This window comes from Nannobrachium achirus (genome assembly GCF_963921795.1).
Source record: "Nannobrachium achirus genome assembly, chromosome: 2".
In the NCBI taxonomy this organism is placed as follows: Eukaryota; Metazoa; Chordata; class Actinopteri; order Myctophiformes; family Myctophidae; genus Nannobrachium; species Nannobrachium achirus.
Window position 1 is genome coordinate 18,416,128 of NC_137811.1, and position 72,089 is coordinate 18,488,216.

Here is a 72,089-nt window from a genome sequence, read left to right on the forward strand (position 1 = left end):
ACATTATATAATGGTAATAACCGGGCAATAACCTTCCAAAAACAAACAGTATAACGAACGAAGTGATGATAATTATATAATAAGTTTAGGAGTGTGTCACGTGACAGTGGCGGTGGGGGTGGTGGGTGGTCCCAGGAGACATGTTGGCTCCAGCGGGGGGAACAGTGGCTGGCCTGGAGCCAACATGGCGTCCATGTAGTGTAGTGTGTGTAAACAACAACAGTATCAGGTTGGGATCAGAGTGAGTGTCGGCCTCCTGGTTCCTCCTCACTCCGCGTTCTCCGGGAGCACCCTTTTACCAAACCACCGCCAGGAATGTGATTTCATAACGATGTACTGAAGCTGTGTCTGGTGAGTAGAGCTCTGTTTGAGACCCCAAAGCACACAGTGTGATCTGATGTTTGCTGCTTTTTCTGTGTCCCGTTTAGCACGGCTAGCTGGCTAGCTAGCTACACAGCTAGCTGGCTAGCTGTGTGGCTAGCGGCTAGCTGCTGCTGCACTCCCACTAAGCTAGCGACAAGTGGTGGAAAAAGTACTCACGTGTTTTACTTAGAGTAAAAATAGCAATGCTGCCTTGTAGAAATACAGCTGTTACTTACATAGTGGAAGTCTGGAGTTCAAAATGTACTTGAGGAAAAAACGTGCACAAGTATTGGCTTCAAAATTCAAAATGTACTTAAAGTACCAAAAGTACCCATCATGCAGAATGTCTCGTATCACAAGTTTTCAAATGTATACAAAATATTTCTAAAACTTGCAGATCTACAAGCTCTGTTGTTCTGCTATTTTCATATGGACAACATGTATGTATGGCTTAATTCAAGTGGTTATTGTATATTTAAGCAATAGTAATCCATATCTACAAAGTAACTGAAGTTTTCAAACATTTGTAGTGGAGTTAAAAGTACAATATTTGCCTCTGAGTTGCAGTGGAGTAGAAGTAATAGTATTGAACGTTTGAAATACTTCAGTAAAGTACAAAATCTACAAACACCAAAACAAACAAATAAATAATATTTACTTAGATAATGTACTTGAGTAAATGTACTTAGTTACTTCACCCCAACTGAACGTTATCCAGTTAGCTAGCTGACTTAGCTATCCAGCTAGCTGTACCCTAACCTCAGTAACGGACGGGGTGTGCAGCTGGCAATGTCGTAAAAATGAGCGTCTATTTATCGTTAAACCCCCAAAGTGTAGGACATTATCAGACAGACTTTTATCAGCAGAGCTGGCTTTGCATGGAATTTAAACGGTGTGTGTTAACAGTGGCGTCAGTTCAGAAAAGGCTAAGGTATGGCAACATGACTGGTGTCTTGCACGCGCACGTCCAAGACACCAGTCATGTTGCCGTACCTTAGCAACAGGCACGATGAAAAGTACGTTTTTAGTATTTCCCCCTGTAGCCAAGGTATGGCAGCTGCCATAGCTTTGCCATACCCAAATTGACGCCTCTGGGCGTGTTAGCTTCGTGCTAACGTTGCTAACGGCGCGTAGCGTTGGTTGTTTTTTTTACGAGCTCGTTGTGGGGTTTGAACACGTTTATGTGGACGTGCACACACACACACGTGCACGCACGCACACACTCACGCCCAGCTTAATGCACAGCAATTAGTTTAATGCTGGTGACAAACAACCATTAATGCGTGTGTTTTTAATGGCGTGTTTGTCAGACCTTGTATTGTACTGTACTTCTGTCTCTGCAAACTTACAGTATTCAATCAGTCAGTCAATAAGGTGATAGCCTACAGTTGCCACTGGTATTTATACTGTCGTCTTCTATAAATAAACATCCTCAAACAAACGCGTTAATTTGTACAAATACATGACATGGGCATTTTCAACGGGATAGGTTCGGCATGGCCACATTTTGTCAGGTGAATAAAAAACGCTATTTTCTCTCGCAACGAAAAGCGAGAGTTGTCCCTTGACTATGACAACCTAAAAAAATTAAATAACAGATCTACAAGATAAGTTAGATAACACAACTCCTCGCAGATCTGTAGGCTACTGGGGGCGAGCGACACCGTCGTACTGTGGGGTATTTATTACTGTGGTAGTTCAGTTCATTACCATGATGTTCAGATTATGATGGAAGCAGCTAGGAGGAAAATCTGAACACAGGATAGAGAAGTAGTCAGGCTAGTGTAGGAGAAACATCTGAACAGATTGATTGAAGATTGATTCATTAGAATGTTGCATAGGAAAAGGTGACAGTACAAATCACTGGTACAAGGTCAACCAAAAGGAGACCCTAGTAAGCTTTTCGGCTTATTTACCCCTTTATGGGGGTCCATGCTCAAGTTCCCTCAGCCTTATGTTCCCTCAGCGACGCGGGTGAATTTTAACCTGGTGAAATGCTAACCTGCCGACGCTGGTGAATGTTAACCACTGTGCCTAAACCTAACCCTGACCCTAACCTCAGTGGGGCTGAGGGAACAGGGAAATCTCGCTCTTTCGAACGACCATCATTTCGACAACGGAGAGTCGGGAGGGTTAGCGACTCACCCTACGGAGGTTAGGGTAAGGGTTAGGTTTGGGTGTCGAAAAGATGACACATAGAAACAGCGAAACGCTCCCTGAGGGAACATTGGGTCGAGGGAACATAGCCATGATCCCCCCCTGGATGTATCCCATATAACATTGAAAGACAGACGGATAGAACACAGTAAATAAAAAGAAATAGAAGTCAAGATATTTACAGTGGAACATGGGGATAGGATATAGAATCAGCCAGGCTATTAGTAGAGGAGAAATATCTGATCAGCAGCCCCAGGAGGATAGAAGCAGGCTAGCATGGTTGTATAATAAGAAATGTTCTCTCAATGTTCCCTCCAGTATGTGTATGAAACAAGGTTCCATGCCCCTTTTTTCTTTTTTTTCTTTCCCAAGGAGAAACGCCTACTGCAACCGTTACTGCAGGGGGGAAGCAAAGAGCAGCAACACACACTTACCCCACACCACAAATACCACACCACTCACACACACTGCTTGATTGGCTCACATTAAACCACATTAAGACCTGAGGGGCAATTTTACAAATGCCTTCTAAATCAGTAGTTCTCACACTTTCACACACACATGTTCAAAAATAGCAAGGATAGGAAGGATAGAATGTGGATAAGGTTTAGAACAGAGAGAGAGAGGCAGAGATGATGTTCTATGCACAAATACATAATTGTTGGCACAGATTTCAAGGAGGGTGGAAATGAAAGTAGCACACAAATCATTCTTGTTGCTATTTCCTCCGGAAATCACGTCCAGACGTGTAACTAAATGTATGTCAGATTGTGGAGGTCTGAAAACAAACACTTGACACTTGTGTTATTTTATTTGTCTTCACACTGTCACTGTGTGGCCATTTCTTCCAGTTCCAGACATAATTTTAATTAACTTAGTAGTATATTAGATACATCTGTTTATTTTCAAATCTTCATCTGATATGTCTATAAATTATTTATCTAGATAGATGTTATTTTGGTGTCGTGGCTGTCAGTCAGTAAATGCCAGGCTAGTGACATGGAAGTTTCTCTATCGCTGAATGCATTTTCATGTTTGATGGATCTTTTTATTGTATTTCTATGAATATGATTGAAAACATTCAGTGAGCTTTGAGAAGCAGACTATTTGTGAGACTGTTTGGCAGAGCTTCTATTGAAGATGGTAATGTGTTTTGCTGTCATCATGCTTATGTGCACTATTTGTTTTTCCAGTAATTCAATGAAGGAAACATTTGGATTAGAAACTTCCTTTGGGTTTGTTTTCTATTGTCACGTGTTTATACTGTACAGCTCAGCTGTATTAACGTTACACAATTGTGTAACTTGTAGCACTGTACGGAATTCATTTTATTAGTGATTGTCATGGATGGAACATAAGGAATGCACCTTCAGTCAAAACTGACATTCACCCATTTTTCCTTGCTTTAAAGATGGCATATGGATTTTTATTAGGATAGGATAGTGGAGAGAGACAGGGAGCTTGGCAGAGGACAGAGAGGAGGTAGTAGGTACTAGGAATGGGTCGATATGAACGTTTCATATCACGATTATTGTGACCAAAGAAATCAAAATATCCCCAACATCCATTATCCTGGGGCGGAACATTTGCCAAGAAATTGCAGATCTACAACGCGTTGTGAGCTTGTAGATCGGCTATTCTTTGGCAAAGTGTTTTGCTAGAGTAAAAAAAATACTCTATCAAAGTGCATATATTATATGTACATTTACCAATAGAGGCTTTAAATGTTACCAGATATGCAGCTCGGCAAATAAAAGGTGAATTGATCCCAGTGCACGACGGAGGGCGATTTCACGATAAATGATAATATCGCTTATCGTCCCATCCCTAGTAGGTACACACTTTGGCAGCTGGGAATCTAACCAATTTATGTGGTGGTTCTCTCTGGCTGAGACACCAGTCCATCCATCGGTGCCAAGTTATTCCTCTCCCACCATGGCCACTATTTTGAATAGACCTACATGTGAATAAACCTGGCACTGGCATTAAAAACCCTATCAATTTGATTTAGGATTGGGATAGCTTTTATTCTAGTGGTATTCAAATAGATAGTACCATGAATGCTGTCTGTCTGCATGCAAACCCCTGCAAAGTGGGTTACGTTTGAGCTATCACGTCAGTAAACCTTTTTTTCTTTTCTTTTTTTAAGTGTGGAATCAGTATCAGGGAGGTATTTGGGTACAAAGGTGACAGTTTCTACTGTCAGCCGTCCCAGTCCGTTGGTTGCTGCTTGTAATGTTGGAAATCTAGACATTTAAACTGATCCAACTGAACTGCTGCATCCAGTGCAAGTCACTCTGCAAATAATCTGGTACTGTAAATGTTATGTAATTTATGAATCACTGCATATGGAAAATGTTTTACCACCTAACATTATACCATTGAAGCAGCAACAACATTTGAACATAGTGTTCTCTCTTTGCTATTCCCCCCTAGCCAAGCATGTTACATACATTAACATCTGGTATGTTGTTACAATGTAATGTATGTCAGTGTGGCAGGTGTAGGCAGACTACACTACACTAATACATCACGCTGTAGTCTGCTACAACTGCTTCCTCGCCCACATGCATTACTGTGTGGTCAGCAGAGCGTCCGCTGCACTCTTGTGAACATACATATCGTTGTTGTCGGGTGGAAACCTTGTATGTCCAAAACCCTTCGCTTTGTATTTTATCATTTTAAATATGATTTAAAATCATTGATTTTAAATGAGATGATCTTCTTTTTTCTTAAAAAAAAACAGAAACGCTAATAAGATGATTTTAAATCACACCATGAGGCGTTGTGTACTTATAGATCTGCTATTTTCACTAGTTTTGTGCGACAGTCTTGTACGCTGAAGCAGGGCTTTACGAAAGAACGGACGAATTTGAGACTTGGAGATGCGAGGTTTCTGCCCGACAGTGACGATACATGAGCTATTCCTGAACCTCCGCAGAGCAGCGCATGTAAAACGCTTTCCAAACTAACTCCGCTGACCAAAATATTTGACCATTTCAAGCCAGCTAATCGTGTCCTATTTTTGGTGTCTCTTTTGTCCTGAGATTAGTGTCACACACACACACACACACACACACACACACACACACACACACACACACACACACACACACACACACACACACACACACACAGACGGGTCATAGATTAACAGTGTCTCCTGTGTCCTCAGATTGTTGTCACACATACACACACACACAGAGACAGGTCATAGATAGGGGTGGGACGATAAGCAATATTATCGTTTATTGTGAAAAACACTCGCGATAATCGTATCGTGGAGATTTAATCGTGATATCGTCCTCCGTCATGCACTGGGATCAATTCACCTTTTATTTGCAGAGCTGCATATCCAGTACCATTTAAACCCTCTATAATTGGTAAAAGGCACTTATAATAATACGTTCATGATAGTCTTTTTTCACTCTCTATCAAACGTCTTTGCCAAAAAATAGCCGATCTACAACCTCACAACGCGTTGTGAGCTTGTAGATCAATTTTTTGGCAAATGTTCTGCCCCAGGATAATGGGTTTTGATTATCGCCATAATATCGTAAAATTCGTTTGTCACAACAACGTGATATGACATGTTCATATCGTCCCATCCGTAGTCATAGATTAACAGTGTCTCTTCTGTCCTCAGACAGGTCGTAGAGTAACAGCCATGTGTCCTCTGTCCTCAGATTGTTGCCCCACACAGACAGGTCGTAGAGTACCAGCCATGTCCTCACAGCAGAACATCAGCTCAGCCTCCAACAGCCCCACCACCACGCTGGGCTCGCCCTTCTCCGTCATCAGCCCCATCGGCTCCCCCGTGGGCTTCGGCCCCATCAGCAGCAGTCAGGTGAGAAGATGTGTTTATATCGTCGCTGTCGGGTGGAAACCTTGGATGTCCCTTTTCATTATTATTTTAAACTAGTCCTGTGCCCGGGGTTGTGCAATGAGGGATTGAATGTAGGAGTCTCAGAAGTAATGTTGGAGAACCCAGACCGGGGGCATGTTGGGCAGAATTGTTAACATTGATGTCCACTTGTGCAATACCCGTTGTATCCGTCTGTCTGGCTGGCACTCTTTTATGCCCATATATGGTGTTCCGTGTCAAGGCCAGTCTGTGATGGCATCTCCAAATGTGCCTAATGAAGTAATAATTTACCAATAATACATCAAAATGTTGAAATATGGATATAACAAAGTTTCTACCTGGCAACGACCTTATGTATAAAAAAAACATTGAGATGGTACAAACGGAACCAAATAGACGTGTGAGGGTTGGTTCCAAATAGACGTGTAAGGGTTGGTTAAGAGCCAAGTGTTCTTTGGCTACGGAAAATAAGACGGTTCCGTATGGAAGCAAGACAGTGTATACGTACTATTGCTGGACACACATCACACACACTCAAAGATCACGGTGTACGTTTTATGTAAAGCAGAGATGTTTGTCCTTTTGTGGGCCTATCACAATTATTACATTATCGTCTAATCGCAATTATTTGACATAATCACAATTATTTTGTCATAATCGTACATTCAAACATTTTCAGAAATAATGGAAATAGCAGATCTACAAGCTCACAATGCGCAGCGATGCGTTGTGAGCTTGTAGATCGGCTATTTCCACTATAAATGTTATTTTTTAAGTAGAAAGTTGTCAAATATGTCAGTAATTTCTTTGTGTATTTAGGTTATGTGTCATATCTGCCATGTGCAAATTCAAAGCCTAAAAGCCAAACAGAAATGTAATTGTCGTTGACAAATAAACACACACTCTCTCAAAGATCACAGTGTACTTTTGCAATGTAAAGCAGAGATGTTTTTCCTTTTGTCTCCGTGATGTACAGATCAATTCATCAGAGATGTTTGTCCTTTTGTCTCCGTCATGCACAGATCAATTCTTCAGTGTCCGTTTCGGCGATGCACGGCATCAGCAGCTCTGAGGACGTGAAGCCTCCGTTTGGCTTGAGGCCCATGTCTGCCCACAGCCCGGGGATCATGCTCTCACAGAAGAGACTGTGTGCCATCTGTGGGGACCGCTCCTCTGGTGAGTGTCAATTAGAGCCCCGCGCCGACGGGAGACGACCTGAAACGCCCGCTAATGGGGACACGTTAATATTTTAACAATCCACACAGGCAGATGTACAATAATATTAGATTATTAGATTTATTTGCTTTATTTGTCTTTTTATTTCTTCTTCAGCAAGATTCATCAGACAAAAATAATGTAACATAATGCGAGGTAAATAAATAAACGGAGGTGCTGGGCGATCACAAAGCAGAAACACTTAACAAAAAATATAAAATGATATATAAAAATAGAGTAGAAAAGTAGCTGTGGCAAGTGTACAGTATATATCATCTCTTCACATCAGAACAGGATTTAGAAAAAGGAAAAAAAAGGCCAACTGTTTGTCCCTTTAATGTTGTCTTCTGTTGCTTTCTTCTACAATTGAACTAGTTCTCTCAGGGGTTGACACAAAGGTCTCAGTGGCACTTACACATCTGGCTTCTACTTGCCAAAAGGTCATGCCCACTTGCCCGAAAAGTAAAGTAAAATTCCATTATAAAATATGGGTAAAATCTGTGCTTGTAGAACAAATTAATGTTAAATTCAATCGATAACTTGCCGAGTGGCGACAGTCACTTTGAAAATCCACAATGAGTGCAACTATTAGTTGTAAAAAGGAAGCATTGTAGCCAATACATAGCCAATAATGAAGATGGAATGCACTTGGCTGTCAGGCAACCTGAAGGCAAACTCTTCTTGCCCTAACGGTTTATTTACTTGCCACGGGCAGTCGGGCAACCGTTATGCCAGGGCTCCACTGCAGCCATTTGGCGTCGCGTCGGCATGGCGACGCAGGGAATGTTCCCCTTTTAATCAATGAAAGGTGCTCTGTTGTCGACGTTGCGCTGCGTTCGGTGATGGTGTCCAACCTCAAAATTTGCCCCGGTTAATATTTTGACGCCAGCACAACTCTGGCACAACGCAACACTCCGAGTGGAGCCCTGGCGTTTGTGTCAACCCGTCTCTTCTGCGGAGCCTCAGTTGCCGTCTTCACTGACCTTTTCAATTCCTCTGCGTTGCAGGGAAACACTACGGAGTGTACAGCTGTGAAGGCTGCAAAGGCTTCTTCAAGCGCACCGTGCGCAAAGACCTGAGCTACACCTGCAGGGATAACAAGGAGTGCCTGGTGGACAAGCGACAGCGCAACCGCTGCCAGTACTGCCGCTACCAGAAGTGCCTGGCCATGGGCATGAAGAGGGAAGGTACAGTGGCATGGAGGTGGGCTAGGGGGGCACTGCTTCTCAAAGTGGGCTCCAGAGACGCCCTGGGGGTCCTTGAAGAAGTTTCAAGGGGGTCCCCAGAATAATTTGTTGATAGCTGTTAGCGTGTAGATCTATTTCTTAACCATTTATCTAAATCTTGAAAAAAGAAAAACGTAAAATTATTCACGTCCCCTGGCTCAAAGTCTTTTCAGACGGGGATACATACAGATACATTAAATACATGAAAATGTTTGAGAACCACTTTGGCCGAATCTTCTTGGCTGTAGAAGAATTGGGTCGTTGTGGCTTGTGGTGGCTCTGAGACTGTTGTTTTTAACGTGAGCCGACCAAGGATAGAACACAACACAACAGGAATGTTTGTCCTTGTGTTGGAAGGAGGGGGAACCCTACCTGTGTCCTGAGGGTAGCTGCTCAACTGAAGTCAACTCAGAGATGGGATGTTTTTTTAAATGGCTTGGCATACTTTCAGCTACACGGATTCCAAAATAACCTAATTAACAGAGTTGGATAATTGTCCTCAAATAGCACTGGACTCGTGCTTTTGTAATGCATTGGTGGGTGTTGGAGTTGAGCCAACCAAGGGGCACATTTATGTAACTAACCCCTTTTTATCTTTCTTTTCCTTGTTTTCTCTCTTTTTGTCCTCTTCCCTCCTTCCACACTGGTCCAAAATGAAAGTGCTGAAGATGAAAAATATAAGAGCGTTCATGAATACAGCTGGAGGTCTAAGAGGAAACATATTCCATATTCAGAATAGAATTGTCTGACACATAAACATTTAAATGTACATTTCCATCTTACAAACAAGGGGCGGAGGCACAATGCCATCTTTCATCAGAAATAATTTGTTTAAAGTTGGATGCAAAATATGAAGGCAAAATGCCAAAGTACATTAATAAAAAAGTACCCCCCAAAAAAAGAGAAAATAAAAAATAAAACATTTGTATGCTTCAAGGTGTTATTTGTAAAAGGGTTTATGCCCATACAGACCGGCTACAAATGACTCCGCAGGAATCTCAACCGTTTTAGCCACTCTCAGTTTGCATAGTGTCTCGTGTCAGGTGGAAACCTCATATGTCCAAAACGGTTACTTTTCTGGATTCAAATTCAAAGCTTTTCGAGCTTGTAGAACTGCTACTTCTGATGCTTTTTGTGTGACGCCTTTATATGATCAAGTAGGACGTTAATTTAAGTAAAAAACAAGTTGGAATTTGGAGAAAAGCGGTTTCTGCCCGACAACAACAACAGCGATATTCCTTCGGCCGGGTTTTTCAACGGTCTCTTTTGCAGTCCAGAAAACAACTTTTTTTATATGTATTTCTTTTGGCGATGTGTCTGGCATTGCATCCAGGCTCGTTAACTGGCCTGTCTCCTTGTCCACAGCACCTCTTTTTTTCCCCCCTTTCCTTTTCCATTCCACCATACCTGTGCCTTTCTGACTTGACTAACTCACTCTCTCTGTTAGGGCTACAACTACTACTATTTTCTCACTATCGATTAAGTTTTCGTTTATTGTCGAATAATCGAGAAGAGTTTCTTTTTTAATTAGTCATATTGTATTACAATCTCTACCAAATAGATAGGACAAAATTAAAATGTATTCATTAAAACAAGTTACATAGTGTCTCTCTACAAGCTTGTAAATCTGCCTTTTCTTTGTCATTTGGAAATATATATATATATATATATTTCAGGAGACGATCACTTGGGTTAAGATATACTTTATTGACCAGAATGAAGGCAGAAAGCAAGCATCACACAGCATGGCATATTGAGCACCCTACTATAGAGACAGCATAGAATCTAAGCCTATATCTAAGCGCATAGTATTGGCAGCCTACCTTAGCTCTACTATAAGACAGCATAGAATCTATAGCCTAAGTTAGCATGGTTTGGCATGGGGTTCTGCCTCGGGCCATGGCTCGCTGAACCCACGATCCTCATGTTACCATGAGCATCGAGGGCATAATTTAGTTACAGCGAGCCCTGGCCCGATACCTCCCGAGGGGGATCAAAGGCAGAACCTGAAGGTGGCGCTGGGGTGGTGGCGGGGCAGTGCTATGCAACAAGACTGAGTCCCACCATCTGACTTCCCTAAGAACTATGGGTAAGGGGGGGGGCAGGACCTAGTGACCCACCCCCCTCCGCGCGCGCGCTCCCTTGGGACCGCCCCCTGAACTAGCTTTGATCCTTACGAATCGTCGCACTATTTCAGGAGACGATCACTTGGGTTAAGATATACTTTATTGACCAGAATGAAGGCAGAAAGCAAGCATCACACAGCATGGCATATTGAGCACCCTACTATAGAGACAGCATAGAATCTAAGCCTATATCTAAGCGCATAGTATTGGCAGCCTACCTTAGCTCTACTATAAGACAGCATAGAATCTATAGCCTAAGTTAGCATGGTTTGGCATGGGGTTCTGCCTCGGGCCATGGCTCGCTGAACCCACGATCCTCATGTTACCATGAGCATCGAGGGCATAATTTAGTTACAGCGAGCCCTGGCCCGATACCCCCCAAAACTACAAACCCCCAAAGCACGCCAAAATCTCAGAATCCCATGCCAGTGCTAGCCAACTGCGAGGAAGGCAGCTCTGCTGTGACTCTAGCGATTAAGTTATCATTACTGCGGGGCAAACTATGAACTGCCTTTCCTGCTAACGCAAAAATATAATAATTAAGCATATTAGCATCTGGCAGAGCGAATATTACTAAGGCAAAATACTAAGCAATGATATTGGCAGCTTGCCAAAAACGCTATAAGTACTGCTAAAGCAATTTAATAATTAAGAATGTTAGCAGCTGGCAGACCGAACCAACGGTGAGGAAGGTGGTACTGCTGACTATAACGATATACTGCAATCTGACTGAAGCCATACTAAAACACCCTAGAGAAAAGCGGGAGCAGCAACATGGACGTATATATATATAGACAGCAGAACCAGAAGCAGCGATGAAACCTTTAATTCATATAACTACAGCGCCATACAGCTTCACATCCTACCTAACTAACACCCCAGCAACCACCTAGCTTTTGCAAGATTGAAATATTAAAGCGTAATATTTATCGTGGCCCGCAACCTATCAGGGGCGCGTGCCCCGAGTAACGCAACAGAAGCAGCAAATAAAACACGCAACCTATCAGGGGCGCGTGCCCCGAGTAACGCAGCAGAAGCAGCAAAATGAACCCTATGGAACAACCCTGCTAATAGTGCCTGCAGCACTATTAGCATCAGCAGCAGAAGCGTTAACTGAAACGCGTCCAACTCCAGCTTGGAACCATTACGCTTCGGTCAGTCCTGTGTTGTGTGTGCTTGATAGCTTGGCGTGCAGGATCTTGAGTTAGCTGAGGGCACCAGAAGTGCTGGTGGTGTGGCTGCTCCGATCCGGAGAGAATGCAGAGTGAAGAGGGGCGGGCCGCAAATCTGGCAGCTCTCTCCGGGGGTCGTGAGACGAGGACGTCGGGCAGACAGCCCGGTGTTCAGCATGGACATGAAAGGACAGAAAGGAGAGTTAGTTCTGCGACTGACACTGGTGTACCTTCCCTGCTTAAACTGCGAGCTGCAATCTTCAGAGGCCATGTGCTAGTCGCATCTTAAGCCTGGCCTTGGTGACCGCATGTGCTTGCCGCAGAAATAACCATCTTAGCTTTAGCTGACCATAACAATGAAACCACGCCTAAGGTCGCTGACTTTTAGGATCACAGAGAAGATTTTCGCAGCCCACGGAGCGCTCTGCTGCAGAGTCTGCTGCTGCACATATGAGAATCTCCACGAGATACCCGTCTTGACCTTTAAAGGCAAGCTATGCAAGCCTAGAGAGCGGCTAAAGCCCAACATTCAGTACAAGTAAGTCGCTGCTATCCAACTATGGATGCCTATTATTAGCAAGCTTAGAGAGCGGCTGAACGCTCACAGAATCGAACAAGCAAATGCGTTGCTATTTACCTGCTAGAGTGTGGCTCCTCAGGGCATCTGGGAAAGCTGCAGCTGGCGAGAGGAATGGAGTTCCCACCGCTGGTGCTGGAACTGCAGCTTCCCATGTTCCCTTGCGACCTGGCGGTGGCGACGACGGTCGCAGCCTGACAGCGCCTCCGGAAGATGGGCCGGCACCACAGGCTTCCAGCACGACGCAGCGCTGGATCATGCTCATGGTAGCAGCAGTAATAGCATTAACTGATGCTGTAGCGGGCGGGCGGGCAGCCGGACGGGAGGGCCGACAGGCAGGTGGGAAGGCAGGCGGGCGGGAAGGCAGGCGGCGGCGGGCTGGCGGTAGGCCACTTCCGTCTGCTGAATATGGCGCGTGCAGGCGGGCAGCCGGGCAGGCATGCGGGCGGGAGGGCGGGCGGGCAGGCTGGCAGCTCATGGTAGCGGCAGAAGTAGCGGAAGCTGTAGTAGCAATGCCCTCTCCAGTGCTAACCGACTCCTGACTGGTCTCATGGAATTATGCAGTAGTGGACGAAACTATAAAGATAAACATGTTAGCAGAAAACACTCAGCCGCTGCAGCGCGACGCTGCAATGATGGCATGCTGTAGCAGCCGCTATGCAGCGGCTCCGGCAAGAAGCTGAAAGGACAAACCTGATGTTAGCAGCAACATGTAGCAGCCGTGGCCCGAAGCTATAAAGAAAAACGCGATTTAGTGGAACATGTAGCAGCTTTAGCATAAAGCTGCCATGCTATTCTGATGCCGTGGCGGGGGCATGCCGCAGCTCCGGCCTGGAGCTGTAATGATAAATCTGTTAGCAGAAAACCTCAGCAGCTGCAGCGCCATGCTGCTATGGCGACCTGCTGTAGTAGCAGCTATGCAGCAGCTCCAGCATGAGCTGAAAGGATAGAAATTATGTTAGCATTTAGACACGTAGCAGCCGCAGCAAGAAGCTAAAAAGTAAAACACGATTAGTGGAACATGTAGCCGCTTTAGCATAAAGCTGCCATGATAACCTGATGACGTAGCAGTGGGCCTGCAGCCACTCCGGCTTGGCGCTGAAATAACAAACAGAATGTTAGCAACCAACAAGTATTCGCTTTGGCGTGAGCTGCAGCAACAGACATGTAGCACTTTAGCCTGAGCTGAAAAGAAAGCATGGCGTTAGCAGCCTTTATCCTGGAGCTGCAATGGTGAACATGATGCAACAGTCCTGTGGCCGCTTTAATGTGATTGTAAAGATAAACAACTCGTCATTTTTCACTAGCAGTAGCCTTAGCTGTAATTATTAGCTCGAGTGCCGCAGCTACGGAAACACCGCAAGGACATACAGTGCGATACGCAGAGACCCAGAACTATAACCTTAGATTGAAACAATACGGCAGCTCGATAGAGGATAGTATCCAATGACTTCAACGCTGCCACACTCGACGCCGCCCTGATGCCAACAGACACGCGGCAGTTTCTGGCCCGAGCTGCAAACATAAACAGATGTTAGCGTTTTCACCAGAGTAGCATCGGCAACCATCATCAGCTGCTATGCCAGCAGGCAGCCGCAGCTTGGGCAAAGCTAGCATTAACCGAGACCAGGCAAGATCCTCATGAACAGCAAACGAAGCCTGTATGCTAAGCTTGTACAGTGCGCACAAGCGAAGCATAGACATGGATAATACATGCGCATCCCTGCCCTATGAACTGCGCGTGCACACAAAATAATATAATAACGAAAAAGAATCGTAACGGACCAGATGACCTGGAGGTTAAATGCTAGAGAGAGCCACATTACCCATGTGCTCAGAATGCGCAGACCGTGCGCCACCCTTCGCTTCGTGACGTTACCCTCTGCTAGCCTGTATGCTAGGTAGCTGCTGACCACGGACACACGCAACCCCCATGGAATAGGCAGCTTGAAGAGTCATTACGGAACGTTAGCAAACCTCTTTAGCTACATGAGTTCTGAGTTGCAAGCTAGCCGACCATCAACAGACAGCTCGTGGCTGGAATGAACGATGGCTCCTACCGTAGCAGAAGAGAATATTTAGCTGGAGCTACCGAGCATATAGAGAAGACTACGATTCCCTGCATGCACTAGCGAGTTCAACTGGTGACGTCAGGACAGACAGGCACGACTTGCGTTAGCGGAAGCAAAACATTGTTGCACGTAAACTGTGGCACCTATGAGCTTGCGGGTTTCCTCCTCTCAGGAGCCCACGCAGACTGACATCCTTTATAGGCTTCTCAAAGAGGCGATTACTGTATTTAATAATTCATCCCGCGAGGGCTTCTACGCCACGGTAACTGGCAGCAGCCCTACTGTGGTCCAAGAAGCGACAGAAACCATTTATTTACCAGCTAACAGCATCCTTACCGAAATAGCCGGCTAGCAATAGCCACCTAGCTCCTAGCTGACTGTACATTAAACCTGTTGTTCCGCGCTAGCTGATACGGCCCGCGCCGTTGCAAAGCACTGACATATCGACAAACCCAACAACTGAGATTACTTTAACTCATGGTAGCCCAGTATAGGCCCACCAGGGCACGAAATAAGTTAGCATTTAGCCCGTAGCCACAGCCAACTTCTATGATACTGAGTTTACCTTTAGCAACTTTAGCAAGCCTGTAGCACCTTTGAAATAGCTTTAGCAACAAACAACTGAAAGTACAGAAATCAGCTAGGCACCAGCAACGATAGCAAGCAATCTGAACCTTGAAACAGCAGTTTAGAATTCAGCGATTACCAGAATAACAATCTCAAACTTCCCATACAACCTGGCCAATAACACAGCTTCTTAGTTTGGCAGCTAAGAATATGAATTGAGCGATAGTAAAATAGCAGAAACAGCCAGAAATACTCAGCCCAGTTAGGCACCCTCTCCAAGCGGTGGGCAACAGCACAGCTACCTGCAAGCAACAAGTGTGGCACTTGTGTGTGTACTGCAGCGTGGTAGCAGCAGCAGTGCTATGCAACAAGACTGAGTCCCACCATCTGACTTCCCTAAGAACTATGGGTAAGGGGGGGGGCAGGACCTAGTGACCCACCCCCCTCCGCGCGCGCGCTCCCTTGGGACCGCCCCCTGAACTAGCTTTGATCCTTACGAATCGTCGCACTATATATATATATATTTTTTTATTATATTCATTTTCAACTGCACCAATCAGTTTGATTAAAGGAGAATTCCGGACTAACCGTTTTCTTACATTAACCTGATGATGTTATATCCAAGAACGAGCGCATCGCTGCCCCGAGCGTGCGCGCTGTGTTTAGCGGTAAACCGCTTATTTTGATTGCTCGAAAAACTTTATATATATATATTTTTGTAGACCTGTCTTTCATAATATCACATAACTCTCCCACAGTGTTTTGTCCCAAATGGGCTGCCATAGTTGGCGATTTACCGTTATATCCACCGCGCATGCTCGCAGCTGCGGTGCGCTCGGAATGGAGCGAGGACATTTTTGCTTGTCCGGAGTTCTAATTTTAACCGTCGCAACCTCAACTCTCTTCTTCCCACCTTCTTACTTCTCTCTCTCCTCTCCTCTTCCAACTCTTCCGAACATTAACAAGGGTGTTTTATTCCTGTGTGTGTGGTGTTGTAAACCACCTGTGTGTTTGTGCTACTGGTGGACTTGGCTGCCACAGCAGTGCAGGAGGAGCGCCAGAGGAACAGGGAGCGAGAGGAGGGGCTGGAGTGCAGCATGGCGGTCAACGAGGAGATGCCCGTGGAGAAGATCCTGGAGGCCGAGACGGCCGTGGAGCAGAGGACCGAGCTGCACACCGACGGAGGCTCCAACACCAGCTCTGTGAGTGACGACCCGCTTAAACCACTGGCTCCCAAACACTGGGTTTGTTGGTTTGCGGTAGGGATGGTCCGATCAGGTTTTTTGGAACCGATCACCGAGCACCGATCACAAAAGTTTGATCACCCGATACCGATCAATCACCGATCCGATCAAGTTATTATTTATATATTATTTATATTTTCTAAATGTTAATGTTTTAACTTTAAATAATGAATTCACTCATGAATTCATTTATATATTTGCCTTATAGTTATTTACCAGCATTACTATGTATTTATTATCATAGCAGTAACTAATTATTCCTTCAGCACTGTGGAAATCAATACCCCAAAATGGCCTCAAGTGGGCATACTGAACGGCTGGTTGATCGGATGCACCGATCGGATCGGATCGGTGAATTTACCTTTTGATCTAAACCACCGATAATCGCCGATCACGCTTTGATCGGCCCGATCCGATCCATTGCCGATTGATCGGTAGCATCTCTAGTTTGCGGACACATTTATTATATGGGTCCTTTAAGTTTTTGTTCCCTACATTTTGTTTTTTAATTGGTATTTCAAAACATTTTCAAAAAGCATTCCTGAGCATTTCATGAATATAAAAGAAAAGAAATGCAATGATTTTTTTCAAAGCAATTTGAAAAAATTCGTCAAAAACCCATCCACTTGAATAGAGAGTTATTGTTTCTGAAATGGCAAAACTAGCGGCCATTCATATCGCCTCAACTTAAAGCCCAATCCTTGCCCATTGGTCTAAACCCTATTGTCTCTTAGAGTCTCTCAGACTGTTGCCTCCCACATGTTCAAAATGCTTCAGTCTGGAGCAACGGAAGCACTGAAAATGATCAGAGGATAAAGCGGATGTGACGCCTCCTCCGAAAAATCTCTCTTCAAGTCCAGAGCATGAGCTTTTAGAGCTGCTATTTCACACTGAATGTTAGCTCAGTAGGAACACTAGAGGGTTTATGATGTGGTTTAAAGCCCGGCTCTGTTTTCATCGTTGTCTCGTCAGCTCAGCGGGTATTTGGGTCACATTATTGAAGAGTTTAATACAAAAAATGTTTAATTATGTTTTTTTTGGGGGGGCAGAAATATGTGTTTAATAAGCACAAAGGGATCATCTTTACGGACGTGGCTGTTCATTTTAGATTGATGGTTTGTTGTGTGGTTTGGTGTTTCCAGCCCCACGATGCAGTCACCAACATCTGTCAGACTGCAGACAAGCAGCTGTTTGCCCTGGTGGAGTGGGCCAAGAGGATCCCCCACTTCTCAGAGCTGCCTCTGGACGACCAGGTCATTCTGCTGCGTGCAGGTAGGGGGCGCTAATTCACAGCAACACATAGTGACTAGGACGTCATGTCACCATTATTGTGACCAAAATAATCGCGATAGTCAAATCGCTGTGCATGACAGGATAATTTCACGATAAATTTAAATGTCCACAATACGATTATTGTGAGTGTTTTTTATCACGATAACGGTTATCCTGCCCAAGAAGCAGGTGTTTACATGAGCGTTCTTTCCCCCTGAATGAGCAGTCATTCTGAATACAAGTGGAATATACCTGCCCATTTAAACACAGCCTGTGTAATTTCAGATTTTTGCCCTGGTAATTCAAAAATAGCAGCGTGAAACCTTACATACTTAGTTGACCGGGATGCCTCAGGGCTCTCTACTAGTTCTGCTCCTTTTTGTTTTTATTTATTGAACCCTCTACATACAACAAATGTATTTGCTGAAAATAGCGGAGCTAGAAGCTCCCAACGTGTCACAAGCATGTAGATCTGCTCTTTTCGCAGAACAGAAACCTCACATGTCCAAAACTGTTACTTTTCAAGATTCAAATAAAAAAAGAAACGCAAAAGTAGCAGATCTTCAAGCGCAAGGGTCGTTTTGTGTCTCGTTTTGCGCCTCTTTTTGTGTTTGCAGATCTGCTACTTTTGTGTGATGCTGTAGTATGATCAAGTAGGGCATTCATTTACGAAAAAACTAAAAAAAGTTTGAATAGGGGGGCACGGTGGTGCAGTCCGTAGTGCTGTCGGCTCATAGCTAGAGGTTCCTGGGTTCGATTTCCCGCTGGGGACGCTGTGGGCGCTATGGGCATGTTCTCTCATCCGTGTCATCAGTGCCAATACCCTAGGTGGAATTTGCATGTCCTCCCCATGTCTCCTAGGGTAAGTACCCTCACAAAAAACATGTAGTAATCCTGGTCTCTATGCTGCCTCCCTCTGGCCAGCCGGGGCTCCTGATGGAGAGGAAAGGAACTGGTTGGAATAACGTGTTCCTTCCACGCGCTACGTCCAACCGGGGAAACTCCCCCCTGTGAAAAGAAGCAGCTTGGACTCCTCGTCCATTGCTGTCCCCAGGTTGGCAGAGGGAGTGTAGCGCCCAGGATTAGACAACTGACACTGGGTGAAAGAAATGGGTTACAAAAATCGTGGGATAATGATTTAAGTTAAAAAGAAAAGTGTTGTTGAGGAAACAAGCATTATGCGTGACGTCAACGACATGACGTCACCTTCGACTATAAATGTCACTGAAGACAAGATATTAGCAGTAGATTCTTAGATAATCACTCAATTCCTTTTAGAGATTTGTAATTTATCTCAGACAGATTCTACGATTCACTAATTAGGTTAGCTTATTCATAAGATTAGAATCTCATCATTTACCATATTACTTTACCTTATTTACCAGAAGAATTCAGAACCGAAGACTACTTTAGTCAATTGAATTGAAAAGGGACTTTAACTTTACATTAGGTTAAAGCTATTCAAATGTACCATTCGGCATTGGTCCCTGACTTCTATATTATTAGATTATAGTGAGATATTGCCTACCAGCGACCTTACCTAATTTACAGTCCATCCATTTTCTATTACTTTACCACATTCTAACTTATTTTCCTTTCAAAAAGGTTAGAATATGGAGATAAGAGGTTTCTACCTGACGGTAACCATATACAGAACTGGCATAAATACCCGAACATTAACCTGAAGGGAAAACACAAAATTAAACAACCCTTCAAAGGAATTGATGACGGTACAACCATAACGCCAGCCTCCTAAACTCCGTGGCTTGGACGTGTTTTGCATCTCCTGTCCTCCTGATTTCTCCAGGCATCATTTATTCATAAACCGCAGTATTTTGTTACTCCATGTTTATCGTACTGCGGGCATGGGAAGATCCCAGGCTGTAATTTGTCATCGCTCCTTGAAGAGTTACATGGTTGGATGATGTTACAGGAGCTGACACTGCAGACTGCACCAAGAAACCCAGGATACCACTTTGATGTCTGAGGTTTCCTCAGGCTCATCTAGAGCAGTGGTTCTCAACCTTTTCAGGCCGCAAACCCCCAAAATAATCACATTTGAACTGGGGACCCCCCCCAAGCAAAGATTTCAGCTGTGCGCTCTGTCTCCCTCTCCCCACACTATGCTAGGCGGCTAGGCTAGCAGTTTTCATGTGAAGTTCAGGGATATAGTCGCTAAATGAGGCATAAAAAAAAATCACAAATTCCTATCGAATATCTTAATTACAATGAAATGAAGTTGACGTGTTTTTTTTTTAAGGGCAACAGTTGTATAATCGCAATATTACACTCGAGGGTCTGCCTTATCACGTTATTTGTCCCTTCAGCCCTGCCTACGGAACTCGCCTTCGGCTCGTTCCTGCAGCAAGACTGTCGGGCCAAATAACCGTGATAAGGCACCCTCTCGTGTAATATTGCTTAATTTAAAACGATATAAAGTAGAGATTGTGTTCCGCCTTCTCTCTTCTTCATCTCCTTCTCCCCATCCTCTCTGTGTTTCCCTGCTCAGGGTGGAATGAGCTGCTGATTGCGTCCTTCTCTCACCGCTCCATCGCTCTGAAGGACGGCGTCCTGCTGGCCTCGGAGCTGCACAGGGACAACGCACACAGCGCAGGGGTGGCGGCCATCTTTGACAGGTACGCCCGCAACGCCTTTCAGTGGCTTCAACCACTTTAGACCTAGTCTTGCGTGGCCAGACTGTTGCCTCCTACAATTCTCAAATGCTTCCGGTCAAACAGTCTTTAGCAACGGAAGCTCTATCAGGAGACGGTCGATATCCTCATTTCCGTTTCAAAATCATCTAAGCATATATAGCTTGCTGCTTTGCAGAAATGGACATTTAAAAAATACAGACTTTTTTCAATCTCTAAAATTTGAAAGTTTCTTTTTACATCTTATATACTTATGCATGATCTATCTTTTAAACAACTCATTATGTTTTGACTTGTGACTTGACTGTTCACGATTGCATTATTATGCTATTATAGGGAGGTTGCCACCCATCAAAGCTCTTGTTGTTTTTTAAGGTAATGATGAAAGCCATCTTAACTTCTAACAAACTTTACCCCACCCAGGGAGAGTGTGCAGAGTGCAGAGGTGGGCGCCATATTTGACAGGTAATCAATTATCTGATTTTACACTAGTTTATATTTTGTGTTGGCCAGATACATTTCCATGTATTTATTAGAGAATCATCACTATCGAGCAGAAACCCCTTACCTTCATATTCAAAGTTTAGGGTTTTTCCATAAATTAGCGACCTACTTCAAAGGTATCGCATCCACAAGAGTGCGAAGCAACTCGTGTTTTTAGCTTGTCGATCTACTACTTTTGCTTATATATTTCTTTTAAATTTGAATCCTGAAAAGTAACTGTTTTTGGACATACTGTACCAGACAGAGAATATATTTATTTTACTTCCATGGCAAATTATATTTGTGGCATAATTGTGTTTTATAATATTTAATTGCCCCTGCAATTCTCTGTAATAACAAAGAACAAGTGGGGCAGTCCCTTCCAAACTGGCCCCAGACTAGGGCTGTCACAATTATGACATAATCGTCTAATCGCAATTATTTGAGGTAATCGCAATTATTTAGCATAATCATCATAATCGTTTTCATGTTGAGAAATGTTAATATAGTTTCAAACACATTTCAGAAAGTAGTGGAAACAGCAGATCTACAAGCTCACATTGCGACGCGTTGTGAGCTTGTAGATCAGCTATTTCCACTATCAATGTTCTTTTTTAAGTATAAAGTTGAGAAATATGTCAGTAATTCCTTTGCATATTTAGGTTATGTGTCATATCTACCATGTGCAACTTCAAAGTCTAAAAGCCAAACAGAAATGTAATTGTTAATGACAAAAAACACAATTAAATAGTCAATCGCAATTATTTGAGTGACAATTAATCCTCATGTCAAATGTCATAATCGTGACAGCCCTAGGTATAATTGTGTTTTATACTATTTAATTGCCACTGCAATTCCCTGTAACAACAAAGAACAAGTGGGGCAGTCCCTTCCAAACTGGCCCCAGACCTTATGGAAAGAATGTGACACAAGGAGGCTCCTCCAATGCATAAAAGAGAAAACATTTTAACGGTGCTCTGACGCGTTGCACGGTTCACCGAGCATCTTTAACCCATTTGGGCCTAGGAATATTGACTACTTTAACCATTGAAAAATAGCAGATATACAAGCTCACAGCGCGGCACCGAGTGCCGCGCTGCGAGCTTGTAGATCTGCTATTTTTGAAAAATCATGATTTTTCTTTGCAAGTCTTTGAATATATCTATTTAAAAGCGAACATTTGTAAATCAAATATTTGCTTCTGGGGGGTCCCTGGAACAACATATTTTGAGATGGGGGTCTGTGGCTAAATACCTGTTATTTTGGGGGTCCTTGACATGAAAAAGTTTGAGAACCACTGATTTAGAGGAAGGATTTAGAAGTCGGGTCAAAGATCGGGTCAAAGATATTCAAAGACTTGCACACATTTTCACGGTTTTTCAAAAATAGCAGATCTACAAGCTCGCAGCGCGGCACTCGGTGCCGCGCTGTGAGCTTGTATATCTGCTATTTTTCTAAAGTTAAAGCATACAATAATGGTTAAAGTGGTTAAAATCTAAGGCGACTCGGGCGCGTTCCAGGTATTTGAGAGTTAAAAGGCTAGCAACAAGAAGGGAGTCATCATACAGGCACCACATGTATGATGTGTTGCAACACATCATACATGCAACACATGTATGATGTGTTGCAACAGCATGTGTGATGTGTTGCATGTTCTTGCTCATGGCAGCATGTTGACAGCCCTCCATTGTTCCTGGCTTTTAAAGGGGCATTCCAGGCTTTTTTGACATTTGGGTCATTTTCTTTCCTCTTTCTTTTGATAGGATTTAGTGTTACTTGTCTTTCCTCTTTCTTTTGATAGGATTTAGTGTTATACATATATATCTACATGTCTGTCTGTCTCTCTATCTCACACACTGCAGTAGGGGAAACATCACATGTTCAAAATTCAACTTCAATGAAATTAAACAATAAAATAGAAAGTTTTTTTTCTACCTGTCTTGGAAAACACACACAAACGCACACACACACACACACACACACACAAATGAGAGCAAACATCCATTTAATATTTTATATATACTGTAGGAGTATACAATATAATAGAATGTTAGAACGTTGCAAACCACAGTTTGGGGGATTCTGTTCCAAGTGGTTGCGTGTTTCAACTCGTTGCGGATCTTTGGCCTGAACTAGAACGCCTGACGTCTGAATAGAGCCTTGATGAAGTGTTGATGCGTTCTGTGTGATCTGAAGGTGTTTAAACCCATTTAGAACGGGTACACATTTTGTGTTTCATTATTTTATGCTTTAACTATTGAAAAATAGCAGATATACAAGCTCACAGCGCGGCACCGAGTGCCGCGCTGCGAGCTTGTAGATCTGCTATTTTTGAAAAATTCTGAAAATTAGAATTTTGACCCGATTCTTTAAGTGTCTTTTGAATCCTTCTAAGGTTTTTTGAAAAACCTATGTTTCTACGTCAGCAATCTGGCCAGCCATCGTCAAAGAAAAGGTCCTTTTCACTTAACTGGAGCTCAGTTAGTCTGTTCTTGAGAGACTACTATGTCAGTGGTTCTCATACTTTTTCATGTGAAGGACCCCCAAAATGATATTTATTTGGCCACGGACCCCCATCTCAAAATATCTAGGTCAAGGGACCCCCCAGAAGCAACATTATAGTTACAAACGTTCGCTTTGAAAATACATAATATTCAAAGATTTGCACACATTTTCACGACTTTTTCAAAAATAGCAGATCTATAAGCTCGCAGCGCGGCACTCGGTGCCGCGCTGTGAGCTTGTATATCTGCTATTTTTCACTGGTTAAAGCATTCAATCATTTCTAGGCCTAAATGGGTTAATGTGTGTTTGGAGAGGCATCAGACTTTTTTTTTTTTTTTTTTTTTAATAAACTAGGCAGAGACAGTTAACTCTTTTACTGCTTCGGACGTTCCCGTTCTGCCCTCTGCTGCCAGCTTGGCAAGTACACACATAATAAATGAAAAAAATAAAAAATAATTGGTTGAATAGATCTTTTTCTATAACATCTCAAAGGTACGCTGCTTTTTGCTGGCACTAGCCCCAATAAATAAATAATAACATCTGGCAGTAGAACTGTTAAGATGAACAAACAAAGCTAAAAAAATCTAAAAACGGGAGGAAAGGGAAGAAGAAAAATAAATGAACCAACAGGAAATAGAAGGAGCATAAGTGAGCACCAAAAGAGAGAAGCCTAAAAAGTTCAGAAATATTAAGCTTGATTATACAACAGGTAGTTCCGACGAAGCGATCTGATTGGTTGAAATGTGCCGTTAATGAGCACTACTGTGTGCAAATAACCGTGATAAAGCACACCCTCTCGTGTAATATTGCTTAAATGAGACTCTATAAGCCGGATTTATACTTCCGCCCATATAGGGTAATATATTACAAAATACCTATTGAGTATGAACTCCTGTCAAAGTAAGAGACCCACATGTTAAAAATGCTACCTGTTGAAATGTGAACAGCTTTGTAGCAAAATTGTTGTTTTGTTGTTGCATTTATGGAGCATCCTTTTCCATATTTTCTCATCTTAGTTTTTGTTTCTTTGTGTTTGACCTGATCCAGGGTTCTTACTGAACTGGTCAGTAAAATGAGAGATATGCAAATGGACAAGACAGAGCTGGGCTGCCTCCGAGCCATTGTCCTCTTCAACCCAGGTAACTGATGCTGAAGAAAACTCTCTCTGTGGGTGTGTGGGCGTGTGTGTGTGAGTGATACGTTTACAATTAGGAAAAGATTAAAGTTATGGTTCAGATTAGACATTTAGAAGTTTGCTTCAGGGATTACAGACATATTTATGCCTGATTCACATTTACTGGTGTAGAGTATTGAGAAATAGATGATCTGTGTTGTGATGCTCTCCTGTGTTTTGCCTGTGCAGATGCTATAGATCAGTGTTTCTCAAATGGGGTATGCAGAGGTACTACAGGGGAGACTTGAGAAAGAACGGAACATGGAAACATTTATTTTACTGTTATGTTTAATGATAAAACATTGACAAATGTACGTGAACGAATGTGCTGCTCCGTAAGGTTTTAAACCAAATTAAGTAAGAAGTTTGAATGGCACAACTATTACTGAACAGAAAACAGACTACCGGTACTTACTTCTATTTTCAACATATTGACATAAAAACCGGACTTTTGATCAGTATTTTCCAGTCAAAATGTTGTTGTCGATTTAAAGGGCGTACTTGGATTCAGCAATCAGGAATAGGGGGTACTGAAGCCCAACACGTTTGAGAACCACTGCTATACAGTGTGTTGTGATGTTCTCTCCTCGTGTTGTAGTGTGTGTTGTAGGGCATTCACGAATAGTGATTTTTAGTATTCGAATTATTCAACCTCAAAGTATTCGAATAGTCGAATATTCGACAGGACTGGCCAAACTGTCAAATATTAAGTAAGCAAGAGGCGAACATTGTGAAAATAGCCGATCTACATGCTCACATTTTTCACAATATTTAGCTGTGGAACCGAGTCACGTTAAATGTAATACCTACAATTCCAAGTGCTTGTCAGGGTGGGGGTCCCCAGTTCAGATATGTTTATTTCAGGGGTCACGGCCTAAAAAGGTTTGAGAACCCCTGGTATAGAGCATTAACAAATTCATCCGCCAGGGGCATTGACAACTCATTCTTATGACTTCCTATCTAGCCAAGCTTTATAAACTATATACTTTTTAAAGAGAAAACAAACAAAAAAAAGGCGAATATTCAACTTCGGTGAACAACGTCGAATAGTGACTTTGATATTCGAATATTCGAATAGTTGGTGAATGCCCTAGTTTGTTGTCACTGTTGTGATGCTTTCTCTTCATGTGTGTTGCTCATCCAGATGCTAAAGGGCTGTCCAACACCAGTGAGGTGGAACTCCTCAGAGAGAAAGTCTATGCATCACTGGAATCCTACTGCAAACAGAAGTACCCAGAGCAGCAGGGAAGGTAAGAGAACCTAGCGCAGGGACCACCAGGGGGGTCCCCAGATGGTTTGTCTATGGACAGGGGGGGGTAAATGGTAAACACACATACAGTATTCTCACTCAACAGTAAGCAAACAAACAGACATGGAGTATGAGTGTATACAGGGGGTCTGTACATTTCTACGTGACAATTGAAGAACTTTTAAGACTTTTGATACCTTTAAATAATAAAAAATTGGCCAAATTGTTAAATATTTCCCAAGAAAGATTCTTTTTTTTTTTTTTTTTTTTTAACACTATCCCAGCCTGGCCAGAATGGCTTGTTGTGGACTAGCCGGACATTTCTATTATTGTATTATGATCTGAGACATAAACATCAATTTAGCAGTTCTAATGTCATTATCTTTGGGGGGGCCTAGCATTCACGTTTAACCTCAGTTTGCCACCAATAAATGATGACCCCATTCATTTTAAAATGAATGATTAACGACTTTAAAGACTTTAAACTAGCGATTTAAAACAAAGTGTTTTTGAAAATGTTTACTAAGGTAAACAAGTGAGAATTTTCTCCAAAACCTCATTCACTTGAATTGAGTGTTAGTTTTCCTGCAGCCAGCAGGAGGGGAAATAGCGACACCTGCTGGGCCATTAATGAGGGATTGATAACTTAACACTTATGTTGCAATGATTTTTTCTCTTCAATGTCTCGCGTTGCCATAGTTACCATAGACTTCCATGTAATTGTTTTCTAATATAATTGATTAAATCGATGAGTTGGTTTAACTGTTGCATCCCTATGTGGTGATGATGATGATAATGTGTTTAAATTGTGTCCTAGACAGTGTTGTCAGATGTACGATAATTATCGTATTTGTACGATAATTTGACCCTCTGTACGATGTACAATCAATAATTCAAAAAATCCCCAAATGTACGATAATTTCGGCATATCACCAAAAAGAGCGTGAATTCACTATTTTCCCTGGCTGCTAATCTGGGATCAGATGTGGCTTCTCAAAATAAGCCAGGAAATCAGTCAATCTGACCCTAGATCTGTACTTGGAGGCATTAAAAACACTGGTTGCATCTTTCCAGACCAGTTTCAGGCTTTTATTTATGTACGTTTCCTGCCTCCAAGCAGCAATATGTGATGCGTTTTTGTCAAGCAGGAGTCTCAAACAAGGTTGTTTCTTACACTAAAGACGCATTTTTTGGTGAAATTACGTTTTTACGGGAGTGATTTCTCTTTTTTGGCTGTGTACGATAGTTTCATGTCAAATACGATAATTCTGAGCCTCCGGTACGATAATTCAACATTTCCCATCTGGCAACACTGGTTCTAGGGTTGGTAACGATGACGGCGACAATAACGATGTGATCAAATTGTGTTCCTAGGTTTGCCAAGCTCCTCCTAAGACTGCCTGCACTGCGTTCCATCGGCTTGAAGTGCTTGGAGCACCTCTTCTTCTTCAAGCTGATCGGCGACACGCCTATTGACACTTTCCTCATGGAAATGCTTGAAGCCCCCCACCAGTTGTCCTAGATAAGTGGGCGAAGCAGTACTGTGGTCGGGAGGGGGGGGGGGGGGGTGGTACTGGGTAGATAGCTAGATAGATGTACAGTAGACGGATGGATGGATGGGACGGATGGGTGTGGTTGGATGCCGGGGGTCTCTGGGAATGTGCTGGAGTGGGACTGCACTTTTAGTTCTTTTGAAGATTCAGCGATATTGTCTCACTGCTGTCTGGGTTTTCACTGTTTTCTAGTGCACAAACCGCAGATTTGCTCTTTTTAGACCAAACCCAAGACTTGCCATGATCTATACGAGGCTGGTGCTAAAACGTGTTAATGTTAACTTCATGAGTAACTGAGATACAAAAAAAAAAATGTTGAGAGAAAAAAAAAAGTATTTTTTAAAAACATTTAATTGGAACCTTTTTAGTTCCCTTTCTGGCTTACTGGAGCTAAAAATCTGGGTATACATTTTTATAAAAGAATGCTTTTTAGACTCCCCGCCCCCCCCCAAATGATAAGCTTCTATTAAATGTCTTGTGATCCCCAGAACCTATTTTTAAAATGGAGGTAGCCTGGATCATGGATATGCAATGAGGATGTATTCCTTTTTTTCTTTTTTTTTAATAAGTTGTAATTTGAACCAGATATGACGTTGGGAGGGTGGGGTTATGACAAAAAAATAAGGTTTTAATGTCAATTCTTGGTAGAGTATATTACTGTACCAAGTGTTAACTGTGTACTGTGTCCGACCATTGATCCTAAGTGTGTTTGTATCCATCCTTTGAAATGATTTTAAAAGGAAAAAAAACGAAACAAAAATACCTTGTGACAGTGAATCCGGGATACAAGACAAATGGGTGTTTTGCAAAAACTGAACAAGGCCAGGCTTGTTTTGTCTGTGTTGAGTGAGGATTAGCTTTATTTGTCTGGTTAATATGCTATTAGTGTTTTTATTTTACTTTGCTGTTTTGTAAAAAAAGTAAAAAGAAAAAAAAAAAAAATCTAATCACTTTGCAGTTAATGATTAGACTGCACTGCACACTTGCTAATGTACTATTTTTTAAAAACGTTAAAAAAATAAAAACAAACTTCATTAACCACCTGAGCCCTATTTTATGCTTTTTCAAAAGTAGCTGAAAAATGGCTCGCAGCGCACCGCGACGCGACGTGAGCTTCTAGATCAGCTATTTTTTTTTCCGCCACTTTTGAAAAAAAAAAAATGTTTTTTAATTTTCGCCTGTAAAGACATGGCCTAAAATGGGGTCGCTATGGTTAATGTTGTTTAAATAATAATAAAAAATAAAGATAAAACGCGCCGGCCGAAACCGGCGTGTTTGTACTGTGGTGCTATTGGTGCTATTCCACAAGAGAATTTGAAACGTCATTGGGTGCAGCCTTTCACCGAGCTACAAACTTTTAAAAGAAATTATGCAAGAAAACGAAAATCCCTCAACGTAAGAAATAAAAAAAGATGTAGCAATATACGAAAAGAAAAAAAAAAAAAAGACAACTATAACGCATAAGCTCTCTCTTTGCCTGTCAAGCCGTTCAGGGTTTTTTTTTTTTTACTAAGTAAAATCATTTTCTGGTGGAAAGGGAATAACTCCAGTGTGTTAATTTATCTAAACAAGGTACTGTGCAAAAAGTAATTGTTCAGGGAAAAGAAAAGAAAAAGATATATTAATAGATTTGAATAATGAACATATTGGAGACGAGACAAATGGTGTAATAAGTATTGACATGCCCTCCTCGCTTGTAGTGTTCAGAGTTGTTTAGATCAGATCACGTCTCATACTTTCACACTGGATTCCCTAAAGCAGGGTTCCCCAATAGGCGGCCCAGGGGCTACTGTCTGGCCCACACCAACCCCAGTAATAATGGTGGTATAAGAGCAGCAACTAGTATATCGTCATTGTCGGGTGGAAATCTTGTATCTCCAAATTTGTACGTTCTTTCGCAAATCATACAAGGCCGTCGCACAAAAGTAGTGAAAACAGCAGATCTACAAGCACACACTGCGAGGCGTTGTGTGCTTGTAGATCGGCTGTTTTCACTAGTTTAAATCATTTTTAAAATGATAAATTCAAAACGAACGGTTTTGGACATACAAGATTTTCACCCGACAACGACGAAAACTGTCGCTGGAGTAGTGGGAACGCCACCGTCGCCCCCTGCAATGTTGTGGCCCTCGGCTTGGTACCCTAGACATAATTTGGCCCTTGGGGAAAACTAATTGGGGAACCCTGCCCTAAAGCTTCATTTGTCCTCCAGTCGCATGGCGGTGTTGATCGGCGGAAAACGCCCTGAGCTTGTAGATCGGGTGTTTTCGCCGAGCCATGCCTAGCGACACCGCCGTGCGGGGCGGAAGACTAAATCAGGCTTAAAAAGAGTCTCATTCAAACGTATTCCTTCAGAACTTTTTTGGCTTCTCTTTTTTTTTTGGTGCTCACTTAACGCTTGTTATATTTCCTGTTGGTTTATTTTTATTTTTATTCCCTTTCCTTCCATTTTTAGATAGCTGTGTTTGTTCATTCTTAACTGTCTCTGCCTAGTTTATTAAAAAACAAAAAAAACAACAATCATGTACACATCCATGACACCTGTGGGCATATAGGAAAAAAAAGTTTAAAAAAGACCAAATATGAGTTCTGTATGACAAAAAAAAAAGTGAACATCCAACATCACGATCAAGTTGTAACTGAGCAGTCCTTATGTTGTTGTCATCCAACTCCATACGCTCTAGAAAACATTAGGTCGGTGCGTGTGAGTGACTTGCAGCATGGGTTGTGTGTGGACTAAAAAAATAAAGAGGCTTAACTTTTTCTCGCTTCTGACTTCCTTTTTTTGGTTGGAGGACATCCATTACAGGTGGTAGAGACGGGGGGGAAAAAAATTCCGATGCATACTCCACTTTAGAGCCGAATTTATTTCTTTTCGGCTCTGTCCAAACTACAATATGAAGTCATTCAGAGGTTCGGTCATTAATTTGGCTGTTCAGTGCCGCCGAGATATTGTGACCCCGAACCAAATACATTCGGCTCTAAAAGTGGAGTATGCATCGGCCCTTGGCCCTGACCGTAGATGGAATGGGGGTCTATTGTCAGTTTTCCTTGTTTCCTTGAAACTTCATTCTTCAGAGACATTGACACCATTTTGAAAGTCAGTGCGACATATGGCCAGTGATGTATATCGGACCATTTACCCATACATGGAGACCCCTGGTACCCAAATATGGATATGGAGATCCATGTACTGAATATGGAGATATGCTGTGAGAGCCCAAACATGCTTACTCAGTTATTCGTTATGTGAAAGTCCTATGATGTCTATGACATCTGACATCATTTATGCCTGTCTGTAGAACCAGCCGTTAGTGTGGTATGTGGCCTCCATATATGGGCATTCCCATATGAAGTCCAATTAGGTATGGGCTTAATATTGATGACATCAGGGAGCTCCATGTATGGGCATAAAGGGGATTCTGTTGGTGTGACATCACAAGCATGATGTCAGAGCGACAAACCCATAGAACCACAGTGTCAGGCGTGACAGACAGACAGAGATACATACGGAGGACATAGTGCTGTGGAAAACATGCTTTTTTTCCACAGATACTTAGTATATTTGACTAAATAATTTAGCTAATTATCTCATTAGTATACACCAATATACTTAGCATAAATGGATTCTACAGGAAAATAAAGTTTCAACTAAGAAAAGTTTGGTAAACCCTTTTTTTATTTTCCTGTTCTTTATGCCCAAGGGTGGAAATGACAGCACAAACCCTATGAAAAAAAGGGGTTTACCAAACGTTTCTATGTTGATTCTTGTTGTCTCCACCAGCCGAAGGCAGGGAGAGACTATGTTTTTGCCTCCGTCCGTCCGCGCGCGCGTGCGTGCGTGCGTGCGTGCGTGCGTGCGTGTGTGTGTCTGTCCGTCGACAAAGTTTGTTAGCAGCTAATCTCCGGAGGCGTTAGCCCAGTCGCTGCCAAACTGAGCACACACTCCCTGGATGCCAATTCAGAACCTCTGCCCCACATTTTTCACATGGGCCTGTTCTAGTGCCACCAGGAGCCAATTTGTGCAAAACTACCTTTTGGCCAGTACTACAGATTTTGTCCAAAAATCACGCAAATCGGTAGACAGTATCTCTACAGTCATGTGATCGACATGAATCTATCTGATTGTCCATATTCCATCCTGATTGGCTGAGATTGGCTTTCAAAGTAAGATTGGTCAGTTTTGATCAAATCACGAACACAGCGTGCAATTTTTGTGAAATTGTGCACGCACATTCCCACTAGGCCAGGAAGAAATGCCACTTCAAACTTTTCAAATCAGCCTCATGGTGGCGCTATAACAGGCCGCCTGGCCTGGTGGAGACCTGTGCTCGGAAGAGCACTGCTTCTAGTGTTCTTTCTATTGTGCATATTTAACCTGCCAACGCTGTGGGTCTTTGTGTTTTTATGGTAGTTTAAAGTGAAAAAAGTAAGTGGATCACTTTACCCCCTTGATTGCTCTGGTCTGTCTCAGTTTACCCCGGTGCTGGAGTAAACTGAGACACAAGACCACTTTTTTTTAAACAATCATATTTTCACTGCCTTATGTCTTGAATACATTCTGATAACTTCCATTATTAGGAAACATGCTTAATTACTGGGAAATGTGTACATTTTTACTGATAAATCTTTTAGTTCGCCTAGAGGTGAGCTAAATGTAAAAAGTGTCTCAGTTTACCCCACTCTCCCTTACTGCAACTGTTGTTTAAAAATTCCATAATATTTTGTTCTTGTTAGCCTAAATTGTTCACAGCACAGCTATCTGTATTTGTATTTGTTGCAATAAATACATGAAATGTAAGTGGTTGAATTCAATTTATATAATTTGTTATCCCTGGGTCAATAGAATAATAGCTCAAAACAAACAGTGCATGCCATAAGTTGAAAAGTGATATTTTATCAAACTTGATTAATCTAATTAAATAGCGTCTGTGGACACATTTCTGCATTGTTTGAGAAACGTATGTATAGCCTCAAAGTTGAGAACACCTACTTTCTGAAAATATTTCTGGTTAATTAAAACTGCTACAGTTTCTTGTTTATAATCTCAAACTAAGAAAAGGCTATGAATTTTAATGGCATTACTTAGGCTCAAACAAAACAATCTGTTTGTTTGCTTTCAATTAAACCATTTAGAGCTTGGAAAGCATCTGTATCATTCATTCATTTTCGCTATATATTTTTCTGAAAACTTGATGTTAGAAGGCATTTCGTTGGGCAGAAACCTCTTCACTTTCGTCCGTTTTTTTCCCCGCAAATGAGTGCCCTACTCATGTTATTATACACAGCGTCACATAAAAGTACCTAAAGTAGTAGATCTACAAGCTCAAAACATGGCGCACAGCTTGTAGATCTGCTACTTTTGAATTCTTTCTTTATTTTTTGGACATATGAGGTTTCCACCCGACAGAGACGAGTACAAGAATCTCTAACCTAAATCCCAGTTGTGTCATGAAGCACGGAAGATGCAAGTGAGAAACAAATACCGTATTTTCCGGACTATAAGGCGCACCGGACTATAAGGCGCACTGTCAATGAATGGTCTATTTACGAACTGTTTTCATATATAAGGCGCACCGGACTATAAGGCGCACTGTCAATGAATGGTCTATTTTCGAACTGTTTTCATATATAAGGCGCACCGGACTATAAGGCGCACATAATAGATGCTACCGTTGCGTTATGCATCCAACAGATGGAGCTGTGCTAAAGGGAATGTCAATGTCAATGAATGATCCATAAGGCGCACTGGACTATAAGGCGCACTGTCGTTTTTTGAGAAAATTAAAGGCTTTTAAGTGCGCCTTATAGTCCGGAAAATACGGTACTCAACCTTGTAGAATTTAGACGAAGAGCGAAACTTTAAAAATGTGTCCAATGGTGGTGTTGAACCCAAAACCACTAACCACTAACACAAAACACATCTCTTGTGCCACAAAGACATGGATGACATCAGTGATGAGAAAATACTTAAGCTCAGAGAGGATTTAGATGCAAAGAACATTTTCAAACCGCTGGTATCAAACTAAGAACCTTGTGCATACAAACCACAGGGCCTGTGCCATAACAGCTTGGAAGATGCTGGTGAAAACATACTCTAACCCAGTGTTTCTCAAACTTGTCAAGGTCTCCCCTTAACTCTGACAGCATACACATGGAACCAAATGGACCCATTAGGGTCCATTTGGTTCCATTTGTATGCTGTTAGAGTTACAGACTTGTATGGGTCAATATGGACACCCATAAAGGAACCCACAGAGTCCCCACCCTGTAGACAATATGCCTTCCGGTGTGTTCCAAGATTTCTAGCGGAAGTCTGCGTTTAACGGACGTTACGTCATGCGGTGCGGGTCTGTTTACATTCCCCAGCGAAAAAACTAAAATTGATTGTAGCTCTTAACTCACTCTTAATAGGTGTAACATTGCTTGAATCAATGTTTTTGTTTGTATATTGTTTATTGCGAGCGCAACCGACGGAGCAGGAGACGTAGACCAGAGTTAATTTCGTGCAGGGAATACGTTTGCAGGAACACCGCACCGTGAAAAAAATACAGCTTCCGGTGAAATTCCTACGGCGGAAGTTGAACGCTTTCTGCTTTCTATTGTCACCAGGCTTTTCTCTTCGGAGATGAGTAAGCCTGGCTACGCGAGGCTACAGAGTCCCTGGAATCCACTTTGAGAACCACTACTCTAACCAAAGAGGATTTGGATGCAGACTAAACATTTTACAAGCACTGGCGTCAAACTTGCAATGCATTTCAATGGGAATGGAGTGGTTTGCTGCCATTTGCATTTCGGCAAAAGAAAAAAGCATTCCCATTGAAATTCATTGGCAGAATTTGCCCTCATAGGTAGAATAAAAGTGCGGGGTGACCGTGCCACAAGTATATTTAGTTTCCGATACTTTTGTACTTTTACTGAAGAGAATATTTCTACATTGCAACTTTTCTTTTTCTTTCCCCACCAGTGCAAACTTAAACCGCTTATCCAGAGTCAGGTTGTGGGACATCCCTTACTGTAAAAAATGTAAATAAAATCAAACCCATGTTTGAAGTGAGCGGTGGTTGTGTGTGTGTGTGTGTGTGTGTGTGTGCGTGTGTGTGTGTGTGTGTGTGTGGTGAGTTTGTAATATGACCCAAACGGCACCCCATACATACTCGCTCACCCAGGCCGCCACTGGTCAGTCACACAGCGGTATTGCAGTTGATGCTCAAGCTACATACACACAACATACGCATAGCTTACACACACAGTCACGCTAAGGAGACGGTGTGACCACCGCTCAAAGAACAGGCTATGAAAACATGACCGCGAGAGAGGTGAGACGTGTTTGAGAACTTCTTTATTGTGGTAATCGTACATACTTTAGTTGTGGGCATAAAGACACAAGAGAAGCCTTGGTTGTATGGTGCTATAGTGTCCACATTACACAGTGATGTCATGGCACAGGCAGCAATGTATGGATGTATGTATGGTGTGGGCTAATATCAAATCAGACATTAAAAAATATATATATATACTGAGTGCAATGAAATCAAAGGCTTCTGTTGCCAGGTTCATACGTGGTTGCATGCCGCGTGGCGTATTGAAGGTAGCCCAACGTACAAGCTGCTCGTGTACATGGGCTATTGTCCGTGCGCAACACACCGCGCGCAATTAGGTAATAAATCGAGCGTTTCCACAGGTACCAGGGTGTGAATTTAATAACGGCGTTCTTATGCGTTTCAAGTCTGTGCAGTATAAACATAATAAAACAATTTACAACCAAAAGAACAAAAAAAACAGACAAATAAAAACACTACAGTCTCTGAGAATCGAAACAAAACCTCCCTTTCGCTCCAGCAGAAGTGAACCCACGTCTGCAAACATTGTTCTTTAAACCATGCATGGCTTGGTTTAGCTTAAATTATACTTTTCTTTTTTAGAATAATACTGCTTTTTGTCTATAATACACTATTCTACAGGAAGAAAAGCAACAATTAATGGAAGATCGACATAACACACGGTTGTGACATTTCCAACATTTTACAGCATTTATCTAGAATACTTTACATGAATCTATACGTACCTCTCTATTTTTTTAACCCCATTTGACAAAAACCCTCGTACAATCTGAGAAAAAGGTGAAACTTCTATGTTTTTTTTCTTTTTCTTTCTCTGATAAAAGTCGCATGCTACAAATTTGTTTATAAGGTGCTGAATAGTCTTTCAGTAATATTTCTCCGGAAAAAAGCGTGAGACTGCTATTGGTGCTGGTGTGTCTTAAGGTATCCTTATTACAGATAAACGCACGCTGACTAAATCCTTGTATGCTTTGTCCTCAACAATGGCTATGCTTCCGTCATCACAGTGACAACATTCTAGTGGATGGAACTGAATCTTAAGACGTCGCCAATGATTAGTGTGAGAATATTATGCGTGTCGCGAATGTCACCGAGGCCATTACAAATTAATTGGTAGTGCAATGAGTTCACAACAGTAAAATATTAATACACAAGAGTTTCCCCGCTCTTATGTATTATTACATAGCAGACAGTTACGCCGAGTAGGTTGTTTATATTGATGTTGATTGATTGATGCATTATGTGCTTCTCAGACTTCATAATTATATATATATATATATATATATATATATATATATAGTCACTGTCGGGCAGAAACCTCGTATCTCCAAGTTTCAAATTTGTATATTTTTTCGCAAAGTAAAGCCCTGCTTCATCGTACAAGGCCGTTGCACAAAAGTAGTGAAAACAGCAGATCTACAAGCACACAACGCCTCGCGGTGCGAGGCGTTGTGTGCTTGTAGATCGGCTGTTTTCACTAGTTTAGTTCATTTTTTAAATGATAAATACAAAACGAACGCTTTTGCACATACAAGGTTTCCACCCGACAACAACGATATATATATATATATATATATATTATATATTATATATATATATATATATATATCCACGAGTTTCCTACGCCCCATAGTGCATTGCGCAAACGTCTGCACCGAGGTTCCGCCGCCGATTTACAAGCTCACAACGGGTTGCATCTGCGACGCGACATGAGCTTGTATGTCTGCTGTTAAACCCGAAAGTTTGGTCCTGATAGTCTCCAGTAAACTCCCGCGGAAACTTGTGGATATATATATATATATATATATATATATATATATATATATATAAAGGGCTATTTGAAGGAAAATAAAGAACTACACGTTAATTTGTCCTGGCCCATTACGGTATCTTCAGAACAGTGTGGAATCAAAGCTGACGAGGAAATAATCCATGCCTACCATTCATTCTACATTAAGGCAACCAGAGCAGGGGTCATCGTCATGCTAGCTTGTGGTGGACATTTTAGTCAGAATTCTTTTTTTTTTCTTTTTGCCACTGACATACAAAATGAGCAGACAATAGCCTAATATTAGCAGAAACACATAAAGAGCTAGTCCTGAATCACCATAACAGGTCTGTAACTCTGAGTGTGTTCAAAAGGATGGAACGTAAAAGAAAAATGCCTTGATGGCTTGTTTCCATTGTGTTGGAAACGAGAGTACACTCTCAGTTAAGGGGGTCCTTGCAAATAAAATGTTTGACAACTACTAGTACTAGTTGGATGCCCTAGTAGTGTCTTGGAGACTTGACATTTTATTTAGTGATTGGGTCTTGTGATCAAAATAAGAACATTATAATCGTGTGTAATTCTTCTATTTGCCACGGACACGTTTGTCCGTGCACGGACATATCGATGACCCCTGAACCGGATACAATACAAGTGAAGCACACAGCCATTAGTACAGTATGACGAGACATTCGATCTGAGGCGCTAACACATGGGAATAAACGGTCCAGGTTATGGTGAATGAATGACCGGAGATTGAACTCCATTCACAGCTGTAGTGAATGACGCACATCCTTGCGGTTTCTTTCACACTGCACTTGTTCTTATAATATTAACATTTCCTTGATTCTACGTCCCTGAAAATGTCTCAATAAATAAAACGTTTCGTGAAAGGCACTCATAGTTTCTACCAGCCTTTATGTAAATGTGGTGACGTTACTCCTGCCTCGTACTTCTGTTTAAACCTCTTAAAGGAGTAGTTCACCCCCAAAATGACTTTTTTTCTATTGATTAGTCACGCCATGGAGACTAGAGTTCAATAATATATTATTCAATAATAATAGTTTTTGTTTTTTGTCGCATTCCTAAGACAAAAATGTGATAACAATAAATTTAGCCCCATTCGTTCCGGATGGTGACCCGTTTCGAAACGGGTCACCATCCGGAATCAATGGGGGTAAATTTACTCGAATCAATTTTTTGTCTTAGAAATGTGACAAAAACCAAAAAATATTATTGAACTCTACTCTCCATGGCGTGACTAATCAATAGAAAAAAAGTCATTTTGGGGTTGAACTACTCCTTTAAGGGCTTTGCACACAGGACCGCGTTTTTTTTTCTCCATTTGCTGCATGATTAAAAACGCATTGGATTTGGTGTGCAAGGCTGTGCGGAATCCACACTGCGGATCCGAAAAGGAGTCATAAAAGGAGACGATGAGTTTTTACCGCATGCGACGAGACGCACAAATCGAACTGGGTTCGATCGGGGGAAAAAAAACGCACAGCCGCAGCCACCTGCCGCGCGGCAAATTCGGAGCCGGTGTGCATGAGGTCATAGAGAATCGTTGTTTTCTTTAAAAATATTAAATCGTCCGTTTTTTTCCGTGCGAAAAAAAAACGCGTCTGTGTGTGAAGCCCTTTAGTCGGATTGAAAAGAATGTGAGAGATGACGGCCACAGCTGTGGCCACAGTCCTACAGTTGCAAAAAATACAATAATAAGTCAAATAAATCTAGTGGTATTATCTTCTTGACTTAACCAACAGTGTCATCCAGAGTAACTGAATAGTTTGTGGTGAACACATCCCTATACCTTCTCCTCTCTGCATCATGTCTCTGTGATCTTTACAAACAATCACGCCATTTGCAAATCTTTCTCCACACATATTCAGCAAAATGCCATATTTCAGGAAAAAAATAAAAGCTCTGTGGTTGATGTAATCTACCTGTCTTGATAAGAAAAAGAAACCATTGGGGAAAAGAAACAAAAACTGTGCTAGCGTTTAGCCAGCTGGTTAAACTGTAAATGACGTTTTCATATCGCCACTGTCGGGCAGAAACCTCGTATCTCCCAAGTTTCAAATTTGAACGTTTATTTTCGTAAAACAAAGCCCTGCTTCGCACAAGACTGCCGCACCAAACTAGTGAAAATAGCTAATCTACAAGCACACAACGCCTCACGTTGCGAGGCGTTGTGTGCTTGTAGATCGGCTATTTTCACTAGTTTAGATCATTTTTAAAATGACAAATACAAAACGAACGGTTTTGGACGTACAAGGTTTTCACCCGACAACGACGATATTTCGATGTCTGAGTGGTTCGTCAGTGTCACAAGGATTTTCACATTCCCTCCGAGATCCAACTTCTACGTCCAGTGCAAATATTCCTTATCTGAGCACCTTCTTGAGCAACAAATGAATACAAACACACACAAAAAAACTACCACAGTAGTATTAATACATAACAGAACAATGACACGAAGTGTGCACGAGGGCCGTCGATCCAAGAAGATAAAAAGAAAACGTTATTAATTTCATTTATCTACCATTGAAGCCACTTTGGGGCTGAACGCGGAGCTCGAGGCCGTTTAGGGGGTCGTCTTCCAAAGCCCGAGCGTTTTCAGCCCTTTTCTCTGTTCAGTCAAGGCCACAGTGATTCAAGCACAACGTGTCCCAAGCCTTCGGATGCCTTTTAAAGACCCGACCGAAAAGAAAGAAAAGAATAACGGGGCGCTTTTCAATTGCGGGTGCAGCCTGTGTTGCATATCGGTATACGCTGCGTTGCGTCCATCATAGGGACCGCCAGGACTTCAGACCATAGAGTCCAAAGAGATCGGCCGATCTTCCTCCGACGCCAGCACAGCTTTAGTGGTTCGGAACAAAAAACGCTGTGCTTCTGTACCTGAGAGTGGAAGATCGACCTTCACCGCTCCCCCCCTCGTCACACGTTGGTACAGGACCCTTTTCTGTACCGTCTCTGTGACCACTCGTTTCAGGAAGCGTGCGCACGCACGCACGCACGCACACACACACGTCACAAGCCTGTGCGAACCAAACACATAAAGGTGAGCTCAACTCATTCGAAGCCGGAGGGGTTGGGTAGGGTAGGGGGTGGGGCTAGGGGCGTGGCAGGCAGCGCCAAGCCACGGCGGTGACGTCATGGTGGCGGGCTGACAAGGTCAGGTTGTGTGCGAGCGAGCGAAGGGAGGGCGACGAGCGACGGCGGGAAGCGTCCCCCAGGGGGCGTCTGTCTGTCTGTCTGTCTTTGTGTCAGCGTGAGGATCCGGCGCCTCCCTGTGGTCACACGGCCATCTCTGAGCCGCTGGACAAGCCCAGAGCGCTGGCCTCCTCCGGAGTCAGACCGTTCTTCAGTGTTCTCCTCACTGTCACACAGAGGAGGGGGAGGAGAGAGCTAGTTAGGACATGGTTAGAATGGGCAATTCTCGCTATTTCTACGTGTCATTATTTCGACTTAGGGTTAGGTTTAGGCATAGATTTACTGAGGTTTGTACACTCTAAGAGTTACACACCTTTTAATGGGTCAGGAAATCACGTGATCGCAAAAAAAAATAAACTGCCTTGTTCACTCCCAATTGTAATGGATTCGGAAAATGCAATTTTTCTCAGCTTCCTTGTTTTGTGTTGCTTTTTGGCAAAACGGATTATCGCGACAGATTATTTCTCCTATTCTCAGAGACTCTACGACGTGTTTTAAAGCGACGGTGTGTGGATCGTTCGTGAAGAATAATATTCTATGTCGCTGGCGAGGGCAGAGTAGACGATGTTTTAACATTGTTAAGGCTGATAACCCATTATTTTATGCTTTAACCAAAACAAATAGCAGATATACAAGCTCACAGCGCCCGCCGCGCTGCAAGCTTGTAGATCTTCTATTTTTTTTTTTTGGGGGGAAATCTTTGAATGTATCATTTTAAAAGCAAACATTTGTAACTCAAATATTTGCTTCTGGGGGGACCCTGGAACGACATGAAAAGGTTTGAGAACCACTGATTTAGAAAAAGGATTTCGAAGACATTTATAGAATCGGATCAAAAATATCCACAAGCTCGCAGCTTGGCACTCTGTGCCACGCTGCGAGCTTGTATATCTGCTATTTTTCAATATCTAAAGCATAAAATAATGGTCAAAGTAACAATGCGTAGTAATGCGGTTAAGGCAGTCAGTGTGTTGATCAGAGCTCTCGTGATGAACTCACGTGACTTGCGGTTGGCGCGGGACCGCCTCCTCTCGCGGGGCTGCGCTCTCTGGCCGGGCCCCTGCGTGGCCGACCGCACGATCCTCTCCATGATGTCGTCGGCCGTGTCGTCCGCGCAGCAGCCGACCGGCTCGTCTGTGGACGCCGTGCACCACGGAGGAACCCGCGCTGCAAGACAGCACCACAAGAACAAGAACACGTCAACATATCAACCTTTTTGGGGGTGCCCGCTGGCCTAGTGGTCAGGGCGCATACCACATACTAGGCTATGATGCCTGCTGGCGTCGCCGGTTCGATTCCCGATCCGGACGACCTTTGCCACATCTCTCTCTCCCATTTCCTGTCAGTCTACTATCCTATCAATAAAGGCATAAAAAAAAGCCCAAAAACAAATCTTTAAAAAATAACATATCAACCTTTTTGATGTTTCGGTCAGGAACACTCACTCAGATTGACTTGAATCAGCAGACTTTAAATCACGATATGCATATGTCTGCACATTGTTTTTTGGATATATGTAAGTCTTGCCAGACTCTGATCAAAGGGTGGAGGCTGGGGTGGAGGAGGCAGTTAGTATTTAAAGAAGCCACTCTGTTAAGAGTGTGAGCTTTGATTGGAGAGGGTAGAAAAGCGTGAGTGCTTTGGTAATGTCCAGCAGAGAGCTGTGAATGGAGAGTAGGAAAGCTAGGCTGATTGTAAACAATCAGCAGACTGACAGCCGATTACATCTGAGGCGGGCATGACTCCTACACCAACGCTATGCTTCATTTCTCTCCTAAATGTAACGTGTCCTACTTTGTTGTACAGGAATGTTGCACAAAAGGAGCAAATGTTGCAGCACCACAAGCTCACAATACGTCACATCGCATAGTGAGCTTGTATAGCTGCAATTTATTTTAGCTATTTCTGCATGCTTTGAGCTTGATAGTTTTAATATTTTTAACATTTCTGTACATCTTTTGCCATAAAAAAGGCCCTCCAGGTTGAAAATGGTGAATACTTGTAAGGACGAGGCACATGCATACGACATACAGTCATGCCTGATGACCTTTACTGCATGTCACATCCCAGTCTCTCTCTCTCTCCTTGTTTCCTGTCACTCCATCACTGTACTATCTGAATAGAGCAGGGGTCTTCAACAGGGGGTCCGGGACCCCTAGGGGGTCCTCAGAGTTACTACAGGGGGGCCGCCAAATCCTTGTGTGAGAGGATAATTATTTAAAATGAACAACTTGAACCCTCGTATCCCTATACTCTGAGGAGAACTTTATCCAAAAATAGCAGATCTAAAAGCTTTCAACGCCTCGCGCTGCGAGGCGTTGAGAGCTTGTAGATCTGCTATTTTTGGCAAATAGGTTTGGTGTAGAGGTAAAAAAAAAAGAGCAGACCAAGTACAGCGTGATAGGTCAAGTTTACGAGGAAGCGACGATTTAAGATTTTAAGTGGTTAAGTGTCAAACAAGTCTAAGAATCTATCTATGAAATAGATGAGAATCTCCATCACACATTTATACAATATGTAGAGGGGGGTCCCTGATTCATCTCCCTCTCAGCTACGGGGTCCTTGGCCTGAAAACGTTGAAGACCCCTGGAATAGAGGCAGAAAAGCCCCCCCCCCCAAAAAACATCTAAAAACCATAAAATAGGATGCTTGAAGCGGCCACTGACCTCTGGTGCTGTTGGCTCTGGTGCGCGAGCGCAGGCCCGGCACGGTGGAGCTGCCGCTGTCCGGGCTGAGCAGGCTGCTCCTCAACACCGCCTTCATGTTCTCATGCTCCTGCACCTCCTCCGGAGGAGCATGCACCTCCTGGACCTCTGAGGAGGAGGAGGCGCCACCAAACTTACCGTTCTGTAGGGAGGACAAAGGAATGATCATGTTATTATTTGATCTGCTCATGCATTTACGAGTTAGAGAAGGGGGAACACACGATCATGCTCTGACACCCCCCGGCATGGCTCTGAAAAACAGCAGATATTCTTCTGAGCCTTTTCTAACCACATGGCCACGCAGGTTAGTTGTCGCTCGGTCGGATCACAGCTACTGTACAGGACTACAGCCGAGGTAGCAACTGTTGGTCATTTCATAGTTTAAAGTTAAGTCTGTCGGGCAGAAAACCTCTTATCTCCATATTCTAACTTTTTGTGTTTTGTGTTTTTTTCTTTTTCTTTTTGTTTTGTAAATTAACTACTTGATCATACTACAGCATCACACAAAATAATCAAAAGTAGCAGTTTCTGAAAGCTCAAGCTCAAAAGCTTGAAAATCTTGAGCTTGTAGATCTGCTACTTTTGCTGTTTTTGAATTTGATTCTCGAAAAGTAACACTTTTGGTACATAATGAGGTTTCTACACGACAGAGAGGAGGATATTTACACCCAGTGGAAAGTAAAACTCTTATCTTTGCATCTGCTCACAAGTAAAACAAAACCCATCCATTTCCACATTCTGGAGGATGCTTCTTGCCTCCGTACAAAGAGTGTGAGCCGTGTTAGTTAGGTAATGCAGATCTGCTATCTGTGTTACCCAGAGGGTTCACGTGCTCTGAAAACAAGTCATGTTAGGTAAGTAAGCTGATCCCAGCCTAGAGATGAACCTCCACATGACATCTCCCCCGAGGTCTATTACCCAGGATTCATTTCTAACAGGAAGTAGTGATGTGCTGATTGAGGCTGACCGCACTGAGGCTGACGGCTGCTGCTGCTTTGAATTAAGTTACTTTCTTGTTCTGAGGCACAGCATGCTGGAAGAAGTACCTTTTTTATATCTCAATATCAAAAAGTACTGAAATGGTTACTACATTTGTGTAACTGTTTTGAATAGCCGAAGTGTAAAATAAGATGGTTAATGTAAATATGTTTTGTAATAATAATCATGTAGTGGAGTAAAAAAAAAAAAATCAAATTGTGCAATATTTTCCTCTGAGATGTTATGGAGTGTAAAGTGTAAGTTAAAATAAACTCAAGCAAGTACAGTTCAACTACAGTTCGCAAATGTACCTCAAACTTGTACTTAAAGGGGTAGTTCACCCTCAAAAATTAATACTTCTTTTCCTATTGATTACTCACCCCATTGAGACTTGAATTCATGGATATTGTTTAGTTTTTGTCGCATTTCTAAGACAATAATTTGAGCAGGCTTTTTGTGTCTCCCTATGGAACCACTGCTGGTTATCAAATTATTGTCTTAGGAATGCGTTAAAAAAAAAATATATATATATATATCCATGAATTCAAGTCTCCATGGGGTGAGTAATCAATAGAAAATAAGTCATTTTTTGGGGTGAACTACATTGCTTGAGGTAGCCTATATCACACAGTTATTCTCCGGGATAGTATTTTGGGGGCGTTCGTCCTAAAAGATGGTACCTTAAAAGTATTTTGGGGGCGTTCGTCCTAACAGACGGTACTTCAAATATTAGCGGTAATATTTGGGTATTGTCATTTTGATAACTCGGAGTTGGTTAAAACATGTTGTCAGAATAGTGTGAGTTTGAGGGCATTAACGAAAAAGTCGACAAGTCGGCTCAGTCGACCACCAGAGAAAGTCGAAAGTCGAAGTTGAAAAAAAAAGAATACTTTCTATTGTGAAAATAGCAGATCTACATGCTGAGCATGTATAGTAGATCGGCTATTTTCACAATTTCTGCCTCTATATATTTGACAATTTGGACAATATACAATTTGTCATTTTAGAGGTATTAAAAAGGCCTTAAATTGGCACTTTAGAAATGTGAAGATGCCCTCTATACACTTAAACTTTATGTTGGTTTGTTTACAGTTGAGTGAGAAAACAATGCTTCACATTAAGTTAATCATCTGGGGACCCCACAAAATAATTGGGGGGTCGTGTGTGATGTGATGACGCCATCAAACGATAAAGTCGACTTCAACTCAACTTTTGACCGAGTCGAGTCGACTTGCAAAAATCACAAGTCGTTAATGCCCTAGTCAGTGTGAGTGTTCTGGGCTGTAGGAAATGGTGTTTCCTTCTGCTCACTCAACACAACAGTGTGTGTCTTATCAGTGGACTGTGTGGACGTCAGTCACTGTGCTTTCCTTCCTGGTTCACCATAGAGCCACCATGCATTCTACCTGTCACTCTGACTAATGGACCCTAATGGTCTGTTAAAGGATAGTTCACGCAAAAAGTGGGACCGAGTTACTAGGGCCCAAGGTGGAGGGGCCTTACTTATTTTATATACTTTAGCTATTGAAAAATAGCAGATCTACAAGCTCACAGCGAGCTTGTAGATCCAGGGGGGTCCCTGGAACTAAATATTTTGAGATGGGGGCCTGTGGCCAAATACATATAATTTTGGAGGACCTTCACATGAAAAAGTTTGAGCACCACTGACAAAGAAAATCATGATTTTTCAAAAATAGCAGATCTACAAGCTCGCAGCGCGGCACTCGGTGCCGCGCTGTGAGCTTGTAGATCTGCTATTTTTCAATAGTTAAAGCACAAAATAATGCGTCCCCAGTCTAGATGGGTTAATCCCCTCCCCCTATGAAGAAGTTGCATGTGAATCCTTGTAGCCTACCCAGGGTCCAGAATTTGGTGCGATTGATAGAAATGACAAATCTTTGCTCCTGGGGGGTCCCTGGAACAATATATTTTCAGAGGTGTGTGTGTGACATGAAAAAGGTTTGAGCACCACTGATGTAGACATTTATCAGAAAACCGACATTTTTAGAATCAGCCTCAGGTTTCAATGGGTTAAGTTACACATTACAAAACACATCATAACACACGGCTAGTTGTGGTTTTAGGGTCAAACGTATAGTAGCAAAGCCATCCATCAATCAGAACACCTGTTAACAGAACTGACCAGTCAGGTTCAAGTGTTAAAGTCACAGCATTCTCATGCTCTCTCTATCACTCTCTCACGCACACGCACGCACGAACGCACGCACACACACACACACACACGCACACACACACACACACACACACACACACAGACTGTCACCCCTACCTCCAACTCATCTTCGTCCTCACTCTACAGAGGACAGACACAATAAAAGACAGCAGAGGACAGAGGAAAGGGAACAGCCATGAATTAAAAAGAAAATAGTGGAGATAGTGGATATTAGCCCTAGTTGGGACTCAAGTTTGTGTGTGTGTGTTTGGGGGGGACACTGACAGTAAGAAGAGAGCGTTCATGGCTCTGGGGATTTATTCCAGCTACAGGGACCGGCAAAGGTTTGAATTCTCACACAGTGATTCAATTAGGTTCCCCTTGAACTGCAAGTGGGGACCCCTTCCCCGCTGGGGAGCGGCAAGCTCCTCTGGGGAAGAGGCAATCTCCTCTGAGTTTAAGGGGTTTAATTAATCACACGGGGAGGTACGTGTTCTGGCCAGGTCCCAGTACAGCCTGCTATTGCTCCTGAATATCTGACTGCTACACAGAACGAAGACCATACACCCAAAACAAGCTCTGTGATTGTTGTTAAAGTAACCCCACTATATGCATGCCTGGGCCCGGGGAACGTGCTGATATCACTGCCAATGTATGTGGAATGCATGTGTCTGGAAGCACCGGAACTGGAATATGGACTGGCCCTGTTTAAAAGGAAGCTAGCTAGGAAGTGAGGTCAGGGAAAATTGGGACATTTTAGCGCTTGCCGAAGACATTAGAATTCAGGTTAGCTCCACGATATTTGGAAGAGTGCATTAGAAGTTGAAGGAAGAACATTGGGGATCAGCGGGAGAAATATTCGGCATTTAGAATCCTTTAAGCTAAATGTATAGTCCGTTGTACGATGGTGTGTCCCGCCACGGAAATTGGAGCTCCCAGCGTGCCACATTGACTAGTTAGGCCGGCTGTTTCCACCACGGGACCACTGTCATACGACGTGGTTCTAAAATCTGCCTTTTCGACAGAGATGAGACGCTTCACTCACATCTAGGCCGGTCAGAATTATTACATAATCAACTCATCGCAATTATTTGACATGATCATGACGATTATTCTTTGTATAATTGTCATAATCATTGGCTAAATCCACTATTCATATTTTTTAAGTATATTTATTAAATAAGTTATTTGTCATATCTGCCCTGTACACACCTTTTTGTTTACAAAGCCTAAACGTCAAACAGAAATGCAATGTTCCAATGTTCAATGACAGAAAATAAATTAAATATCTAATCACAAATTACTCAAGTGTCAAGCATAAAAATGATCATAGGTCTACTTACGTCTGTGATCATCTTCCCCCGGGTCTTGTTCCTCTCTCGGTGGTTGGCGCGCTTCTGTTTCTGCTGCAGCACGCGCTCCCGCGTGGTGCGGTACTCCAGCGCGAACTCGCTCAGGATCTTGCTGAAGCGGTGGACGCTCACGTCGCGCACGGCGTACGTGGGATGGCCCAGGAACAGCAGGAAGGCGTGGAACCTGCGGGGGAGACGGCAACAACATAGTGATGAAACCCCGCAGAGTAGGAATAGGATAGAGTCTATACTATTCCAGTGGTTTTCAACCTTTTTCATATCAAGGTCCATTATTTATTCAGCATTTGATGTCATTTAGCCTCTCAGACCCAAAACTTTGAATATTTTGTTATCGTTGCATAAGATTTTGTCCACAATTCCATGCTTTATTAATGTGGTGCTATAGGAGAGATAGCAGGCCAAAATAAAAATTCTTCTACATTCTCTAATTGTGCAGACTTCTCGTAAATTAAGTAATGCAGATGTTGAACAATAATTTTACTCTTGAGAGCGTAAAATTACGGGTCTCATTTTACAATGTCCCTTCTGGAATCTCTTCAAGGACCACTGGTGGTCTCCGGACCTGGTTGAGAACCACTAGTATATACAGAAGGAAGACAGTATCGGTAATGTTCAGTGGTCACGGTCCAAGTTTTACAGTATGTATAAATCACACAGAAATAACTAAAATAAAATAAAGGTTTGTACCTACGAAAGTACTTTTGACAGGGGGTCAGATTATTCTACAAACTAAATTAGCTACACTATGTAAAGTGACTGAATAAAAATCCATTCAAAGTCACTAGTCCATATGCCAGTATAAATAAGGATGTTTACATTTATTGAAATACCGTATGTCTGGACGTACTACAAGTGCGACCTGATAAATATGACATATATCTTGTTAACTTATTAACTGTTGCTTGTGAGAGGACTCACAACGGAAATAAGTCTCGGGACTTTATTATGTTTATCCTCTAACTGCTGTAACCCTGTGGTTTTGTTGCATTTCAAATAAATCAAATCAAAACGTACCTGTTGATGATTCTACGATGTACAATCTTCAGGATGATGATCCTCTCTGCACAGTCCTTCAGGAAGTCGGACATCTTCTGCTTCAGCGCCGGCTTCATCTCGTGCTTGGCGATGACCTTGAGGTGGTCCCACGATGCTTTGCACCGCCGCTCCATCTGGGCCAGGTTGTCCTGCAGCTGATCAAAGTCCACCTGCGTGGGGACGGTGTGGCGGACACATGTCACCTCAGTGTGATGGACACATGTCACATCAGTGTGACGGACACATGACGGACACATGTCACCTCAGTGTGACGGACACATGTCACCTCAGAGTGACGGACACGTCACCTCAGAGTGACAGCTTTGGCATGGGATCAACTTTGACCAAAGAAATGCACAGACCTGGTTGGTTGTTTAAGTTGGGACAAAATGTGGCCAAAATGTGGCCATATTTTCCAAAATATGGAGATGACTGACGTCTGACATCATAGATGTCTGGCGTCATAGACCACATGAGACTGACACGATATGTCCATACTGTATATGGGCATTCCCAGATATGGGCTTAATATTGATGCCATCAGAGAACCCCATATATGGGCATATAGTCCCATATAGGGACAAGGACATGTATTGACAACATCGGGGATCTGATGTCATCAAGACATCAGATCAGCCTCGGCGTGACATGTGATCAGAAATGTAGGTACTTATTTTGTATTTGTTTGTTCATAATATTAAATCGTTGCTGTCGGGTTGAAACCTCTTACAGGGATTTCCATATTCTAAAGTTTTGTGTTCGTGAATTAACTTGATCATACTACAGCGTCATGCAAAAGCATCAAAAGTAGCAGATCCACAAGCTCGTAGATCTGATACTTTTGCCTTTTTTAATCCTGAAACTTAACAGTTTTCGACAAAATACTACTACCAATGTTAACTCTTTTACTGCTTCGGACGTTCCCGTTCGCCCCAATTTTGACGGCGGCGCGTTGCCAATACGGCTCGTTCTTTTTACCTCTTCTGATGACTGTAAGCTGATGGGGGGTCGCGCCGCCGTGAACGCTAAAAACATCTCCTGTAATGCTGCTCTCAAAAATCCACCTCACGTTAGCAATAATGTAGTCCCAAATCACTTCCTGGCTGTTTTCTGTGGATCTGTTCTAGAAAATGCATTTCTGTGCTCTGAATGGATGGCAAGCGAAACGGCCCAATTCACATCAATTCTTTGTGTAAGGCTGCCCTCTGCCGCCAGCTACGCCAAAGTACACATGTGAGCGTTGTATTGTAAAAAGAATTAGTTTGAAAATATCAACATCGCAAAGGTAAGCTGCTTTTTGCTGGCACCAGCCCCAATAAATAAATAATAACATCTGGCAGTGGGACAGTTAATACTATTCTGTGACATAGTGCTGATACTTCACAGTGGTGCAGGGGAGGAAGGCTGACCTTGGCTGAGCGGGTGATGGCTCCTATCTCAGAGTAGAGGTCGGAGCTCTCGGGGAACTTCTCCACCACGATGGCACAGGCATGGTGGAGCAGGGACTGCTTGTGGACCGTGTCCTTCACCTCCGGGACCTTCTCCAGGTAGCTCAGCTCAAAGCCCTTAGCCTGGAGAGAAACACACAACACCTCTGTTCAGCTCAAAACCCTTAACACATTTAGAATGGGTACACATTATTGTGTATCATTATTTTATGCTTTAATTATTGAAAAATAGCAGATATACAAGCTCACAGCGCGGCACAGAGTGCCGCGCTGCGAGCTTGTAGATCTGCTATTTTTGAAAAATCGTGAAAATTAGACTTTTGACCTGATTCTATAAGTGTCTTTTGAATCCTTCTAAGATTTTTTGAAAAACCTATGTTTCTATGTCAGCAATCTGGCCAGCCATCGTCAAAGAAAAGGTCCTTTTCACTTAACTGGAGCTCAGTTAATCTGTTCTTGAGAGACTACTGTATGTCAGTGGTTCTCAAAGCTTTTCATGTGAAGGACCCCCAAAATGATGTGTATTTGGCCACGGACCCCCATCTCAAAATATTTAGTTCCAGGGACCACCCAGAAGCAAAATTTGAGTTACAAACGTTCGCTTTGAAAATACATATATATTCAAACTTTTGCACACATTTTCACGACTTTTTCAAAAATAGCAGATCTACAAGCTCGCAGCGCGGCACTCGGTGCCGCGCTGTGAGCTTGTATATCTGCTATTTTTCACTGGTTAAAGCATTCGATAATTCTAGATCACTGGGCCAGATAAACAGATAACAAATATCTGTCTCCATTCAAGTGGATGGTAAGATACAGATACAAAATACCAGATATTCCCAGTGGGAATATGGGCCTTTAGCCTGGAGAAACACACAACATCTCTGCTCAGTTCAAACCCCTTAAGCCTCTATCATAGTCCAGGGTGAAGAGCTATTCACTTCACCGCGTTGTAGTTTCCTAGCTATCACCTAGGCTTTGTTATGTATTTTTAGGTGATAGCTAGAAAACTACACCGCGGTGAAGTGAATAGTTCTTCACCCTGGACTCTGATAGAGGCTTTAGTCAGCTCAATACACAACATTTCTGTTCAGCTCAAAACCCGTAGCCAGCTAAACATACACACACACACACACACACACACACACACACACACACACACACACACGCGCGCGCGCACACGCACGCACACACGCACACACACACACACACACACACACACACACACACACACACACACACACATTTTTTTTTAAACAATTACAACAGTAATGGCCCCCAGCCCTCGTGCATCAGAAGGCCAATATCAATCACATCAAGGACGTGTGTTTAAATGTAATCTATCCAACGTGGTTAAAATGGAGTTTGAAGTTACAATGGGTTTGTAGAGGAAGGGGGCGTGTCTGATGAATGAATCAATTAATCAAATGAATATCAAATATTGAAATACAGAATAAAACAACTTAAAAACTGTCCAGGGCGTTCACAAAAGCCTGTGTAGACGATAAAATGACCCCAAACGTGTTTGAAAGTGAAATATCCCTTTAACGGTGGCTCTGTAACTGGTTTTGCACCAACAAGCATTAAATTAAGCATGGCTAATCAAGGATTTCTGGAAATAACTTTTTTACTTTCATTTGAGTTGTGTTGCAATGCTTATACATTTTAAGCATTGCTCAACTAAAGCGTGATTAAAAAACCTTAACTTCTGATTAATTTTGATTGTTGGCCATGGTGGACTGGCCAGAGCAAATAAACAACGTTACTCTCTTGACTAATCATAGAATCGCTTGTTTCTTCCTTTTCCTCCCTGTGTTATAATAAGTAGCTTGTTCAGCCAAAGAATACATTATTCAAACTAGTCTAGTGTCTAGTTTAATTGCGGGCCTGACTTTCTCTTATTTAATTCTTATTATGGATTCTTTGTTGACTCTGCACCGGAGTGTAAATAATCATAAAACCTAACCGAGTTGAGTTTCCTTATTTTTCCATTGAAGAACTCGACTTGGTTTTCTTCAGTCCATTTAAAGGGATATTTCACTTTAAAAAAAAAATTGGGTCATTTTATCGTCCACTCAGGCTTTTGGGAACCCCAACCCTAGACAGTTTTTAAGTTGCTTGATTCTGTATTTAGATATTTGATAAAAAAATAAATAAAAAAAAAGAAACTGTATCAAGTACGTTTTACCACTAGAGGGTTTAAATGGTACCGGATATGCAGCTCTGCAAATAAAAGGTGAATTGATCCGACGATTTCACGATAAATGTAATCTCCACGATAAGATTATCATAAGTGTTTTTTTATCACGATAAACGATAATATCGCTTATCGTCCCATCCCTAACTTCAACCCCACTCCCCCCTCCCCCCTCTCTCTCTCTTTTAAGATATTTCTGCTCTCTCTCTCTCTCTCTCCCTCTCCCTCCCCCTCCCAGTGTGCAAAGGAATGAATAAATAAACTGCAGGCCCTACATTTCCTTTTTCTTGGCGGGGGGTCAGAGATATGCAACCCCCGCAACTAAATTACGGGACACCGCTATCATTACAGAGAGAGAGAGAGAGAGAGAGAGAGAGAGAGAGAGAACAGAAATATCTATAAAAAGATGTAAGAGAGAGAGGGGGAAGGGGGAGGGGTTTATTGAGCAGTGATTTCTCTCCATTGAGGCTGTGATTATCAACAAAACCACAATCAACTGCAGACCCGCTGACAATGGTTGTGTTTCGCCGGGGCCGCGGAGCGTAGCATCAGGGGTGTCTCACCAAATTCTGGGCCCTGGGTGCAAGGATTCACTGCGGGCCCCCGCACAGTTATTTTGTGCTTTAACTATTGAAAAATAGCAGTTCTACCACCTTTTTGTGGTCACACGTTCAGATCCTGGATTCTGATTGGCTTAAAACAGTGGTAAATCAGTCAACAACCTTGAGTTGGCTCATGGACCCCGCCCACTGTTGTGTTGCAGTTGTATAACTAAATAACCTTGCAAGTTACAACTGTGTTTTCTTTCATTTATATGGTAGAAGTGGTAGAAAAGCAATTTACCATTCGAGGGTCTTGGGTTGTTGGCTGATTTACCACTGTGGTAAATCAGCCTATTTTTGAAAAATCTTGAAAATCTTTGAATATTTCAAATCCTTCTAAGGTTTTTTTTGAAAATCCTATGTTTCTATGTCAGTGGTGCTCAAACCTTTTCATGTCAAGGACCCCCAAAATGACTTGTATTTGGCCCAGGGACCCCCATCTCAAAACATTTAGTTCCAGGGACCCCCCACCAGAAGCTAAATTTGAGTTACAAAAAAATACATATATTCAAAGATTTGCACACATTTTCACGACTTTTCAAAAATAGCAGATCTACAAGCTCGCAGCCGCACTGCGAGCTTGCAGATCTGCTATTTTTCAATAGCTAAAGTATAAAATAATTCCAGGCCCCTCCACCTTGGGCCCTATAGTAACTCCCCCCCCCCCCCTTGTGACGCCCCTGCGTAGCATCAAAGGAGAGCTGCAACCAACAGGAGCCTCTTTGTTCTGCTGCCCGCTCCCCAATGGCTTTACTGTAAAGTACAAACGCCGCCGTTATTATTATTTACGGGAACGTCTTGTCGTTTTGGAGGCCGAGCCGGAGCCTCGCTGCGTGCCGCTGCTGCTTCTCTCCGCTCTGCGCGTTCGGCTCTAATGGTGTCCCCAAGGACAGCCGAGACTCTCACGCACACACGCACGCACACACACACGCACACGCACCCAGGAAAGAATACACTCACGACATCCTACACACGCATGCATGCATGCATGCACGCACGCCCACAGACAGATGCTCACACGCACGCAGGCACACAAACATTCTGTGAGCGCATTCTTTTACATACAGAGACTGCACTGTTATCAGTGCCAAATAAATATGGGTTAGGGTTAGGCTTAGAGAGAGACAGAGAGATAGAGAGAGAGAGAGAGAGATCCAGGCCATACCTCTGTCAGATTAGGCCTGATTTACAGTATAATTAGTTTCATACCGGCACGGAAAAATAGCCGATCTACAAGCTCATGAAGTGGTGCAGCAGGTCAGCTGTTTTGCACGCGCGCCAGTGTAAATCGTCCGTTTAACTCACGTTAGTGCCGTTGAGGAAGTTGCCGATGGCCAGCAGCGTAGCCAGGATGTAGCCTAGCGTCTTGTTCTTCTCTAATTGGTCCATCCCTTCCTTCAGGTCCTGGAGAGGCTCCGCCACTTCCTGTGTGTCCAAATATAGTCATACCGTTACCAATAGATTAAACCCATGCTACTTCCTGTGTCCAAATATAGTCATACTGTTACCAATAGATTAAACCTTACTTCCTGTTGTCCAAATATAGTCATACCTTTACTATTAGATTAAACCCTATGTACTACAGCAATGGTTTTGGCTGCAGTACCCCCTTATACTGATTTCTGAAGCCAAGTACCCCCTTCCCCTGACTACAGCATTTTGCTTATACATTTTACATCAAAAGTCCAGTTCCAATGCCAATATGTTCAAAATAAAACAGCATAATGACAAATGAACACTGCTTTCTATTCAATAACATTTGTAGTTAGGAGTAGAGTAGAGTAGAGTAGAGTAGAGTAGAGAGTTAAGAGTAATTGATGTAATTTGGTTTAACAATGTACAGATGAGCAGGTTCACACAACATCTGTCAGTGTTTCATCATTGACCACAACACTGAAATACATATCACCATTTTCTAGTTTTTCTCACGTACCCCCTGCAGTACCCCCGCGTACCCATAGGGGTACACGTACGGCCATTTGAGAAACACTGTAGTATGTCCAATTATAGTCAATACCTGAACGTTAGATTAAACACTACTCCCTGTTGTCCATATACGTATAGTCATACTGTTACCATTAGATTAAACCCTACTTCCTGTGTCCAAATATAGTCATACGGTAGATTAAACCCATGCTACTTCCATGTGTCCAAATATAGTCATACCTTTAGCATTAGATTAAACCCAGAGGCAGACCTCACTACTTCTGGGCTTAGAATGCAGCTCATGTTTTCGTTCAATAATAATAAAATGATAAGCTGCATTTATATGGTCCGTTTCATGCGCAGATATTGTTGTAACCCAAGTGCTGTTTGCTTTTGATTTCATAATTGCGATTTATGTGTTTTTCATTTTAATTCAGCTTTTTATGGATTATGGTTTTATTGTGGTTTTCATGGGGTTATGTTTTTCTTTTTTTGAATGTTGTTTGGTCATCTGCCTAGATCTGAAATCACTCTGGGTCATCTCCAGTTGTTTAGTTGTGCTATTACATTATTATTATATTATATAAATAGAGGTACATTCTTGACTAGACTTTAAAAGCATACAGTACCAGTAAGACTCCCTAGCCAGGAGATAAGCGACCGTCAGGTCGCATACACAAACTGTAGAAGGCAATGGTAGCCAATCAGGAGGGAATATGGGAAATGGGACAGATCCATGTTGATGACATGACTACTAGAGATACTGAGTACCGCTTTGCGTGAGTTTAGGGCAAAATCTGTAGGAGCAGTGTCCAAAAATGTGTTTTGCAAGAATGGGCGTCATGGTGGCGCTAGAAGAGGGCCATGTGAGCAATGAGGGGTGGAGGTTGTGGTTTGACAGCCAAGGAGTGCGTGTGCAAAGTTTGGCATGGATAGGGGCACAGTGCCGGAGATATGAGTAGGGCAAAAGTGTGACGTGACGTGAAGTGACTGACAGACAGACAGACAGACAGACAGACAGACTGACAGCCGGTGGAGGTTAGTAACTGCGACCTGACGGTCGCAACAATTGCCTGAAAAACAAAGCAATAGAAGCCTTGCAAAGCTGTCTTAGAGCAGAGTACATATGCTCAAAATCAACTAGAAGGAATACGTTCAGTTCTCGTTATAGTGCTGTATATGGGTGTGATCAAATAGTATAAGATTCCCTCACAGATTGTTTCACACATTGTTACAAAATACAAGCCTCCGACAGACATTTCTCTGTAAAAGCAGCTTTCTTAGATTTGTTTGTCATGTGATTTAGATAGCATGTTATTAAGACGCTAGGTTAACTGATCCTCTGGCATCCCACAGTTTCAGAACGAACAGAATGTACCATATCTCATCTACATAAGAGATGCTATGGTTCATTGTTTACCTGGTATCTTAGTTTCGTTGAGGCACTGCATTGTTCTCACAGCACAATGTGATTATTTACCTTGTTTATTGACCATAGACTCTAGTGATTACGACCTCGCACTTAGATAAGAGTGTCCGCTAACTGTTATCGTATGAACGCTTTCCTGTTCCCTCCTTATGTAATGGAGGTGCGACTTGTGAGATTAATGGAGCATTTAAACAGCGCTTTTATCCACAGCACTTGTGGTGCATTATTACATTCACCCATTTTTACACCGCCGGCAGAGGAAACCATGCAAGGCACCAACCTCCTCATCGGGAGCAAGGTGTTTAGTATCTTCCTCAAGGACACTTTGACACTAACTCTGGGGGAGCCCGGGATCGAACATAGAACCTTTTGTTTCCCAAGCGGCCGCTCTACCTCATGAGTCACTCCATTTTCTGTTTCCTCCTCCTATTGTTTGATTACCTAGTTTAGTTATGCCAATTAATTCCTCTCCACACACGTATGTGTGTGTTGTCACTGCTGTTGTATCCTACTGACTCTCCTCAGCCAGTTAAGAGCCCCCACCGGGAGGATGCACCACATTGGATTCGAACCCACAACCTCATAGGTGTTGGACAGGCGCTACCCGAGCGCCACGACATGCTATTTTCTGATCGAACCCTGGCTTGTGGGTGTTACTGCATGTGCATCAAGCCCAAGGGGCAAGTTTTGTCCGCTGGAAATGAAGCCACTTCCAGGTTCTCCTTGAAGCTGCCGTTCCAATTAATGGCCCAGCAGATGTCGCTATTTCACCTTCTACTACTTTATGTCTTCAATCGCTAGTCTTTTTAAATCATCATGATATGCATTTAGTATCCCATGGTCCCATTCATTTTAAAATGAATGATAAAGTAGGCTATGTTTCTAGGCTTTCTACTGGCTCTGCCGTGTGAAGACCCGCCCTCCGGCCAATAGCATGCATTTGATTCGTTTCTGTGTTCATTTCTGGAGAGAATACAGAAAGCTGGCGGATTTGCACTCGCTGCAAAATAGGCTTCATTGACGGTCTGTAGAAAACCATTGGCGCAACTCTGTCCATTTCTTTTTGACAGTGATCGAGCCACACAGAGAGGGGACAACGGAAGGACATAGAGCAGGGGTTTTCAAAGTGGGTGATGGGGCACCCTGGGGTGCCGTGACAGCAGTCCAGGGGTGCCGCGAGATCATTTGATAATATTTGGAATTTATTTGGACAAAAAAAAAATATTTAGTATCATTTTAAACTTGAAGTACAAAGTTATTTTCAGTCAGTTCTAATCAAAATAGCTATTATCTCAACGTTTTCCTCGCAACATAATCACTGAAATATCGTCACTGTCGGGCAGAAACCTTGTATTTCCAAGTTTCAAATGTGTACGTTTTCTGGTAAAGCAAAGCCCTGCTTCATCATACAAGACTGTCGCACAACTAGTGCGATCTACAAGCACACAACGCCTCACGATGCGAGGCGTTGTGTGCTTGTAGATCTGCTGTTCTCACTAGTTTAGTACATTTTATAGATGATAAATACAAAACGAACGGTTTTGGACATACAAGGTTTCCACCCGACAACGACGATATGCTAGTATAAATATAAGGTGCTGGGAGTGAACATTATAATGTAGGGGTGCCTCGGATTGAAAAAAAAAATATGGGGTGTCCTGAGACAAAGCAGTTTGGGAACCCCTGACTTAGAGAACGGCACCCTCCTCACCTTCTCGATGAGCTCGTAGTCCATCTTGAAGGCCCACAGCTGCAGGCGGGCGGACAGCTCGCTGATGGAGGACAGCGTGAGGAGGAACTGCTCGGCGCTGCCCAGCGGGACGTCAGGGCTCAACAGCTGGGCCTCCTGGATCCTCTGCTTCTCCTCCTCGCTGGGGATCATCGTCAGGATCTTCTACAGGACGGAGGAGGGGGAGAGAGGGGAGGGAGGGAGGGGGAGAGAGAGTGAGGGGAGAAGGGACAGAGGCGTCAATTGGGTATGGAAATGGCCGCCTTCATACCTTGGCTACAGGGGAAACAAAAGATTTTTACTTCTTAACTCTTCTACCGCTTCGGACGTTCCCGTTCGCCCCAATTTTGAACCCAGCTCGTTGCCAATACGGCCGCTCGTTCTTTTACCTTGTCTGATGACTGTAAGCTGATGAGGGGTCGTGCAGGTGTGTACAGTAAAAAACATCTCCCGTAATGCTGCTTTCAAATCTCCACCACACGTAAACATCAATGATGTCCAATTCACTTCCTGGCTGTTCTCTGTGGACCTGATCTAGATTATGCATTTCTATGCTCTGAATGGCCCAATTCACACCTATTCTTTGCATAAGGCTGCCCTCTGCCGCCAGCTGGGCTAAAGCACACATATAATAAATAAAAATAAAAATAAATCGTTTGCAAATAATGAATAGATATTTTTCTATAACATCGCAAAGGTAAGCAGCTTTTTGCTGGCACCAGCCCCGATAAATAAATAATACATCTGGCAGTAGAACTGTTAAAATAAATTCATCACGCCTGTTGCTAAGGTATATGGCAACATGACTGGTGTCTTGCACGGGCGCCTTCGCGCGCGTGCAAGACACCAGTCATGTTGCCATACCTTAGCTTTTGCTGAACTGACGCCACTGAGAAAGGAGAAGGGAGAAGGGAGGGCGAGCTCTCTGGGTCAGTCTATATAATATTGTTGCTGACGGGCAGAAACCTCTTATCTCCATATTGTAACTTTTTGTGCATTTTCATTTTCTCGTAAATTAACGGCCTACTCGATCGAAGCATCGAGCACCAAAAGCAGCAGATCCACAAGCTCGAAACGTGTCGCGATGCGACGTCTTTTGAGCTTTGTAGATCTGCTACTTTGGCGATTTGTTGAATTAGAATCCTGAAAAGTAACAGTTGTGGACATATGAGGTTTCCAGCACCACATAGCTACACATCAGAAAGTGTTTGATGTGCACGTGAAGCTACAGCGTGCAGAGAGGAGCTAATGGATGATTTATGCTCCGCCGTGCACCGGCCGCGTTGCACGTGCGCGCCATATACTAAAACAAGCTCACGGTGCGGAGCGGTGCGACGCGTTGAAGGGCTTGTAGATCGGCGGTTTAACGTGGCCATTTATAACTCAGGCTTAAACCACACAGACAGAGGGAGGGAGGGAGGAGGGGATTGATTCCAGCGCTGCACGCTCCAACTTCCTCAGGGTTAATCCAACACTTATGGGACCCTTAGGCTCTTTTTCATTTATTTGTTACACTCTGGGTTAAATTAAAACTCAGAGATTTACAGAGTGTACTCTGCAGCTGTGTGAATTTCACATTTCATCCCCCCCTCCCCCCTTACAACCTTGCACAACTTCTGAACTTTGTGCCCCCCCCCCCCCCCCCCCCCCCCCCCCCCCCCCCTCGTGCGGAGGCAGACTCCTCTATACGTTAAGAACATTCCCAAGGAAAAGGTATGAAGAGTATGGCTTGTGTAATACCGCGGGGAGCGGGCCATTCATCACTGTTTTGCAGGTCTACCATTCCTCCACAGGGCTGCAATACATCCTCCTTTATTTAAAATTACCTGGAAGTATGTGCGCGCGTGTGTGTGTGTGTGTGTGTGCGTGCGCGAGTGTTTAATGTTTAATCCTTAATGGCCTTCCTCCCCCTTCCTTTGATTAATTATACCATATCAGCCAAGAAGGCCCCGCTATCCCGCTAGGAAGCCACACAGAGCGCGTCCGCCGCTGCCGCCAACACCAACTAATTGACGCGTTTGCGGAGTGAAGCGCATTAGACGTGTGTTTTGGAGAGCCGAGTAAATGTCTTGTCCGGGGGCAGCCATGTTGGTTTTGGAGCGGGCGCTTGGCTTGTGTGAAAGCCTGTTGTTTGCTGGGTCAGCTCCGCTGGATAGTCTGCAGATCTCTGCTCGGGAGAAATGTGGAGAGGACCAGGCACGTGCACACAGAGACGTCAAAGGGGGCTTGAGCCCCTGCCCCTTTTATCCGTCGGTAAAAAGTGCCCTCTCCATGACCGTGAATGCAGTTTTACTATGGTGAAAGAAATGCAAATGCCCTCTTTCCATGCCATGCCTGAAGGCAGCATTTAAGAGAATTACCTCGTCCAAACTCTCGTGAACTTGAATGGCAGCATCTTATGTTGAAAGAATTGCCCTCTCTGTGTAGAAATCCATGCCGTCACGCCACATGTCCAGTATTCACTTGATGATACTTAGTTTAATGTGGTTTCAAGTACCGAAAATAGCTCACAATGCGTCGCAGCGCGACACGTTGTGAGCTTGGACGTCTGCTATTTTCAATATTTACTAGGACAGAGGTTTTCAAACACTTTGGTCTCAGGGCACCCCTGTAAACAACATTTTCATCCACAGCACCCCTGAATTACAGTGTTACTTTACAGCACCTTATGTTTATGTAAAATAATGTAAAATTTCCCCTAAGATACAGTACAGTCACAAGAAAAACTTCAGATAAGTGAGGGGTGAGGGTGAGGGGTGAGGAGGGGAGGGGTGAGGAGGAGAGGGGGTGAAGGGTGTGGGGGGGGTGAGGGCGATAGGAGGGGGGAGGAGGGGGGGAAGGAGGTGACTGTGTGTCTGTGTTAGTATACATGCTTTCTTTTATTTCTGTGCATCTGGGGTGGCGGGGGGTGGTGGGAGGGAGGTGGGGTTGGGTTGGGTGTTTTGGAGGGGAGGGGGTAAGGGTGAGGTGAGGGGGGTTGGAGGGGGGAGGGGTGGAAGGGGTGGAAGGGTTAGGGGGTGATTGTGTATCTGTGTTTGTACAGTGTGACCCATAGGGGTCCATTTGGTTTCATTTTACACTCTCAAGAGTTAAAGATCTAGTATCAAGGTCAATTTGGTTACCAGCTCTCCATCATTTAGCTGGGGACCACCTGGAACCTCCTCAAAGACCACTGGTTGAGAACCACTGTTCTCAACCATTAGTCCGACGGTACCCAACCCTAACCATAACCATAACCATAACCCTAACCACCGTCGGACTAAGAGGACGTCGGACTATCTAACATATAATTTTCCGAATGTCTGTCTGTCTGTCTGTCTGAGTGTCTGTCTGTCTGTCTGAAACCGCGTTTCTCCTCAGTGGCTGGAGCAATTGATCTGAAATCGCATCACCATCAGCATATGAACACACCTGACATAACTGTGAAGCCCGTTTGTCACTTTCACAAATCGTATGCTGTATAATTGCATTTTTATGGTGTATCTATATCTATTTAGCCTACAGTACCTTTTGTGACCACACGAGGGGCGCTGCTGTTCAGGCCATGCACAATCACACACAAACCCACACACACACACACACACACACACACACACACACACACACACACGGGGGGGGGGGGGGGGGGGGTGTGTGTGTGTGCAGGCGGGCAGGCGGGCGGGCGGGCGGTGGGGGGGGGGGGTGGTTCTGGCCCTGTTACAGATGTTGTCCAAAATCATGCAGATCGGTACACAGTATCTCTGTAGCCGTTAAATGGAACGGGTATTTCTTACATTGATGCTCCTACATATTAGCATGCAAGCACCAGTTAAAGTTACTTTCCATCCCTCATATACTGTGTGCACAGTGCACATCCCATAATCCACACACTGCACATCATTTCGGAGCTCATATCTTTGAACGGGTAAGGGCTAGTCTAAATAATGCAGACAAAAACATCCCAAGGGAGTGGGGACCCAGTTGTTATAACCGCCCCACAGTGTTTAACTGTGACCGACTACTGCGTGGTGGACAATACATGGACCAGTTGGGCTCACCTCTATGCCTTCCTTGTTCAGAGCGTACTCGTCAAAGTTGAGGATGGCCGTCTTGATGGTGCGTGGAGGAGGCAGGACGGTCAGGCCGATGTTGATGGCGTTGCTGCGTTTGGAGTCCAGCACGATGATCTCCTGGCGCTTGCCGTCCACCGCTGCCTTCTGTGGAACGGACAAAAAAGGCAGTGTGAGAGCAGTGTTTTTTTTTTACGATTTGTTTTTGGGTTTGTATGCCTTTGTTGAGAGGACAGTAGACTGACAGGAAATGGGGGGAGAGATGGGGAGTGACATGCAGCAAAGGTCGTCGGGAACGGGACTCAAACCCACGACACCCTGTCAGGCATCAGAACCTATGTGGTATGGGCCTGGACCGGTAGGCCAGCGGTCGCCTCCAGTTCTCAAATGTTTAATTAAGTATCAATATAGCAATGTGGAAATACTCTGGAATTCAAAATGTACTTGACTAAAAGTACAGTATTGGTATCAAAAATTTACCAAAATAGAAAGTACTCATTATGCAGAATGTCGTATTTGAAGGTGAACTTGTGTTTATAGCGAACCACAAATAGAATTTCTTCCCCACACAAGAGCAACCTAAAAGCAAACTCAACTTGCACAAACGTTTTATTTACTTGCCACGGTCAGTCGGTCACCTGCTATAGTGTCAACCCCAGCATAGCCAGTGTAGACTGTTAAAGCTCCAATCCAGAACCTTTTAAAAGGTGGTGTAAGTGATAATGTTTTGTAAAAATACATGTTAAATAACGCTATATTCCTATAGTAAGGTTGCTGTGTTAGCGGAACAACTTTGGTCTAGAGACCAGGTTTGAAGCTCAGATATGATATATAAGACTTAGTGACGGATTGAATTTAAACTCTGAGAGTGTACAAAATGTAAGCCATTTGTACCCTCTAAGTCTATAGAGTTACAAATGAATAAATGAAAACTGAGGATGGGGGGGGGGGGGGCTTTCACAAACATTGTCCCAGGGCCAGAACAAGCGTAGACGGGTGGGAGGGTGTATGGCTACTAGGGTGCATCGAGTACATTGTGCCGTGAACTCCAGAGAATGTTCCTAAAACCCGTTTGAGAATGGCTGCATTCTATATTATATAGTATCATGGGTTATGCAAATATTTCCTAACGACTTGAATTGCGTGTGTGGAGGAGATAATGACAGAAGAACAGAGGCCACCGTAGCCTTTGGTGATCAAAGTATGATCATAGATTATAGCAGGGGGGGGGAAGAACGGCATTAAACATCAAACAACGGTGAACTACGGACAGACGGAAAGAAAACACAGCTGTAAATTCCACATCTTTGGGTGTGTTTCTACGTATGCAGCACCCATGCAGCGGGCGGTGGATTCCATCACTCACCATACATCTGCCCCGGTGAGGTGGACCTACTAGACCTACGGCTACTTCGCAGAGCGTTCCCTGATTTCGCTTAGCACGCTGCTTAGCAGAATACGCCAAGTATAACTGTATTCCATCTCTTTTGAGATAATGGTTAAATGTGTGTGGGTGTTCCTGACTGGAATGGGGACACCGGGTGAAAAGTGGACGAGAATCGGGACAACATCGGCTGCATAATCGCAGATACTGATGTGTGGGTCTGGTTGATATGTGAGTCTGGAACTATTTGGAACCACGAGGTGGGTCTGTCTCTCTCTCTCTGTGTGTGCGTGTGCGTGTGTGTGCGTGCAGGGTGACAGGGCCTGGTGGTGTCTGGGCCCACTCTACTCTGCTCTATAGCAGCACACTCCTCTCACAGAGACCAGCAGCTCGCGCGCACGCACGCACGCACACACACACACACACACACACAAACACACACTTCTCTGGCTAAACGGCTGCACGTGTTGCAAAACCAAAATAGAACAACGCACGGCAGGAACTATTGAATTATGAATTGGGGGGGGGCTGAAGCAGAGCAGAACTGCAAGACAAAAACCTGTCTTTTTCTCTGAATTGAAGTAAATAGTGTGCAGATGTACCCATGGATTATAAAGCTAAATAAAACCTCACGACGGATCTCTCACACACGCACGCACGCACGCACGCACGCACGCACGCACACAAACACACACACACGCTAGCGCTATATCATCAAAGATTAGCACAATATGAATAAATATGATGTTGCTGTAATCGGCAGCGTAGCCATGGGTGGGCCTGACTAGGCCTAGGCCCACCCATTTCGTTTTTGTGCCCACCCAAAAAGAACTAAAACATTTGCGGCGATGTGCGGCGATGTGTGGCGATATGTGGTGCAGTGCGGCGATGTGCGGCGCGGCGATGTGCAGAGCGGCGATGTGCAGAGCAGCGCGGCGATGCGCGTTGCGGCACGGCGATGTGCGGTGCGGCGCGGCGATGTGCAGTGCGGTGCGGTGCGGCGATGTGCAGAGCGGCGATGTGCAGAGCGGCGATGTGCAGAGCAGCGCGGCGATGCGCGTTGCGGCACGGCGATGTGCGGTGCGGCGCGGCGATGTGCAGTGCGGTGCGGTGCGGCGATGTGCGGCTATCTAGGAAGTAAAGAAAGACACCACAGTTTGATTTGATCATAGCTTATTCAATTATGAAGCGATTTCTCAAATTAAAACGTCTCCATATTGCTTGGGAAGTCCACTTCCATGACATATGACTGTATTGTGTCCCTGTAAATATTTCAATGTTCGCTATTTTAAAATAGCCGATGTACAAGCTCACGTCTGTGCCCACCCACATTGTGCCAGGCCTCGCCAGTTGGTCAATCCTGGCTACGCTGCTGGCTGTAATTAATGTGGTTGCTGTATTGTTTTATTTTTTTATTTTTGCCAGCAAAGTGAACCTGTTTTCTGTTAACTTTCTAGTTGCAGACTGGTTTTAATGTGTGTATGTGTGTGTGTGTGTGTGTGTGTGTGTGTGTGTGTGGTGTGTGTGTGTGTGTGTGTGTGTGTGTGTGTGTGTGTGTGTGTGTGTGTGTGTGTGTGTGTGTGCGTGTCAGAGACGTATGACACACACACGTCTCTAACACGCACGCACGCACGCACGCACGCACGCACGCACGCACGCACGCACGCACGCACGCACACACACACACACACACACACACACACACACACACACACACACACACACACACACACACACACACACACACACACACACACACACACACACACACTAGCTCTCCAAAATAGCCGTGTGGTGTGGCGCTACAAGCTAACAACAACGCGTCACGTTGTGCGCGGCACCGCACGACGGATGAAGTATACATTCACTACTTTCTGATATGGCCCCGCCTCCTTTTCAGACTGTTTGGAGAAAGACCACGTGACCTACTGTATCATAATGTTAAACTTCTGGGCGTGTCAGCCGGTCTTTAAGTAGAAAATGTGAGTACTTTTTCAACCACTGTGTACAGACCAACACATGAAGACACGCTGGCCTCTATGGGAACTGGGACGTACCTTGGTGACGGGCATCTCCTTGGACTTGGACTCGAACAGCTGCTCCAGCTTGGAGGTGTCCAGCTTGACGGGCTCCAGCCGGGACCACAGGGACCCCCTGCATCGCCGGGGGACCCCCTGGACCTCCTTGCGCTGGACCTCCTGGCTCTGCCAGTCCACAGGACGCACCTCGTTCCAGAACAGACGGATGGTCTTCTTCTTCTTCTGGAAGAGCGGCGACGACTGGCCCTCTCCTCCGACTCCCCCTAGTGGTTTAGATCAGATTACATGTCTTTATTATCCACGAGGGACATTGGTTTTGCTCAGGTCAATGCACTCATTCAGGACAATACATTAAATATACATGTAGGCTACAGATAAAACACCCAAAAGAAAGCAAAAGTCATCTCCACACTTGGAACACTGTGTGATTTTGTGTGTGTGTGTGTGTGTGTGTGTGTGTGTGTGTGTGTGTGTGTGTGTGTGTGTGTGTGTGTGTGTGTGTGAGTGTGTGTGTGTGTGTGTATGTGTGTCCTTGGCAGCTACTGTATAGCACAGTGGTTCTCAACCTTTTCAGGCCACGACCCCCAAAATAATCATATTTTAACTGGGGACCCCCCCCCCCCCCCACCCTGACGAGCACTAAGAGTTGAGGCATTACATTTTGTATAACACGGTTCTATTGTGAAAATAGCCGTTCTACATGCTCACAACGCCTCACGTTGCGAGGCGTTGTGAGCATGATCTGTGCATGTAACATGTACCAGCGTTGTAGACCCGACCACAGCTTTCGAAAAAAACAATCCCATTGGAAAAAGAAATATCCGTTGTCAGGCTGTATCTGCTACTGTTTACAGAAAAACTCATGTAAAAGGCCGAGCTGTGCGTTGCGCACATAGCAGACGATATGTGCGAAGATCATATGCCAGGCGGGTAAAAGAATCAAACAGCTTCCAAATAAAAAAAATCTGCGTGAAAAAAGACCATGTTATGGCCGTGCAGGCAGCTTCCTTGTTTACAATGGAAACCTATGGGAGCGGAGCTATGATTGGGCCTTAGACCGGATACGGAAACCTAGATCCGGTCAAAACAGGAACTACGGCCGGATACAGTTAGGAGGCGGGCCTAAAGAGTCCGAATCGGCTATAAACAGCAATCATACTTTTAATTGTTTCATAATGATTAAAGCTAATTACATTTACGGGATCTACGGGCATGGCAGAGCGGTACAGCGGGAAATCTCCGGTTTCGACGGGGATCGCAGGAAATGAGTTAAAGACCAATGTAAAACAAACTAACTGGCCGTTAGCTGTAAAAATCGATATACAAGCCGCACCGTTGTATACGCCGCAGGGTTCAAACCATGGGAAAAAACCTGCGGCTTATAGTCCGGCAATTAGACCCCCATGAGAATGCACAATCAAACAAACGCAGAACAGTGCGTCATAGTTCTTACCTCCTCCTCCTCGGCTGTGCTGGGGGGAGGGCGGGGGGAAGGGCGCCATGAAGGGAGGGGGCGGCGGCATCATGGGGGGCGGCGGGCAGCAGCCCAGCATGGACAGGGGCGGGGCGGGCGGGGGGAGGGGCGGGGGCGGGGGCAGCAGGTGGTGGTGGTGGTGGAGGTGGTGGTGCTGCCCGGAGCCCATGAGCAGCTCGCTGTCCATGTCCAGGATGTCACTGTCGTCCTCCTCTCCCAGGTCCGTGAAGTCCATCTCCTTGATGCGCAGCTCCCTGTGGGGGAGGCAATCATCGGTATTGTTGGATTATTATCGTGATAAAAGAAATATTTTAAGTCAGGGGTCTTCAACAGGGGGTCCGGGCCCCCAGAGGGGTCCTCAGAGTTACTACAGGGGGGCTGCCAAATCCTTGTGTGATAAGGATAATTCTTTTACATTAAAAACTTGAACCCTCGCATCCCCTATTCTGAGGAGAACTTAAGACAAAAATAGCAGATCTACAAGCTAATAGGTTTGGTGTAGAGGTAAAAAAAAAAGAGCAGACCAAGTACAGAGTGAAAGGATCAAGTTTACTATAGTAAGTAAGTATCAATGATTGAAGTGGCTAAAATGTCTGAAAAAACATTAACACAAATCAGACATAGACTGATGACAGTGCTGTCAAACAAGTTGATGAAAATACAATATGTAGAGGGTCCCTACTTCATCTCTCTCTCAGTTAAGGGGTCCTTGGCCTGAAAACGTTGAAGACCCCTGTTTTAAGTTGTCTAAAATGTTTTACGTCTTAGTTTTAGTCGACTGAATTTTGTAAGACTTCAGTCGACTAAATCAAGAAAAGAAACTCCAGTCGACTAAATCAAGACCAAATGCTTGCAATAATCGCATCACAGGGATTTTAATTCATTGTGTGTTAAAGTTTCTTTATTAGGATACCATCTCATTTTGGAGGGGTTCCCAACATAAATCCACAGATACGTCGTGAAATTGTCATTCGTTGGGATGAATTCTCTTTTGTTGATCTGCAAATTCAGTCCCACATAAACCCTCTGTCCTTGCAAAGAGCACATTTGTTACTCCCTTATTAGACTTATTAGACGATTTAGCCTAACAATCCCCCCCCAGAATTGGGATTTGGGAGTTCAAGTGGTCAAACAATAGTGGCATTTTTTTGATTATTGCGACAATATGGTTAATCGCAAATATGTTTTGCCACAATAATCTTAAGGTGTCATTTCTCATATCATCATCCCACGTCCTACCTGGGCGTGGCCAGCAGCTGGTCCCAGATGTGGTCCGACTCCTTCTTTGGGGGGAGGGGCGACGAGGGGCGGGGCTGAGGCGGAGGCTGCTCTTTGGACGAGGAAGAACAAGGATCGAACTCCGGAGGAGACGTCAAGCCCTTCACCAGGTCCCCGAACTTCTCTGCCACTGCCCGCACGTTGCCCTGGTTGTCCAGGTTCCCCACCTATGAGGCAGAATAATAATCCTTATTATTATCCTTTATCGTGATTTATAAAACACAAAAATGCTTAGAATAATCGCAGAAGATTTAAAATTATCTGTGCAACTGTCCTTCGTCATCCTACATCCTTTTAATATTCATTTTGCTGTGTGAGCTACATTATCCGGTACTACTTTCACCCTGATAAAACAAGACCAGCAAAGAGTGTACTTGGTATGTTTTTTTCCCTCCCACTCTGCCAAATGTCCTTACCATAAATAGACGATTTACACTGACAACGCCGTGCAGCACTTGTAGATCGAAATGTTTTTGGCGCATGTTCACCCCAGAATAGGGTTGCTTGAGGGTTCAAGTGGTCAATGAAATAACCAAATGGAAATAGCAAAAACTATAGAACATTGCACAAAAACTAATTTCAACCACGTTTTTCGTTTTTCTTTTCATTTTTACTTCTGTAAACCTGTGATGTGACAATAACGCAGATTCTGATTCCCAGGAACTAGGGATGTCCCGATACCAATTTTTTGCTGACCAAGTACCAGTACAAGTACTTAATTTGAGTACTTGCCGATACCGAATACCGATACTGAGTACAATTAATAATTAGGGCTGGGATGCGATTAAAATTTTTAATCTAATTAATTACAGGCTCTGTGATTAATTAATTGCAATTAATCACATTTTAATCGCACATCGATATTTGACCTGAGAAGCATTTCTTTCAAGTAAAACACATTTTATTGTACGAGTGAATCAACAAGTAAGTTTTTTAAATCTACATTTCGCATCCACTGGGCCAAGCAAAGCGCTCTGATCGACTACTTCTCCCTTTGCTTTTGTCGTCTCTTCTTGGTTGGTGCATCACTATTATCGGTATGCCCGAAACTGAAGGTTCAGTGGTGCAAAAACTAAGTGCGATTAAAATGCGTAATTTTTTTTAATCGCGTTAATTTTCTGTAATTAATTAATCACAATTAATCAGTTAAAGTCCCAGCCTTATTAATAATACAATAAAACGTCTTTAAATTATGTTTTTTTTTAATTCTTTTATCAGATGGCTGTAACACATTGAGAGAGAGAGGCGAGGCGGCCACGGAACACACCAGAGAGCCCTGTATTGGAACACTCTGGTATCGGGCGCTGCCGTGAGCAATATCGGATGATTACAGCAAAATAGCCCGTTATCGGGGCGAGTTTCCGATTCTGCGAGTACCGATACCGCATCCCTACCAGGAACTAAATATTTTCAGATGGGGGTCGGTGGCCAAATATACATATAATCCTTGACATGACAAAGATTAAGAACCACTGACAGAGAAACGTCCCTGACTCCCACCTCCATCTTCTTCACACTGTCCTCCCTGGCCTGCCGGTGGGCCTCCAGGGTGCAGATCCTGCTGGCCAGGCTGGTCACCTCCGTCTCCTCCTCCTCTTCCTCCATGGTGCATTTCTTCTCCCTCTGGGACTCGGCCTCCAGCTTGCCCTCTCCGTCCTGCTGGCCCGAGCCCTTCTGGGCGTACAGCATGTCCAGCATGAAGCGCTTGTTGTTCAGGATCTTGTCGTTGGCGTCCGCGTCCTTGGTGCACTGCGTCCACTGGCCTGTTGGTTTGTCAGAGGGGGACAAAAGAAAAGGTGGAATTTGAACCCACAGGGATTCAGGAACATTTCCATGGCAAGGAACCCCAAATAGCCATAGCCTCGGCCCGCCTATTGTGAAAAGGCGTAGATAATAATAATGATAACTAGTGGGCCAAATTTCACACAAATCCTAGGCTGCGTTCATGATTTGAAGCATTTTGTTCAAAACGGACCAATCCTGCAAACTTTGGAATCCAATGTTAGCCAATGAGGATAGAATATGAAATATCGGCTAGTTTTTTTGGGCGAGACCGGCCTAACGGCACCGGAGATTAGCTGGTAACGCTCGCAAGGACACCCGCATGCACGGAAGGACGGACAGCGTGCAAAACATCGTCTCTCCGATGCCTGGTGGGTTAGGGTTAGGGATAATAATTGTGAAAGTAGCCAATCTAGAGGCTCACAAAATGTTGCTCTATAGGCAATCTGGCTAGCCATCGTCAAAGAAAAGGCGAAAACAGCGCCCTCTACTGTTTTGTTCCTTTTCACTTGAGCGGAGAATAGAAGTAATTTTCAGTTTTCGCCCCCTAGTGACGGAAAAAATTACCTCTGGGAACTCAGATTGCTCTATAGGTAACCTATAACAAGACAACCAAGACGTGTGCATTTTCTAAGACGCATTTGGCGTTTCAGCACCCTCTGGTGGTGACATTTGGGGGACAGAGATTCATGCATGCAGACAAAGATGGCTTCATAATGAAGGCTTCATTACAATAGCCTTGAACTCACTGCATTTAAGAGACAAGAAATATCAGCAAATACTTATATTGTTCTTGGAAAGTGCAAGAAGGTTCGAGGCTAAAAAAGAAGGTCCCTAATGGCCTACCTACATCTTGGCACAAACGGCTCAAAAGTTTGTTGTACGCCCAGGGTCCCATTGGCCACGCTTCACAGGACGCGCTGTGATTGGCTAGCGGGACGCTTGATGCAATTAACTCATAAATACTGCTCACTTCACACTAGACCTGTGTTATTAGGTTTTGTTCTGAGAAAATGCAAAAAAGGGCACAAGCTAAAACAAAAAAAGTGCAATAATACTTTTTATCTTCTCAGAAAGTAGCCTATGAGTGATTCATAATGCCATCCAGGGGAAGTCAACACGTAGTGAGAGTATAAGCACGGTCCCCCACTAGTGATGGGCAATCCTGTTCATTTCAGTGAACGGATCATTTCGTTCACGTTCACGGTAATGATCCGTTCAAAAGATTCGTTCAAATGATTCGTTCATAGCGCGATCGTCCCGTGAAAAACACAATCGCGGGAGCGTTTTTATTACGTCGCGAGTACAGCCCGCCGTCGCGTCCTGTCTGCCGGCCGGGGCTATTAGGGGGAGGGGCGGGGGTGTGAACGAAAGTGTGAACGACCCATTTCAGAGATTTGAACGAATCGTTCAAGAGTCATGCTAATGATTCGATTCTTATGAACAAATCACTCATGAACGACACATCACTATCCCCCACCTGCTTCGATGTCATTGGTCAGCTTGTCCTCTCGCTCCTCACCTGCTTCAATGTCATTGGTCAGCTTGTCCTCTCGCTCCTCACCTGCTTCGATGTCATTGGTCAGCTTGTCCTCCCGCTCCTCCCTCTCCAGCGTGCTGCTGGCCGAGGAGATGCTGGACGCCGAGCAGTTGTCCTTCTCGTTCACCTCCTCGTTCTGACGCTCCTTCTCACTGAGGAGCACCACCTCCTCCATGGGCTGCCCCTCCTCCTCCTCCTCCTCCTCCTCTTCCACCTCCACCATCTCCACCTCCTCGCCCCCTTGTTCCGTCACTCCGACTACCGTCACCACCACCTCCTCGGTCACCTCGATCACCTCCACCACCTCCACCACCTCCTCCACGTGTCCCATCGCCGCTACCTCCTTCTCCTCCACCTCCTGCTTCCTTCCTAGCTTCACTTCCGTGTGCCTGTTAGCTCCCGCTAGCTCCGTCCCTCTGTTTCTCTGTGCCTCGGCCTTCGTCTTCGTCGCGTTCGCCCGCGTCGTCTCCTCCTCCTCTGCTTGCGTCCGCTCCTCCTCTGGCCTGGAGGGAGGCGCGCCGGGGGGAGGAGTAGCGGGGAGCCCCGGTGCCGGCGCGCCTCCCGCCGCGGAGCTCCTGGTTCTGGACGGCGGGTCGAGGTTTGGCTCTGGGACGAGCCGCTCCGTTCCTGGGGGAGAGAGAGAGGAACCAGAACAGGCTGTGAGACGAGATGAGAACCAGGGACGCGCAGAGAATGTTAGAGAGGCAGGGGCTGAGCTTTCTAAAAGGGCCTTTTGGTGGAAATATCGAAAATAGCAGACCTCTAAGCTCACAACGCGTCGCATTGCGTTGTGAGCTTGGAGGTCGGCTATTTTCGGTACTTGATACCACACCAAACTAAGCATAACCAAGTGAATACTGGAGATGTGGCGTACACAAAGAGGGCAATTCTTTCAACATAAGATGCTGCCTTCAAGTTCAGGAGAGTTTGGACAAGGCGATTCTCTTGAATGCTGCCTTCACGTATGGCATGGAAAGGGGGCATTTACGTTTCTTTCACCATAGTAAAAACTGCATTCATGGTCTGGAGAGGGCACTTTTTACAGATGGATAAAAGGGCAGGGGCTCAAGCCCCCTTCGATGTCTATGTGTGCACGTGCCTGAAGAGAACTGTGGGGGAATGTAAAATGTTCTCCCTCTGGCTTGGCTTT

The 72,089-nt window shown here is 43.9% G+C and overlaps 2 protein-coding genes across 3 annotated transcripts in view; one reads left to right on the top strand and one right to left on the bottom strand.

The window, feature by feature from the left end:
- The first annotated feature begins 214 nt into the window (after positions 1-214).
- On the top strand, positions 215-30,234 carry LOC308308963 (retinoic acid receptor RXR-beta-A-like). 2 transcript variants are annotated; one of them, XM_080754415.1, is made up of 11 exons: positions 215-351; positions 6,207-6,367; positions 7,408-7,561; positions 8,608-8,787; positions 16,382-16,542; positions 17,727-17,856; positions 20,366-20,492; positions 20,931-20,972; positions 24,543-24,634; positions 25,814-25,919; positions 27,293-30,234. In XM_080754415.1, the coding sequence occupies exons 2-11, from the start codon at positions 6,245-6,247 to the stop codon at positions 27,438-27,440; spliced, it is 1,263 nt and encodes a 420-aa protein (XP_080610541.1). In that variant the 5' UTR covers positions 215-351; positions 6,207-6,244; the 3' UTR covers positions 27,441-30,234. The 2 variants fall into 2 exon arrangements, with proteins under 2 accessions (XP_080610541.1, XP_080610542.1); XM_080754416.1 differs by having other exon boundaries at positions 16,385-16,542.
- A 9,647-nt stretch (positions 30,235-39,881) lies between these two features.
- Positions 39,882-72,089, bottom strand: part of LOC308296916 (FH1/FH2 domain-containing protein 3-like) — a gene marked incomplete at both ends in the record, with an annotated part of 288,271 nt that continues 256,063 nt past the window's right edge. The window contains 15 exons of the mRNA XM_080740269.1: positions 39,882-39,964; positions 40,798-40,965; positions 42,465-42,645; positions 45,772-45,795; positions 46,998-47,190; positions 48,042-48,232; positions 49,472-49,633; positions 53,615-53,734; positions 57,376-57,558; positions 61,431-61,589; positions 64,884-65,128; positions 66,319-66,593; positions 67,579-67,784; positions 69,118-69,380; positions 70,964-71,566. Of these exons, the coding sequence (XP_080596395.1) occupies positions 39,882-39,964; positions 40,798-40,965; positions 42,465-42,645; positions 45,772-45,795; positions 46,998-47,190; positions 48,042-48,232; positions 49,472-49,633; positions 53,615-53,734; positions 57,376-57,558; positions 61,431-61,589; positions 64,884-65,128; positions 66,319-66,593; positions 67,579-67,784; positions 69,118-69,380; positions 70,964-71,566 (3,056 nt within the window). The remainder of the gene's footprint in view (positions 39,965-40,797; positions 40,966-42,464; positions 42,646-45,771; positions 45,796-46,997; positions 47,191-48,041; positions 48,233-49,471; positions 49,634-53,614; positions 53,735-57,375; positions 57,559-61,430; positions 61,590-64,883; positions 65,129-66,318; positions 66,594-67,578; positions 67,785-69,117; positions 69,381-70,963; positions 71,567-72,089) is intronic.

Excerpts from the sequence above, each read along its gene's own strand:
- LOC308308963 (XM_080754415.1), top strand. The coding sequence starts at position 6,245 with ATGTCCTCACAGCAGAACATCAGCTCAGCCTCCAACAGCCCCACCACC. Across the intron at positions 20,493-20,930 it reads GTGGCGGCCATCTTTGACAG|GGAGAGTGTGCAGAGTGCAG; the intron begins GTACGCCCGCAA and ends TACCCCACCCAG. Across the intron at positions 25,920-27,292 it reads TACCCAGAGCAGCAGGGAAG|GTTTGCCAAGCTCCTCCTAA; the intron begins GTAAGAGAACCT and ends TTGTGTTCCTAG.